General features: G+C 44.2%; 1 protein-coding gene across 7 annotated transcripts; it reads right to left on the bottom strand.

The window, feature by feature from the left end:
* Positions 1-17,006: 17,006 nt before the first annotated feature.
* LOC139374685 (zinc finger protein 638-like) lies at positions 17,007-58,491 on the bottom strand. 7 transcript variants are annotated; one of them, XM_071115744.1, is made up of 22 exons: positions 57,649-57,956; positions 40,131-41,715; positions 38,197-38,258; positions 35,828-35,857; positions 35,372-35,619; positions 34,451-34,701; positions 34,012-34,227; positions 32,031-32,126; positions 31,816-31,862; positions 31,637-31,704; positions 31,389-31,420; positions 29,092-29,187; positions 28,717-28,836; positions 28,184-28,318; positions 27,922-27,966; positions 27,489-27,632; positions 26,116-27,294; positions 25,063-25,443; positions 24,690-24,879; positions 18,122-18,250; positions 17,721-17,842; positions 17,007-17,298 (listed from the first exon to the last, which is right to left on the bottom strand). In XM_071115744.1, the coding sequence occupies exons 1-22, from the start codon at positions 57,738-57,740 to the stop codon at positions 17,263-17,265; spliced, it is 5,304 nt and encodes a 1,767-aa protein (XP_070971845.1). In that variant the 5' UTR covers positions 57,741-57,956; the 3' UTR covers positions 17,007-17,262. The 7 variants fall into 7 exon arrangements, 5 of the variants coding, with proteins under 5 accessions (XP_070971845.1, XP_070971848.1, XP_070971847.1 ...); XM_071115747.1 differs by lacking the exon at positions 57,649-57,956 and adding an exon at positions 46,194-46,345; XR_011627721.1 differs by lacking the exon at positions 17,007-17,298 and adding an exon at positions 17,433-17,491 and having other exon boundaries at positions 17,543-17,842.
* Between the last annotated feature and the right edge of the window lie 13,598 nt (positions 58,492-72,089).

The raw sequence follows: 72,089 nt of genomic DNA on the forward strand, positions 1-72,089 counted from the left end.
GTGTACTAACCAGTATCAGGACTTTAAGGAGGAGATGATACGGGTTTTTGATCGATCTGTTTTTGGGGAGGAGGCTTCCAGGGCCCTGTCTTCCCTATGTCAAGGCAATCGATCCATAACAGACTACTCTATTGAGTTTCGCACTCTTGCTGTCTCCAGTGGCTGGAACGAGCCGGCCTTGCTCGCTCGTCTTCTGGAGGGTCTCCGCGCAGAGGTAAAGGATGAGATTCTCTCCCGGGAGGTTCCTTCCAGCGTGGATTCCTTGATTGAACTCGCTATTCGCATTGAGCGACGGGTTGATCTTCGTCACCGAGCTCGTGGAAAGGAGCTCGCGCTCTCCGTCGCCCCCCTCTCCGCATCACTACCATCTTCCTCTGCCGGCTCGGGTGCTGAGCCCATGCAGCTGGGAGGTATCCGCATCTCGACTAAGGAGAGGGAACGGAGAATCACCAACCGCCTCTGTCTCTATTGCGGTTCCGCTGGTCATTTTGTCACTTCATGTCCAGTAAAAGGCCAGAGCTTGTCAGTAAGCGGAGGGCTACTGGTGAGCGCTACTACTCCTGTCTCTCCTTCAAGATCCTGCACTACCTTGTCGGTCCATCTACGCTGGACCGGTTCGTCAGCTTCCTGCAGTGCCTTAATAGACTCTGGGGCGGAGGGCTGTTTTATGGACGAGACCTGGGCTCGGGAACATGACATTCCTCTCAGACAGTTAAAGGAGCCCACGGCCTTGTTCGCCCTGGATGGTAGTCCTCTCCCCAGGATTCAGCGTGAGACGCTACCTTTAACCCTCACTGTTTCTGGTAATAATAGTGAAACCATTTCTTTTTTAATTTTTCGTTCACCTTTTACACCTGTTGTTTTGGGCCATCCCTGGCTAGTTTGTCATAATCCTTCCATTAATTGGTCTAGTAATTCTATCCTCTCCTGGAACGTCTCTTGTCATGTGAAATGTTTAATGTCTGCTATCCCTCCTGTTTCCTCTGTCTCTTCTTCACAGGAGGAGCCTGGTGATTTGACAGGGGTGCCGGAGGAATATCACGATCTGCGCACGGTGTTCAGTCGGTCCAGGGCCACCTCTCTTCCTCCACACCGGTCGTATGATTGTAGTATTGATCTCCTTCCGGGAACCACCCCCCCCCCGGGGTAGACTATACTCTCTGTCGGCTCCCGAACGTAAGGCTCTCGAAGATTATTTGTCTGTAGCTCTTGACGCCGGTACCATAGTCCCCTCCTCCTCTCCCGCCGGAGCGGGGGTTTTTTTTGTCAAGAAGAAGGACGGGTCTCTGCGCCCCTGCATAGATTATCGAGGGCTGAATGACATAACAGTGAAGAATCGTTATCCGCTTCCTCTTATGTCTTCAGCCTTCGAGATCCTGCAGGGAGCCAGGTTTTTCACTAAGTTGGACCTTCGTAAAGCTTACCATCTCGTGCGCATCAGGGAGGGGGACGAGTGGAAGACGGCGTTTAACACTCCGTTAGGGCACTTTGAATACCGGGTTCTTCCTTTCGGCCTCGCTAACGCTCCAGCTGTCTTTCAGGCATTAGTCAATGATGTCCTGAGAGACATGCTGAACATCTTTGTTTTCGTTTACCTTGACGATATCCTGATTTTTTCACCGTCACTCCAGATTCATGTTCAGCACGTTCGACGTGTCCTCCAGCGCCTTTTAGAGAATTGTCTTTTTGTGAAGGCTGAGAAGTGCACTTTTCATGCCTCCTCCGTCATATTTCTCGGTTCTGTTATTTCCGCTGAAGGCATTAAGATGGATCCCGCTAAGGTCCAAGCTGTCATTGATTGGCCCGTCCCTAAGTCACGCGTCGAGCTGCAGCGCTTTCTCGGCTTCGCGAACTTCTATCGTCGTTTCATCCGTAATTTCGGTCAGGTGGCAGCTCCTCTCACAGCCCTTACTTCTGTCAAGACGTGCTTTAAGTGGTCCGTTTCCGCCCAGGGAGCTTTTGATCTCCTCAAGAATCGTTTTACATCCGCTCCTATCCTTGTTACACCTGACGTCTCTAGACAGTTCGTTGTCGAGGTTGACGCGTCAGAGGTGGGCGTGGGAGCCATTCTTTCTCAGCGCTCCCTCTCTGACGTCAAGGTCCACCCATGCGCGTATTTTTCTCATCGCCTGTCGCCGTCGGAACGTAACTATGATGTGGGTAACCGCGAACTGCTCGCCATCCGGTTAGCCCTAGGCGAATGGCGACAGTGGTTGGAGGGGGCGACCGTTCCTTTTGTCGTTTGGACTGACCATAGGAACCTTGAGTACATCCGTTCTGCCAAACGACTTAATGCGCGTCAGGCGCGTTGGGCGCTGTTTTTCGCTCGTTTCGAGTTCGTGATTTCTTATCGTCCGGGCTCTAAGAACACCAAGCCTGATGCTTTGTCTCGTCTCTTCAGTTCTTCAGTAGCCTCCACTGACCCCGAGGGGATTCTCCCTGAGGGGCGTGTTGTCGGGTTGACTGTCTGGGGAATTGAGAGGCAGGTAAAACAAGCGCTCACTCACACTCCGTCGCCGCGCGCTTGTCCTAGGAACCTTCTTTTCGTTCCCGTTCCTACTCGTCTGGCCGTTCTTCAGTGGGCTCACTCTGCCAAGTTAGCCGGCCACCCTGGCGTTCGGGGTACGCTTGCTTCCATTCGCCAGCGTTTTTGGTGGCCCACCCGGGAGCATGACACGCGTCGTTTCGTGGCTGCTTGTTCGGTCTGCGCGCAGACTAAGTCCGGTAACTCTCCTCCTGCCGGCCGTCTCAGGCCGCTTCCTATTCCCTCTCGACCGTGGTCTCACATCGCCTTAGATTTTGTCACCGGACTGCCTTCGTCAGCGGGGAAGACTGTTATTCTTACGGTTGTCGATAGGTTCTCTAAGGCGGCTCATTTCATTCCCCTTGCTAAGCTTCCTTCTGCTAAAGAGACGGCACAAATCATCATCGAGAATGTTTTCAGAATTCATGGCCTTCCGTCAGACGTCGTTTCGGACAGAGGTCCGCAATTCACGTCTCAATTTTGGAGGGAGTTTTGCCGTTTGATTGGGGCTTCCGTCAGTCTCTCTTCCGGCTTTCACCCCCAGTCTAACGGTCAAGCAGAACGGGCCAATCAGACTATTGGTCGCATCTTACGCAGTCTTTCTTTTCGCAACCCTGCGTCTTGGTCAGAACAGCTCCCCTGGGCAGAATACGCCCACAACTCGCTTCCTTCGTCTGCGACCGGGCTATCTCCTTTTCAGAGTAGCCTCGGGTACCAGCCTCCGCTGTTCTCATCTCAGTTCGCCGAGTCCAGCGTCCCCTCCGCTCAGGCTTTTGTCCAACGTTGCGAGCGCACCTGGAAGAGGGTCAGGTCTGCACTTTGCCGTTATAGGACGCAGACTGTGAGGGCTGCTAATAAGCGTAGAACTAAGAGTCCTAGATATTGTCGCGGTCAGAGAGTTTGGCTCTCCACTCAGAACCTTCCCCTTAAGACGGCTTCTCGCAAGTTGACCCCGCGGTTCATTGGTCCGTTCCGTATTTCTCGGGTCATTAATCCTGTCGCAGTTCGACTTCTTCTTCCGCGATACCTTCGTCGCGTCCACCCGGTCTTCCATGTCTCCTGCATCAAGCCCGTCCTTCGCGCCCCCGCTCGTCTTCCCCCCCCCCCCCCATCCTTGTCGAGGGCGCACCCATCTACAGGGTCCGTAGAATTTTGGACATGCGTCCTCGGGGCCGTGGTCACCAGTACCTCGTAGATTGGGAGGGGTACGGTCCTGAGGAGAGGAGTTGGGTTCCCTCTCGGGACGTGCTGGACCGTGCGCTGATCGAGGATTTCCTCCGTTGCCGCCAGGTTTCCTCCTCGAGTGCGCCAGGAGGCGCTCGGTGAGTGGGGGGGTACTGTCATGTACTGTCATGTTGTGTCTTGTCTCTGTCCTTTCCCTTCACCCTGTCTCCCTCTGCTGGTCGTTGTTAGGTTACCTTTTCTCCCCCGCTTTCCCCCAGCTGTTCCTTGTCTCCTCTTGACTACCTCGTCACCCCTTCTCCCACCTGTTCCCCTTTTCCCTCTGATTAGTCCCCTATATCTCTCTCTGTTTTTGTTCCTGTCCTTGTCGGATTCTTGTTTGTTGTGTTTCATGCCTGAACCAGACTATCGTCATGTTTGCTGTAACCTTGTCCTGTCCTGTCGGAATCTGCCGGTCTATCTGAGCCTACCTATGTTTGGTTATTAAAGAAGCTCTGTTTAAGTTAATTCGCTTTTGGGTCCTCATTCACTCACCGTAACAGCTCTTCTCTCTACTGGAAGTATGTGTCTGTTAACATAACGTAGTGCTGGTTCATTTACAACAGATACAACATAACACGGTCAAAACATATGGAATGGAGGAGGTACTTCCAAACCTTATCCAATGAGAATGCTCATCTTAGTTTTTTCCCTATTCAAAACGTTTTCCATTTGGTGTGTCCTGATACAAGTCAGGTATATTGGGCCCAGCTTGTACACCTGTGAGTCTAGAAACAGGTGCATCAGGTCATTACACCTATGCAAACATTGTGTTTGTCAGGACCTAATGGCCATACACAGTCTATGATTGATTGACGAGGTGTTGTAAGTGACTGCATCTAAACAGTAGCTAGGGACAGGAGACATTCTAGCCATGTGACGTGGCAGTTAAAACACGTCAAAAACAGATCTAGTTTATGAACTGTATATTCGACCAGGCAGACCCAAAATGTAGGATTAGGCATAGGGATCAAAATGTGTTAAATGTAGGGCTAAGTTTAGGGGTTAAGGTTAGGCGTAGTGGGATGGGTGTAGCATAAGGATTAGCTTTAGGGCTAAAGTTAGGTTTGGGTTTTTGGTTAGTGTAAGGGTTACGGTTAGGTTTAGGGGGATTGGTGTAACGTAAGGGGTAAGTTTGGGTTTAGGTTTGGGTTTAGGTTTGTGTTTAAGTTTAGCTTAAAGGTTCATGTTTAGTGGAACCCCCATTCAGAATCACACAAAATCTGCCAGTCATATACAGTATATTAACTACCTCTTCCAGTAGGAAGGACATTACAGGTTGCTTCAAGCGTTATCTGACCTCCAGTCATTGTACTAACGCAAGTTAGTGTTGGCTGACAAAACTACCTATAACTTCCTTCATACTGGGTGCAGATACATAAAAATGGTATCCATGAGTTCATCTGACTCTGGGAAATTAGAAAAATGGCGTATGTGCCAAAATCTTGCACTATCCCTTTAAATATACAATAACATATACAAAGGAGTGCCCCATAGAAATAGAATAGCTAGATTCAAGTGAATGTTGTGAGATGGGTGGACCGGCGGCCATCCTGAGTGTATCCAATTATATTTCTATTGTTATGCCACCTCTCCCTCTCTGGCCCCTGGGGCAGAAGGGCAGTTTCACACTCCTGTGGAGGTAGAAGAAGGGCTGCACCAACCCGCAGAACACCAGGAGGAACATGTTGAGGGCATCGAGCAGGCAGGACACTTCAGCTGTGATGCAGTCTTACAGCAGATAAATGACCGCTGTCGGACGGTTGATAATCAATATCACCGCCAGGGTGACCGAGACGCCCCATGATGAACGCTCTCTTCTTAATGGCATTCATCCCTTTTTTCTCCCTCTCCCTTCTTTCTCTTCTCTCCATCTCTCCCTGCCCCGGTAGGGTGCCCTTCAGGACACGGAGGATGGAGAGGCTGCAGAATAGATCGACCAATTGGAAGAGCAGGATGTAGGTGATGAAGCAGTGGATGGGGAACTGAGGTGCATAGAGGGAAACAGCCCTCCCTGTAAACATCAGCGTGACCCCCCTGGCCCCCGGCCGCACACCCCACCCTGTACCTTAAAAGGGTTTGTACTTCATATAGACCACAGGGTGGACCACCGCCAGGTAGCGCTCCACACAGATGCTGCACTGGAACACGGGACGGCTGAAGAGGAGAAGAGAGGCAGGGTAGGTGATTATCTGGAAGTGTATTGCCTTTTACCAGGTCATTTATGGTTTCTATGCCTTTAGTTTTCAATGTGGACCAATTTATCTGTGACTTATGAAAAGCTATCCAAGGATTGTTCCATAAGGTTGTGTTTTTAGGGACTGATATTGGTTCTTGTAGAATATGTTCCATATTCCAGGGGGATCATCAACTAGATTCAGCCACAGGATGATATTTTCTTGAGCAGATGGTTGGGGGGCCAGACCAGGTAGGGTCAGCAGGTAGCCTAGCAGTTATGAGTATTGGGCCAGTAACCAAAATGAGCTGATTTCCTTTTGTTTTTACAGTGTATTATGTCCAACAATTAAAAAATAAATAACACATCTGAAAACTTAGGGGGCCAAGTAAAACCACCCACAGGGCCAAATTTGTCCGGCAGGCCGCCAGTTGGTGAAAACGATTCCATATTCCCTATTTAGAGCCCTTCTTTTCACCAGAGTCATATACACTGAGCTCACAAAACTTTATGAACACCTGCTCTTTCCATGACATTGGCTGACCAAGTGAATCCAGTTGAAAGCTATGATCCCTTATTGATGACATTTCAATCAGTGTAGATGAAGGGGAGGAGACAGGTTAAACAAGATTTAGAAGCATTGAGACTATTTAGACACGAATTGTGTATGTCTGCCATTCAGAGGGTGAATGGGCAAGGATTTTTTTTAAATTGCCTTTGAACAGGGTATGGTAGTAAGAGCCAGGTGCATTGGTTTCTGTCAAGAGCTGCAATGCTACTGGGCTTTTCACGCACAACAGTTTCCCGTGTGTTTCAAGAATGGTACATCACCCCTGCCTGTCCCCCTGTCTGCTACCCTCCCAGTCCCCCTGCCTGCTACCCTCCCTGTCCCACTGCCTGTCCCCCTAACTGTGCCTCTGCCTGTCCCACTGCCTGTCCCCCTTCCTGTCCCACTGCCTGTCCCCCTAACTGTGCCTCTGCCCGTGCCTCTGCCTGTCCCACTGCCTGTCCCCCTTCCTGTCCCCCTTCTGTCCCCCTGCCTGCTACCCTCTCTGTCCCACTGCCTGTCCCCCTTCCTGTCCCCCTTATGTCCCCCTGCCTGCTACCCTCTCAGTCCCCCTGCCTGTCCCCCTTCTGTCCCCCTGCCTGCTACCCTCTCTGTCCCACTGTCTGTCCCCCCGCCTGTCCCCCTAACTGTACCTTTGCCTGTCCCCCCTCTGTCCCCCTGCCTGTCCCCCTAACTGTACCTCTGCCTGTCCCCCTAACTGTGCCTCTGTCTGTCCCCCCGCCTGTCCCCCTAACTGTACCTCTGCCTGTCCCCCTAACTGTACCTCTGCCTGTCCCCCTAACTGTACCTCTGCCTGTCCCCCTAACTGTACCTCTGCCTGTCCCCCTTCTGTCCTCCTAACTGTACCTCTGCCTGTCCCCCTAACTGTACCTCTGCCTGTCCCCCTAACTGTACCTCTGCCTGTCCCCCTAACTGTACCTCTGCCTGTCCCCCTAACTGTGCCTCTGCCTGTCCCACTGCCTGCACATCTGTGTGCTGTATCAGATTGCCTTCGACCTGACATTCAAACAGTAACGTGTATTAATGGATGGCAAGAGAAGCCAGGCTTCCCCAAAAGACTAACCAATAAAAACAAAAACCTAATATAATTGATATTTTGTTTTCTTCTGTAATATAATTTACCTTCAATTCACAAGAGGCTGAATGTGTCTCACCGGAAAAGCATCCGAGCAAGCGAAACAGCGCACCTCTGACTCTGTATGTCTAGACCATTTCGGCTTTGTTGCAGCCCGTAGCATTGAATGCAAGGGAAGCCAGTGAGCATTTGGCCTCCCTTGATAAAAACAAATGGTTAAATAATAGCCCATCAATAGCCCATCACCAGCATTAAGCTAAACTAAATAAGCTCAACTGTGAATGGTTCTGGCGCATTAAAAAAAGTGTCACGGGAAGCCAGTTTGGATTTGGCTTCTAACCAATCACAACACATCTCAAGCAAAAAGTCAAGTGACAGAAACATCTTGAATTAGTGCGTTGAGTTGTTGTCCCCCATTGGCTAGCTAGCTAGCTAACATTGGCCCATTCATAAATTAGCAATGGATATAGCGATTGGTACTTGTGGGTTTATTTAAATCTCCGTACTGGCTAATGATCATAATGGCAATTCTGATCCAACCATAAATTCAAACTTGGTTCCCCTGGCCTGAGAGGATGGAAGTTCAATATGTGCTGTAGCTAGATGTAGTGGGCTAATGTTAAAAAGCTAGGTCATCATTTCCCATGAAAGAAAGTTAGGCTACAGGGCAAGCATTTTAGCCAGGTAGCCCAGGACAACAAAAACTAAAAGGGTACTGTGTTTCTCTACAAGTAGAGTCAGTCAACATGTTTATTCTACTCGCATGAACACATGCACACACACACACACACACACACACACACACACACACACACACACACACACACACACACACACACACACACACACACACACACACACACACACACACACACACACACACACACACACACACACACACACACACACCGAAATCAGAACCATGGACAGCCACATCATATTTAGCTTACGTTGATTGGACTAAATTGTTTTTAGTCTTGTTTAGTTATCACTGTATTAGACTAAGCAGAGGTGCTTTGATGATGTGGACATGCTGAAGTTGAAATGGTGCTGGAATAGTGTAAGCAGCTCCCGTTTTCTTTTTTGACTTGTGGTAATTCTCCGTGGTTCTAAATCAATAGATGATTTAGTAGTCCGAAAAAAATGTTGGAAACATAAACTTGCTTGACCTTGTTTTAGGTCTTGTTAACCGTTTGTTACATGGATTATGCTTTGTGGACTTCACCAGACAGAGGTTGCTCTCTGGTTTTGTGATGAATCAAAGGTGTGGTTGAATTTATTCTGCAACTGCGTCTTCTTATTGTCTCGGCCTTAGGCCTACATATCAGTCACAAAGCATATGAACTAACAGGTTACAGAGCAAACAACACAATTATCTCAACACACAGGTTGTAAAATGGCTTTTTGTTTTTTAACTTGTCATCCCCAGTGATTTTATCCACGCACCCCTACTGCATGTACATAGCCTGTTTCCTCTCTGACTGGACCCAGAGACAGCTAAGAGACATTTGTTTTTACATTTCCTGACTGTATCACTGGCTGAATTTCTCTGCTCTACACAAAGAAAACGACAGCTACATGAGTAGTTCTGCACACATATTTATTAACTGTGAAGGATTCAAAACATTCAAAAAGATGTAGTGAACATGAAAACAAGTTTTAACCAAACAAAGTAAGTCTTATCATTCCATGTCACTAATAAATAGCTTTCATACATAAAGGTGCAATGTGAAGCAAGAAGATTGATAGGTAATCTTCCCATATACGAGGGAATACATCAAACCAAGACTTGTAAAATTCCAGATTTCCTGCTTATTCTTTCCTCATGCCAGGAATCTTCTGAACAGGATTTCGGGAAAACTTGGGAATTTAGGGGACATTTCCGTACTTTTGCAACCCTTATCAAAACACGTACACATTTTTGCCAGAGAATCAACAACTATCAACCTTTTACAAGCTTATCAACCTCTTTACAAGCTATCAATTAACAGGTTTAAACAAACAGGTTACAACTGGCCATCTGTATAAGGTGAAACTTTGAGTATCAACTCTCTTAAAGACCTCTGATACAGGGCAGTTTCCCAGCCCTGTGGAGGTAGAGGAGGGGCTGCACAATCCCACAGACCACACCGATGAAGACACAAACATATATGGCTGATATGAACTTCCTCAAATCTAAGATTCCAATGAAAGGTAAAATCATTACCCATGGGAGGCAGTTCACCATCATAGCCACCATAATAATCAAAATGATATTAAACGCCCTTATCTTCATGTTATTTGTCCCCTCCCTCTCCCCTTCCCCCGGCCCTGGACGTTTCAGAGCCCTGAGAACTGAGAGGCAGCAGAATAACATGAATGAAATGAAGAACAGAATTTCACTCAAAGACACAAAATATATAACATTTAGGCTCTTCTCCAGCATAAAAGTAAGACAGAACACGGTCACAACCAACCAGATTAACCCAGAACATGCCACCTTGTATCTGAGGAGTTTGTACTTCAGGAAGACAACAGGGTGGACCACCGCCAGGTAGCGTTCAAAACATATACAGCACTGGAACAGGGTCCGACCAAAGATGGGAAAACCACCACAGAATGACACTAGAGCTTGGAGAGGGGGAATAGGGAGGTGTATGTAGACAAAGAAGAAGACAGCACACAGGCAGCAGAGGATCTCAGAGATGGCCAGGTTGAGAGCGAAGAACTCTGAGGTCATCGTTTCTCCCGCTCCGGTCACTATCAGCCACAGGACGTAGACATTGGTGGGGAGACTGAGGATGAGATTGACTGCATAGCAGGCAGTGCCGATAGAGGAATCGATTTCCGCATAGCCAGAGAGGACAGAAGAATGGTTAGAAGAGTTCATATTTTTATTTTGACCAATCTCAGTTTGTAAGTACCAGCTTTGATGTTCCAAGTATCACTGTGGAAGAGAGAGAGAGAGAGAGAGAGAGAGAGAGAGAGAGAGAGAGAGAGAGAGAGAGAGAGAGAGAGAGAGAGAGACAGACAGAGAGAGACAGAGAGAGAGAGGGAGAGAGAGAGAGAGAGAGAGGGACAGAGAGAGAGACAGAGAGAGAGACAGAGAGACAGAGAGAGAGAGACAGACAGAGAGAGACAGAGAGAGAGAGGGAGAGAGAGAGAGAGAGAGACAGAGAGAGAGACACAGAGAGAGACAGAGAGACAGAGAGAGAGAGAGAGAAACAGACAGACAGAGACAGACAGAGAGAGACAGAGACAGAGAAAGAGAGACAGAGAGAGAGACAGAGAGAGAAAGAGAGACAGAGGGATACATGTATAAATCTCATGCAATATACAAGTACATTTAAATAGCGTTTAATGTGTTTTTTAAATACCAACTGAAAATACTAATTACTGTAAGATATTCATAACAAACATGCATAAACTATCCCATGCAGAATGTCTAAGAATTCCAGATATTGAACAGAAAACAAAGGGGAAAACCTCAGAAGTGAACTGAATACTTCTTCTACAGCAACAATACTGATATTAAAGAGGAAAAATAACAATTTCAAACCTTGACTGATGGAGTTCTTCTTTGTATTGGAAAGTCTGTGTCCATCAAGAAGTGAATGTTGGGTGATACACAACAGACACAACATAACAGTGGCAAAACGGATGGAAAGGGAGGACGTGCCTACCCTTATCCAATGAGAATGCTCATCTTTGTTTTTAACCCCATTCAAAACAATTTCCATTTGGTTTGACCTGAATACAAGTCAAGTCTATTAGTCCCAGTTTGTACACCTGTTGAGTCACAAACAGGTGCAGCAGGTCATTACACCTATGCAAATGATTGTGTTTGACGGGTCCTAATGATACACAGTTTAAGATTGATTGAGGATGTTTTGTAAATCCAGGTTCAACTTGCATGCCTTGATGCTCAAATCAGTTTTGTTTTTACTGACTGTCAAAATAGCAAGTTAGAAGTAACCAAGTTGGATTTGTGTGTGTTCAGACAGTAGTTATTTGCTGACATGGCTACACTTGTTGTCATAATAATGACTGGTGTGTGCGCAGTGGTGTAGGTTGATTGGTGCATGTGCTTCCTATATCTCAGAAGTTATGCAGTGAACTAAGGTGACAACAATGCCTTCCATGGACTCTTCCCAGTTGCTTTGAAGGTTCAAAATCATAGTGTAAGAACACTTTTAAATTATCAAAGGATAGGATGATCCAACTTGAAAACCTTTTTGGGGGGCTTGCCACAACAGTCACCTTTCTTGCATATTCACTCATTTGTTTGTAAACAATTAACAAGCCAGTTAGATACCACGGTTCCAGGGGGAAAAAATCAGAAGTTCCAAGGCCAGGAATCAGAATTGTATCCGATTTTAAACCACCTACAAAAGTTGTTTGAAATGTGTCTTGAAACATCTGATTACATTTTCATTTTGGCTGTTCAGACTGCAGTAAAAATAACAGATTTGAATCACTTCAAACTGCCAATGAAAACAAGGCCTAAGTGACAGCACCTATGCACCTAGCATAGCAACCGTACCAGTTGGAAGACCAGAGTCAGTCTGGTTGGTGGAAGCCATCCAATCGTCCACATGGCTGGCTGCGTTTTGCTACCACCGGAAACATCGGGGGGATAACTTATTCAAGTAAGTAAATGATAAACTATGTAGCAATAATTAGCAAGACTGTAACCGGTGGTGTACTGCACCGCTGTAACTCTGCGTTATGTGTGGTTGATTGAGACTATAGACGTGGACTTTGGAGATCAGGTTGTTTTAATTAATCGGAATTCACTCTGCATCTGCATCCAAAAGAAAACATTTGTAGATCAAATATGTTCTGTGAATCGTCGCCTCTTTCTACAACAGATGCACAATACAAGGGACTGGGATCATTCGAGGAGCTAGCCTGCCAATACCTTAGCTAGCTATTAACCACATGTTGAATTCAGAATGTTAATATCTAAAAAGTACAGTTACAAGTGCATCTTAACAATACCATCCACTTACGAGTAACCTCTAACTATACAACATTATTCGTGAACAAAACACTGTGTGTATGACTGCTTAAAATAATCGAACTTTTCCGAAGAGGACAGAAAAGGCGTGCCTCCCTCTCATAGGGCATCAAAATGATTTGAGCACGCAGGGCAAAACGTAAGTACCTACTCCCAGGATGCAGGCATGCATAATAACAAATCAACATGCCATATTAAAATATAAACCTGGTGAAATTCACACAGTACTTTAACAACTGTTAACACTTGCTTGCTACATTAACTTTTGTGCAGGCTAACTCAAATGAGCTGCTAACGTAATGACATTGTACATCTAAAGCAGAGAATAGCTTAACTCACACACTGTAGTTATATTTTCTCAATTTTAAAACAATACTAGTAGACAATGTATCTGAGGCTAATCATTATACTAGATTTTGTACATGCCTTGTGCTGAAATGAAAATGTTTAGTGCAAATCCATCCCTTGTAAATCAAGATGGTGAAATGTCTGGAAGCAGGAGATGGGATCCTTAGCTGATAACATACACACAAACACCAAGTTCAACTACAGATGATTTTCTCCCGGAAGGTCCGAGTTTGACTTGGGAGGTGCCACTGTAATAATGAAGATGGTTTGCGTAAGACTACCACAAGTACTACATTGTCTATACTAAATTTGTTTCAATTGCAAAATAAAATAAAAATAGTTAGGCTATAAGCAATGCATTGCATTCAGTGCAGAGATAAGACAAAGATATTTTCAATAATTTCACCCAAAAACAATATAGACTATTATTAAATGACAGTATGTTTACTGTATAAACAATAGTCTTTTACATGTTGCTGAACAAAAATATACATGCAACATGTAAAGTGTTGGTGCCATGTTTCATGAGCTGAAAGGAAACATCCCAGAAATGTTCCAGATGCACAGTGCTTTTCTCTCAAATTTGTGCACAAATGTGTTTATATCCATGGTAGTGAGCATTTCCCATTTGCCAAGATAATCCATCCACCTGACAATTTTGGCATATCAACAAGTTGATTAAACAGCATGATCATTACACAGGTGCACCTTGTGCTGGGGAGAATAAAAGGCCACTCTAAAATGCACAGTTTTGTCACACAACACAATGCTAAAAACATATATGTCTCAGGTTTTGAGAGAGTGTGCAACTGGCATGCTGACTGCAGGAATGTCCACCAGAGCTGTTTCCAGATAATTTAATGTTTATTTCTCTACCATAAGCCGCCTCCAACGTCATATTAGAGAATTTGGCGGTATGTCCAACCGGACTCACAACTGCAGACCACGTGTATTGCGCAGTTTGCTGGTGTCAACATTGTGAACAGAGGCCTCCTGGGTTGCGCAGTGGTCTAAGGCACTGCATCGCAGTGCTAGCTGTGCCACCAGAGATTCTGGGTTAGAGCACAGGCTCTGTTGCAGCCGGCCATGACCATGGGGCAACGCAAAATTGGCCCAACGTCGTCTGGGTTAGGGAGGGTTTGGGCCGCAGGGATATCCTTGTCTCATCGCGAACTAGCGACTCCTGTGGTGGGCCAGGTCGCCGGGTGTACGGTGTTTCCTCCGACACATTTGTGCATCTGGCTCCCGGGTTGGATGTGCATTGTGTCAGGAAGCATTGCGGCTAGGTTGGGTTGTGTTTCGGAGGATGCATGGCTCTCGACCTTGGCCTCTCCCGAGTCCGTTCTGGAGTTGCAGCGATGAGACAAGACTGTAACTACTACCAATTGGGGAGAAAAAAGGGGTAAAAAAACTAACATTGTGAACAGAGTGCCCAATGGTGGCCGTGGGGTTATGGTATGGGCAGGCATAAGCTACTGATAATGAACACAATTATATTTTATCGATGGCCATTTCAATGCACAGAGATACTGTGATAAGATCCTGAGGCCCATTGTCGTGCCATTAATCTGCCGCAATCACCTCATGTTGATACATGATAATGCACAGACCAATGTCACAAGGATCTGTACACAAATCCTGGAAGCTGAAAATGTCCCAGTTCTTCCATGGCCTGCAAACTCACCAGACATGTAAAACATTGAGCATGTGTTTGCACCAATACCCAGCTCCTACTCATAGCCATTGAAGTGGAGTGGGACAACATTCCACAGGCCATAATCAACAGCCTGATCAACTCTATGTGAAGGAGATGTGTCACGCTGCATGAGGCAAATGGATGTCACACCAGATACTGACTTGTTTTCTGATCCCCTACCTTTTATTTTAATGTATCTACGACTAACAGATACATACAGTATCTCTGCATTCCCAGATTAGGGCCTAATGAATTCATTTCAATTGACCAATTTCCTGATGAGCTGTAACTCAGTGAAATATTGTTGTTCAGTATATATTTAATATATTCATAAGGTTTAAATGGGGCACTTTTTCCATGACAAGCTGAAGGTGCTCTCTATTGAAATGGCACAACAGAATCATTCAGATTGATCAAAGCACAGTATGTGACAACCATCTTCTATAACTGAGGGATGTCTCCTTTCAAATAGGGAACAGGACAAAACATCAAACGGATGTTGCTGCAGCATTGCTTCTCTTCACAGTGGGAATACGGTCGACATGGGTGTCTTGATAGAGGTCACCTAATAAAATTTAACCTATTTAACTAGTCAAGTCAGTTAAGACCTCCTGCGGGGACGGGGGCTGGGATTAAAATAACAAATATAGGACAAAACACATCACAACAAGAGAGACAACACTACATAAACCTAAGACAATATAGCAAGGCAGCAGCACATGACAACACAGCATGGTAGCAACACATGGTACAAACATTATTGGGCACAGACAACAGCACAATGGGCAAGGAGGTAGAGACAACAATACATCACGCAAAGCAGCCACATCGGTCAGTAAGAGTGTCCATGATTGAGTCTTTGAATGAAGAGATTGAGATAAAACTGTCCAGTTTGAGTGTTTGTTGCAGCTCGTTCCAGTCGCTAGCTGCAGCGAACTGAAAAGACGAGCGACCCAGGGATGTGTGCGCTTTGGGGAAAATGATGTGGATATATTGAAGCAACATCTCAAGACATCAGTCAGGAAGTTGCAGCTTGGTCACAAATGGGTCTTCCAAATGTACAATGACGCCAAGCATACTTCCAAAGTTGTGGCAAAATGTTTTAAGGACAACAAAGTTAAATTACTTTGTGTGGAAAATGAAAAAGCGTGTGCGATCAAGGAGGCCTATAACCTGACTCAGTTACACCAGCTCTGTCAGGAGTGGGTCAAAATTCACACAACTTAATGTGGGAAGCTTGTGGAAGAATACCCGAAACATTTGACCCAAATTAAACAATTTAAAGGCAATGCTACCAAATACTACTTCTGACCCACTGGGAATGTGTTGAAAGAAATAAAAGCAGAAATAATTGTTCTACTATTATTCTAACATCTCACATTCTTAAAATAAAGTGGTGATCATAACTGAAGACAGGGAAATTTTACTAGGAATAAATGTCAGGAATTGTGAAAAACTGAGTTTAAATGTATTTGGCTAAGGTGTATGTAAACTTCCGACTTCAACTGTATATAGGTCCTGGATGGCAGGAAGCTTGGTCCCAGTGATGTACTGGTCTGTCTGATCACTATCAGGCAATGCAACCTGTCTGGATGCTCTCGATGGTGCAGCTGTATCACTTTCTGTGGATCTGGGGACCCATGCCAAATCTTTTCAGTTCCCTGAGGGGTTAAAGGTGTTGTCCTGTCCTCTTCACAACTGTCATGGTGTGTTTGGACCATGTTAGTTTGTTGGTGACGTGGATACCAAGGAATTTGAAACTCTCGACCTGCTCCACTTCAGACCCGTCGATGTTAATGGGTGCCTGTTCGTCCCTCCTTTTATGGTCCACTATCAGCTCCTTTGCCTTGCTCACATTGAGAGAGGTTGTTGTCCTGGCACCACACTGCCAGTTCTCCGATCTCCTCCCAATCGGCTGTCTCATCATTGTCAGTGATCAGAAACGATAAAAAACATGTTTTGTTTGTTTTAATTTATTTATGTTGACAGAATTCTCTTTTACAGAAATCAACTGTTGCAGTGAAGTAGTGAGTCATTGGAATGTATGGATTTGAAATAGCTACAGTATATAAAAGAGCACGATACCTTAACTAAAGCCAAGTCTAATATATTTCCATGTTAACATGAGGTTAGCTGTTTTAGCACAGTGGCTAGCTGTGCTATGGCTAGGGGAAGCTAATGGTCCATGCATGAGTTGAACATGGAAATCAGTACATTTCCCTTCGTGTGCATGGACACCACACTGCTGAATTAACAGTATTCAAATCAGGATAATGCGTAAGTAGATAGACAGAATTGCCCTGGTGGGGATGAATAAAGTTGTATTGAATAAGGGTAAAAGGTGACTCTGGTAAACATGTCTTCAAAGGATAGTTTCAATTTCAAAACAAAGACAGCGATTGAATAAAACACTTTATTTTCATTGTACACTGGTTTCTACTTTAATTTCTCTCTATTGAGTCACTTCTCTTCTATATCATGGGAAAATAACTAACACAAATAAACAGTTATTGTTGTGTGAGTGAGTGAGTGAGTTTGGACCCATGGGGAAGGAAAGCAAAAACAAGGAAGTGGGAAAAGAGTTAAGAGAGGAATGAATCAGTCAGTGGTTGGGACACAGACAGTCAATATTTAACCCTTCAGCTCATCACGGACTCAGTCTTTCTTCACTCTCCACTTCTCCAGGGATTTCTGTAGAAGAATAAAAAGAAAATCATGAGTGAGTATCTTACTAGATAATGTTGATTCTATGTGGAACATATGGGTTCCACGAGAGACCGTCACTGCTGCCAATCTTAAACTGATGGTTTCCATGACCGGACACATTCCTTCATCTCCTCCCCACTCCTGAGTATCAATGTATTAATTATCAAACACGTAACACCTGGACACATTCCTTCATCTATCAATGTATTAATTATCAAACACGTAACACCGGGACAATAAAAGCAATAAAACAGTTTCAATTCAGGAAGCAAACTGAAATTCCAAATTTGTTTTGCCATAGGAATTTACTCAATGGAATTGACCCCATCCCTGATTGTCAAAATGTTATTTCTGATTGGTTGTTGATTTGTCAGTGTTGTTGCTGATTGGTTGTTTTGGGTTCTCACCACCAGGTTCTGATGGTGTTTGAGGGTCTTGCAGTGGTTCTTCTCAGCCTCGTCAGTTCCGCTGTAGAACTTAGAACACACCTTGCAGAAGAAGCCTGACTTGGGGACCAGAAACTCCATGCCTGATAGTGATCAAACAGACCAGAAACAAAACCTATTTTAATAACATATACAAACAACATGTGATTATACTATGGGACCTATGTAAACACACACTATTCTGACAATAGATAAGCTTGACAAATGTATCATTAGAGCCATCCTAATCAAATCAAATTTTATTTGTCACATTACACATGGTTAGCAGATGTTAATGCGAGTGTAGCGAAATGCTTGTGCTTCTAGTTCCGACAATTTCAACAATTAGTGAATTGTCAAACGCAGCATCATTTGGGTCTTACCGACAGGGCTGTCAGGGTTGAAGGGAGGGATGCTGTAGTCTTTATAAAAGAGGGGTTCCATCTTCATCTTCCTCCTCGCTGTCTCCTCCTCTCTCTCCTCCTGAGATGTCCTCCTTCGCTTCGACTCCACTGAGATGAAAGAGAAGATGGAGGAAGGAGCAGGGTCATCACTGAGACCTTAACTGTTCTGTTTGTGAGTTTTCCTAGACCTGACAGGTCACCAGAATGTCCTTACAAGGAAGGAAAAAAATTATAATTCAAGTCTTTAAAGCATGAATCAAAAATAAAAATCAGACACCTTAAAAACAATCCAACTGACGTGGTTTCAGTCTGTCAACCTACCATATTTTTCTACAACTTCTCAAAGAACCCAGCTTTTCGTGCCATCCTGCCATGTTTGCGATGACGAGGAGTGGCATAACACAAAACAGACTGGTAACCAGGTTAACATGAGCTTGCTACCACCATTGATTTGGCTGAGTTCACCTCTAACACATGTTATCATCAAGTCGTATAGTGGTTACCATAGCTACTATTGCTCTACATACTAGGGCTGTAACGGTTCACCAAACCCACGGTTAGGTACGTATTACGGTGTTGGGGCCACGGTTCAGTTTTGGTAGAGTGGGAAAATGAAATGACAAACGTTACTGTAACATATTTTCTATGCCAGGTGAAATTGCGCCTCATTAGCTCATTGTTATCAATGTATCCAAATAAATGTCACTAGAAATCAGTGTATTCAAATGCAGCTACTCACTGCAGCTGTTTTTCTGGTTGCACTTTTTGATGTGTCTAAGTTTTTCCGTGCTTGCTAGCTAGCCACCTATGGCGAAGAACGTTGCCAGCCAGTATGGCAATGGAACATTTTAGAGAGAACAACTGGGTTGTGTCCATAGAACAAATAGACTGAAGGACTGGATCGCATCTCTGGCAACTGAACTGATAGAATGAACGACCAGCCGGCTTGGGTAGAAACCCCAGATTTGTGTTGGGAATATATGTTGTGGAAGAATGAAAATTAGTATGAATAAATTCATCAAAATAACGTTAATAAAAATGTGTAAATCATTATTTGAACATGTTGGTAACCTGTTTTATAAAGGTTATAATGCCCTCAAGCCGGTGTTTGACACAGACCTAACTGTCCATCCTGTCTCCCTGTAGCGCTGTCTTAGGTGTCTCACAGTACATTGCAATGCATTGCCCTGGCAACGTCTGCAGTCCTCATGTCTCCTTGCAGCATGACTAAGGCACGTTCACGCAGATGAGCAGGGACCCTGGGCATCTTTCTTTTGGCATTTTTCAAAGTCAGTAGAAAGGCCTCTTCAGTGTCCTAAAATTGTCATAACTGTGACCTTAATTGCCATCCGTCTGTAAACTGATAGTATCTTTATGACCATTCCACAGGTGCAGGTCCATGAATTGTTTATAGTTCAATGAACAAGCATGGGAAACAGTGTATAAACCCTTTACAATGAAAATCTGTGAAGTTATTTGGATTTTTATTTTTTAACTCAAACATGTTCCTGAAAAAGGGGTCTTTTCTTCCCCCCCCCAAGTTTATATCCATAAAAGTGATGCCAGCTGATTCATGAATTCGACTGGCTGAGAAACACTGCCTGCTCCTATCGTCCCTGTTTCCTGACGTTCATTACTATGGGAAAGCTGGAGATCAGATTTGAATGTTTGAAACAATGTTGCAAATGTCAGAGACAGCAACATTTAAACAAATCTCTGCTGTTGAAAACTAAATGTTAGTCTAAAAGAAATGTGAGATAATGTCTAGATGCTTTTTATAGTGCAGATCAAGTTTACAAACTGCTTGACTGATGAGACTGGATTGCGCAGTCAGGTGTAACCAAAAGAAAATGGCATTTTAATGTCAGATTTAGCCAGGGTTAACTTCTGGAACAGAAACTGTCTGGAACACGGTTTTAACCAATCAGTATTGGTTGTATAATGAGTCATAATGCACAATCAGGAATAACACTTCGGATTTTCGTGATTGAAAACACAGGATTACTCAACACTCAGTCACTTGTAAAAGTAATACTGGTAAAAATCAATGTGTAAACATGGCTCATGTTATGTTTTGAACAAAGAGAAAAATATGCACTTATTTGACTCTCATAAAGAGGGGCGTATCTGTAGCACCGTACTTCTCATTTCCCACACCTGGATAATGTGATGTGCTGTCACTGCTAAGTAGCACTCTGTCTATCTATAGTAAGCACAACACATGGGTGCATTGGCCAATACATGGACTACTTCAGCTTTAGCTTGCTTATATGGAAGCGGATACTAACTGTTTGGTGAAAATGGGTGCGAGAGGGCGAAACCCCTTATTCTTCTCAACCACCGAGAAGCAGCGCATATCCACGGCTATAAACATACCTATCGCGCTGGTAATTTCTTTGGCCCATTTAGAATCAGCTGAAGCTACTTGAATGCAGAGGGGAGACAAAGTTGTGTTTTTGAAGCTGATGGTAGGAATACTGGGGTGTTTTCTAAGTAAACATGTCAACATGTTTGAGGTGTTGGCAGCTGCATAGGCTATTCTGGTTCAGCAGTGGCGACAACACCGTTATCTACTGGGAAACCAACATTTTCCCAAACTGGAGATTTAAATATCGATGGCAAATCCTCTTGGGTTTATCCATCCCACCACTCGCCATCGTACAGAACTAGTTCCCTGCTGCGCCTCACAAAAGGACAGTGAAATGTGACAAATCATTTTGATTACAACATGCACCTAGACTCTAGTTGTTTTAACCGAACAGCCTGAATGTTTTTTTTTTCCAGATTAGATTTACTGATGCTGCGTAGGCATTTAAATGGATATATAAAGTACCAATCAACAGTTTGGACACCTTCTCATTCAAGGGTTTTCCTTGCATTTTACTATTTTCTACATTGTAGAATAATAGTGAAGACATCAAAACAATGAAATAACACATATGGAATCATGTAGTAACCAACAATGTGTTAAACAAATCAAAATATTTTATATTCTTCAAAGCTGCCTTGATGACAGCTTTGCACACACTTGGCACTCTCTCAACCATCTTCACCTGGAATGCTTTATCAACAGCCTTGAAGGAGTTCTCACACATGCTGAGCACTTGTTGGCTGCTTTTCCTTCACTCTGTGGTCCAACTCACCCCAAACCATCTCAATTGGGGTCGGGTGATGGTGGAGGCCAGGTCATCTGATTCAAGCAGGACCACCCGGTTACTCAATCACTCTCCTTGGTCAAATAGCCCTTAAACAGCCTGTAGGTGGGTTTTGGATCATTGTCCTGTTGAAAACAAATGACTGTCCCACTAAGCGCAAACCAGATGGGATCGCATATCCCTGCAGAATGTTGTGGTAGCCATGCTGGTTAAGTGCTCATGAGTGGCGCAGTGGTCTAAGGCACTGCATCTCAGTGCAAGAGGCGTTACAACAGTCCCTGGTTTGAATCCAGGCTGTATCACATCTGGCCGTAATTGGGAGTCCCATAGGGCGGTGCACAATTGGCCCAGCGTCGTCAGGGGTAGGCCGTCATCGTAAATACTAATTTGTTCTTAACTGACTTGCCTAGTTAAATAAAGGTTAAATAAAAAGTGTACCTTGAATTCTAAATAAATCACTGTCACCAGCAAAGCACCCACACATCATCACATCTACTCCTGCATGTGTGGTTCCCACCGTGAAGCATGGAGTTCACCTACTCAGCATCTCACAAAGACACAGAGGTTGGAACAACACCAACAACAAAAAAAAATCACAAATTTGGACTCAAATCAAAGGACAGATTTCCACCGGTGTAATGTCTATTTCTCGTGTTCCTTGGCCCAAGCAAGTCTCTTCTTATTGGTGTCCATTAGTAGTGGTTTCTTTGCTTTGAACTTATCCTCTGCAGCAAAGGCAACTTTGGGTCTTCCTTTCCTGTGGCGGTTTCATATGAGAGACAGTTTCATCATAGCGCTTGATGGTTTTTGCGACTGCACTTGAAGAAACATTCAAAGTTCTTGACATTGGCTGACCTTTATGGTCTTAAAAGTAATGATAGACTGTCGTTTCTCTTTGCTTATTTGAGCTGTTCTTGCCATATTATGGATTTGGTCTTTTCCCAAATAGGGCTCTCTTCTGTATACCACATGTCATGACTGGCCTGTTCGGGGCTCCACCAGTGGGGGAGAGATGGAGAGGTATGGAGGTGGGGGATTTTTGACACCTCACGCCCATTGTAAATCTTAAAGCAGCAGACAAATGTATTTGTCCTCTCAGTATGGAGGAATGGAATGGGCCTATGGAGAACCTACCTAACATGCAATAAATGGACTTTTGGACAATATGTTTCATCAGACAAAAAAATGGTAGTCATGACAACAGACGGAATATGAAAGTGAATGTTGTTTTTGTTATTATAAGTTAAATGACGACGTTATAATCGAAAACATTGTAACTTGACGAGTTTTCACAACAAGTACTTGATGTTGGCATATTGTGTGTTGTGTGGAAAAAATGTCCAGATCAAAGGGAATGTTTTTTATTTTTTAAAGATGAAATGTGAAGTTAGTTGTATAAATTGGATCTGAGTAAAATCCAGACCTTGCCTCGTAACTAGTTACGCCCAGAGAACTTGACCTAAAGGCGGAAAGGCCCATTTCTGACCCGAGGGTATAAAACATGCGAGTTAAGAATTAACATTTTAACTAAGTGACCACGAGCTGCAGCCAAGGTGCGATTAGTTGTAACACCAAAACGCAACATGAGGTTGAAGACGACAAAGGAACCTTTTAACAACCTATGCTACGGATGAGGAGCTGTGACTGAGTGAAATTCAAGCAGGACCACACGGTTATTCTCTCCAAGGAATCGTGTGACTACACTGCTTTCATTCTCATGCTGGAACCCCCTATATGGCTGATTAGCCATCCTCAGAAGACCCCTCTTTCAGAACAAGGGCGAGGAAACAGACCATTAAGAGAAAGGACACCGACATTGTGTGGACAATCAGAGGGTTACACCCGATTACAACAGAAGTGTCGCCATCAGAGGAGAAGTCGGAAATCGAGCCACGAGGAGACACCCCTTCAGAGACCTTCGACAAGTAATTACATCATTGTATTCTGACCCATAACAGCGGCAGTTCGGGACAAGGTTAGGGTTAAACTAAGCATAGTTTACAAATGTACCCAAGTGTGCTTTTCTCTCGTGCACTCTTTCTCTTTTGAAATCCTCATTTTCTGCAACACGTGTCATATTGTGTTGGCACGCTAGGGACCTGTTTCATTGAACTAAGTTCTAATCAATAGCTTAGACCGTATCTTATATTAATATTTATTTACTAACAACCTAAAATTATCAACTCAATTGGTGTGGTACGGACTTTTTTTTAGTGGGAATCGGGTTTGTGCAGATTATGCAACATTCAGAATGAGACTGTAGAGGAAATTAATTAGCGACTGTTGTGAAATCGATATTCTGATATTATTTGACTTATTTGGGGAAATAGAAACTCAGCCAAAACTTTCCCATGGTGCCCCCAGGTTAACAAGTTAATAATACCTGACTCATTAAATCACGTAATTATAAACAGCAGTCGTCACATTAATCAATACGTTACGACACAACCCTACCTTGTCACAACACAACTGACTGGCTCAAAAGCAATAACGAAACACATTCTACAAATTAACTTAAGGCACACTTGTTAATTGAAATGCATTCCAGGTATGACGCTGGTTGAGAGAATGCCAAGAATGTGCAAAGCTGTCAAGGTTGGATACTTTGAAGAATCTCAAATAAACGTAGATTTGTTTAACACTTTTTTGGTTACTACATAATTCTATATGTGTTATCTAATTGTTTTGATGACTTAACTAATATTCTACAATGTAAAAACTAATACAAATAAAGAAAAACCCTGGAATGAGTAGGTGTGTAAACTTGACTGGTACACAGATGTTTTATTTATCTATTCATTTGGGTTCACAGTGCAGACCGATCTGAGGTCCCCATACCGAACGGTTCAGTACTAATGCTTGTACCATTACACCTCAACAACATACAGTTGGTTATCTGACCTCGCCACCACCAATCCTCTACAATGACCACAACCACTAATCTATGTAAACCAGGTTACCATTCATTGACCACTTAACAAAAAGGCAGGTGGCCAACTCAACCACTACTATGCATACAGTAGGCTGGCTACCATATCTCAAAACAACATTCTCCCTGTAGTCTTTTTCCTCCTGTGGCAAACAAGACAATAGATACCTCAGAAAAAAAGATCAGGTAACTAAACTAACTAACTAACTAAACTTGACCAAACCACTAATTTATTTTCCATTTCAGAACATTTCGCTAGTGAACACAAATCCAGTCTCCTCAGACAAATATGTTGTAGATTGACTTAACATAAAGTTTGTTTCTCATCTCCACTGGCCAGTTTCCTACCATATCTTCACAAAAAAAACCATGTTTATTTATATAGGTAAGCACAGCAGACCAGATTTTATTTACAATGACGGGCTTTCACGAGACAAGCAGTGATATACAGTATGTTTCTTACCGTTCTCAGCAGACCTCTTCTCCCCGTCCTCCTCCACCTGTCCCACCTCGTCCACCGTCAGAAACGTCCCCATGTTGAGGCCCTCCACTCGTCCATCCCGTTCCTCTTCTCCAGCGGCGTCAGGTGCGTCTGTGGTTGTGGACTCCTCAGTGACCTCGTCGCAGCTTGTCTTCGGCACAGTGACCACAGGCTGAAGGAGAGGAATGTTAGATAAGATTGGGGTCGTGTTCACACTTTAAAAACTCTTCATTTTTTCCCTTGCTCGGTTGAAGTAGTCTTATCACCGACCTGCTCGTTGTTGAATCCTATAGAGTTGAAGCCTTTCTTATAGGAAAGGGATTACTCAAATAGGAATGTGACTGGACACACTGACCTCTTTGACGTCATCCTGACAGTCTGGAAATGTCTCCTCTGTCACATCCCCAGGTCCCTCTGCAGTCTTCACCGGCCCCTCTGTGGTTGCTGGGGACAACCCCTCCTCCTTCTGTTCTCGTTTGTCCAGCGCTTCCTCCCGTACCTTGGCTGTCCCAGGCTCACCCTCCAACTCCATCGATGTAGTGTCAGCTGGTGCCTGCTGCTCCGCCTCAGAGGCTGTGGTCACAGGGTCGTTGACGGTCACCTCTGTAACCTCAGTCACCTCTCTGGTTGTCTCGGGGAGAGGACGGGGCACCGCAGCTGCTTCCCCCACCTCGTCCACAGTCACAAAGTCTTCCATGTCGAAGGGGACGTGCTTCTCACCTAACTCCTCCTCTTCCTGAAAGAACACAGGACAGGGAACTTTAAAACCACCGTTGTCTTCAAAATGGCAAGTCATTCCCCAAAATGATTGGAAAGTTGATATTGGCATTCTGTATTCATGATGGGTATATGACACTCTGGTTCACTGGAGATTCTCTCTCCATCCATACATGCATGCACAGAGTACACCAAACATTAGGATCACTTTCCTAATATTGAGTTGCCCCCCCACTCTACAAGGTGTTGAAAGCGTTGCACAGGGATATGGCCTATGTTGACTCCAATGCTTCCCACAGTTGTGTCAAGTTGGCTGGATGTCCTTTGAGTGGCGGACCATTCTTGATACACAACGGGAAACTGTTGAGCATGGAAAGAACTGCAACGCTGCTGGGTTTGACACAAACTGGTGTGCCTGGCACCTACTACCACACCCTGTTCAAAAGGCACAAATATTTGGTCTTGCCCAATGGCACAAACACACAATCCATGGCTCAATTGTCTCAAGGCTTGAAAATCATTATTTAAACCGTCTCCCCCCCTTCATCTACACTGATTGAAGTGGATTTAACAAGTGGCTTCAATAAGGGATCATAGACTGTCCAGGTGAAAGCCTATCATGGAAAGCATTGTTAATGTTTTGTCCTCTCTGTATATAGAGTGAATACCAACACACTGGCCTCTCTCATACCTGCTGTTTCTCCTCTCCGTTTCCTCTCCTGGACTCAGACCTGGCGCCGCTCTTCCCACTGTGCCGGCTCCCCTCATACCTCATAGAGGACCGGGACCCCGGTGATCCTGATGACCGTTCCCTGTAGGACCGCCTCTTCTCTCTCTCCCACCTTCCTTTCTCCTTCTCCTCCTCTTGGGTCTTCAGCCTCCTCTCCCTCCTCGCTCTCTCCCTCTCCTCCCTTTCCTCCTCACGGGTCTTCCTCTTGGTGGCCTGCTCTCTTCCAGGCTCCCTGTCTCCACTGTGGTCTCTTCGGTTTCCAGTGGATGGCTTTTGGCCTGCAGGGGGCGCCTGAGCCTGCTCCTTCCTGGCCTGCTCAGCGCCGGCCCTACTGGTGGACCGGACCCTGCACTCCTCCAGCAGCACCTTCAGGATCTCTGGGGTCACTCTGGGTAGAGCGGGGGCAGCCTGAACATCTGGAGTCTCCTTATCTTTTGGTTGTTTACCTGGAGGATTCTCAGCTGCAGCCTGGTCAGTGGTAATCCTGGTTGAGGATCTGTTCCTGCTCTCCTGTCGTAAGGCCTCTATGATGGCTGCCATCACTTTTGGTGCTGGGGTGGCTGTTGTGGAACTGGAAACAGACATTTTCTCTGTCTCTGGTTTAGCAGCTTGAGGAGCGGAGGTAGCATCTGAGGAGACTGGTTCTTCGGACTGCGTTGTTGAAATGTCTACAACTTTCTCTGCGACGACCTCTCCACCCTGACCTCCAGGTTCCCTCTGGTTCACTCCTGCTGGCTGTAAGGAAGATGCATCAGGCTCCTTCTCTTGATCCTTTCCTCCTAATGCTGGAGACTTTTTGGCTTGAACCACTTTTTCAACGTTTATCCCTTCATTCCCTGGCTGAACCTCCTGTCCTTCAACCTTAGTATCAACCCCGGTTCCTGACTCCACCTTTAATCCTGACTGAGACAGTGAGTCCTCCTGGCCACCAGGGGGCATAGTGGTCTCTGCAGTCTGGGAGTCATTGCCATCAGTTGAAGCTGTTGAGCCAGCAGAGGAGATGTCGACTTTAGGTAGATCAGTCTTGGGATCAGGTTTCCAGGAGAAGGCAAGCTTGTTGTTCTGAACTATGCAGGGAAACTTCTGGAAGCGGTTGAAGACACTCTTGGCCATGTCTGCTGTTCCCATCTCAAAGATGATCTGCATGGGGTAAAGAAAACAGGATTGGATGGATGGCGTGGAATTACTGTGGGCAGGGTAGATGCAAGACACTTGAACACACAAACAGTTAAACGTTCCTCACTAAGATGTCCCTCCCTTTGACAGACACTTATGCACACAAAGACCCGTCCCGTCCCCCAACACACACCCCTCCCCACCCACAGGTCCCTCACCTTGTCCTTGAGTGCCAGAGTCTGTTGGACTGTGCCGAAGCGCTGGACCAGTTTCTGGATCTCTGTTGGGTCGGAGGGCGTGGCCGGGATGTTACTGACAACCAGGAGACGGTTCCAGTCATCATCACCTCCCACCTCCGCCTTCTGCAGGACGTATTGGAAACATTGAAATGTATTCATCAATTACAAAAACCTTTACTTGTATCAATTATTAGAAGCTCAACTTCATAAATAGTTGTTAGAAATGGTAAAGGGACTCTGCAATAATATATGCTCTTGGGTGTGATTCATTTCATTAGGTTAAATCATGTTTTAACATACAGGTCTTAAATCTGTTGGGATTGTCTGTGTTTTTCTACCTTTTCCTTGAGATGGCAACAATGCTATTATTAAGAGCCTTTTAGGTTAGCTGAAGCAACAGTAAAATACTCACACTAACAGGATTCCTGGGTCCCATCAAAGAATGGAAAAGTGCCACCTGTGGTAATAAAATGGAATGAAAAGTTCTTCATGTCATCCCTGATCAGAGAAGAATAAGTTGAATGTGCATAAACACTCTTTTCATAGTGGACATTTATCATACTTTGCAGCAACCAGCTGGAATTAAGTGAAGAAAACTGCCCAGAACAGAGGATGTTGGAGATGCACGGTTGAGGCCCTAATAGGGATCAGTCAGTCAAGACACAGCATCTTACCGGTCTGTTGAAGTCCAACAGGAGGTTTGGAAGCAGGCTCATGTTCAGAACAGAGTCGTTGATGCAGACAGGCATGTCGGTGTAAACTTTCACCATCTCCTGGGCTGTCTCCACATCCTGCATGGTGACCAGAGCCTGGCGAGGACCACAAACAGACAGTCAGTCATATTGGGCACACAAGTTATATTGTTTAAAAATCGATGTGAAAATCATATGATATTGCCATTATACTGACTATTTTACCCAAAGCATCTGACAGAACATTTGACACTGCCAATATATTCAGCAGGTCCTACGTTGGAATCAAATTCCCAACCCTGGTCCTCCAGTACACCCAACAGCACACATTTCTGTTGTAGCCCTGGACAAACACACCTGGTTCAACTCATTGACGGCCTGATGATTAGTTGACAAGTTGAATCAGGTGTGCTTGTACAGGGTGTACTGTTGGAGTACTGGAGAACCAGGGTTGGGAAACACTGCCCTAAGCGACAATGTGAAAGTGAGTGATTTATTGCAGATAGCGTGCCTACCTCACTGGGCTTGGTGATGAGGAGGATCTTGACAGGTGTTCCGAAGGGCTGGGCCAGCTTTGCGATATCAATCTCGGAGCAGCCGCTTTCAGGAAGTCCAGTAATCTTGACCATGCCCCTCTAAAAAGGTCAAACCACAGGAGACAAAGACCGTCATAAACAAGACGTGGAGTATTTAGTGAGGTAACAAAAGAAAACGGTCAGAACGTTGTATACAGAGATATCATGAATAGAGCTGACAGTCACACAATTTCCTATTCTACCTGTCCTGACGGAGCCAAATCAAGTCTAATCTACATGATAGAAATCTATCTAAACATTCCATAATGTAGCATCCTCTGCCTGGGCCTATGAGATATCAGCTCAGTTCTGCACCTTGTTTTCCCTCTGTAGTCTTTTGAGTCTCTCGAGCTGTCCCGCTCTACAGCCCCTCTTCCTCTTCCTCTGTGGCTTCACCTGCTCCCTGTGTATCTGTTGGGAAACCCATTTAATCTTACAGCTCAGACACTGCTGACTGGCTGGCTGGCTGACTGGCTGGCTGACTGGCTGGCTGTTTTTTATTGTTTTAAAAGTGTTAAAGATGAACTGAAACACTATATGCTGGAACACTAAAATTCCCAACACCCAGGACCTATATACTAGGTGGTGTCAGAGGAAGCCCCCCACCACCCCCCAAAAAAATCTCCCAAGTAATACTGTTCTCTCTGCTACCCCACAGCAAGTGGTACTGAAGTAATACTGTTCTCTCTGCTACCCCACAGCAAGTGGTACTGAAGTAATACTGTTCTCTCTGCTACCCCACAGCAAGTGGTACTGAAGTAATACTGTTCTCTCTGCTACCCCACAGCAAGTGGTACTGAAGTAATACTGTTCTCTCTGCTACCCCACAGCAAGTGGTACTGAAGTAATACTGTTCTCTCTGCTACCCCACAGCAAGTGGTACTGAAGTAATACTGTTCTCTCTGCTACCCCACAGCAAGTGGTACTGAAGTAATACTGTTCTCTCTGCTACCCCACAGCAAGTGGTACTGAAGTAATACTGTTCTCTCTGCTACCCCACAGCAAGTGGTACTGAAGTAATACTGTTCTCTCTGCTACCCCACAGCAAGTGGTACTGAAGTAATACTGTTCTCTCTGCTACCCCACAGCAAGTGGTACTGAAGTAATACTGTTCTCTCTGCTACCGCACAGCAAGTGGTACTGAAGTAATACTGTTCTCTCTGCTACCCCACAGCAAGTGGTACTGAAGTAATACTGTTCTCTCTGCTACCGCACAGCAAGTGGTACTGAAGTAATACTGTTCTCTCTGCTACCCCACAGCAAGTGGTACTGAAGTAATACTGTTCTCTCTGCTACCGCACAGTAAGTGGTACTGAAGTAATACTGTTCTCTCTGCTACCGCACAGCAAGTGGTACTGAAGTAATACTGTTCTCTCTGCTACCGCACAGCAAGTGGTACTGAAGTAATACTGTTCTCTCTGCTACCGCACAGCAAGTGGTACTGAAGTAATACTGTTCTCTCTGCTACCCCACAGCAAGTGGTACTGAAGTAATACTGTTCTCTCTGCTACCGCACAGTAAGTGGTACTGAAGTAATACTGTTCTCTCTGCTACCGCACAGCAAGTGGTACTGAAGTAATACTGTTCTCTCTGCTACCGCACAGCAAGTGGTACTGAAGTAATACTGTTCTCTCTGCTACCGCACAGCAAGTGGTACTGAAGTAATACTGTTCTCTCTGCTACCCCACAGCAAGTGGTACTGAAGTAATACTGTTCTCTCTGCTACCCCACAGCAAGTGGTACTGAAGTAATACTGTTCTCTCTGCTACCCCACAGCAAGTGGTACTGAAGTAATACTGTTCTCTCTGCTACCGCACAGCAAGTGGTACTGAAGTAATACTGTTCTCTCTGCTACCCCACAGCAAGTGGTACTGAAGTAATACTGTTCTCTCTGCTACCGCACAGCAAGTGGTACTGAAGTAATACTGTTCTCTCTGCTACCCCACAGCAAGTGGTACTGAAGTAATACTGTTCTCTCTGCTACCCCACAGCAAGTGGTACTGAAGTAATACTGTTCTCTCTGCTACCCCACAGCAAGTGGTACTGAAGTAATACTGTTCTCTCTGCTACCCCACAGCAAGTGGTACTGAAGTAATACTGTTCTCTCTGCTACCCCACAGCAAGTGGTACTGAAGTAATACTGTTCTCTCTGCTACCCCACAGCAAGTGGTACTGAAGTAATACTGTTCTCTCTGCTACCCCACAGCAAGTGGTACTGAAGCACCAAGTCAAGGAATAAAAGGCTCCTAACAGCTTCTACCTCCAAGCCACAAGACTGTTGAACAATTAATCAAATGGCCACCCAGACTATTTACATTGAACCCCCCCCCCCCCCCCCCCCTCTCATTTTTACACTGCTGCCACTCAATGTTTATGAACTGTTACGTAATTTTCTTCTGGTATTTTTTAACTTTAGTTTTTTTAGTAAATCTTTTCTTAACTCCATTGCTGGATAAGAGCTTTCACAGTAAAGTCTACACCTGCTGCATTCGGCACGGGACAGCCGTCACTTACTTGTATTTCTGTAGATGTGATATATAAGATTGAAATACTTAATAACATTGTAATAGACATTCTGGCAAATAAGAGACAGATGAACAAAAATGAAGCACCTCATTTGAATTCTTCTGACCAACGCTGGCTTCTGTGGGGGGAAAAAAGTATAATGTTACATTTCACAACTCTTATTGATCAGGTCTATCAAACATCATTAGTTGTATATTAATCAAGACATCTAAGGCTGGCACCCTATTTGCTATTTAGTGCAATACTTTTGAGCAGAACACAATGCACGATATAGGGAATAGGGTGCCATTTGGGATGCATTCCAAAAGAACATTAAGTGTATGTTTTTTATTACCTGGGACTTTGACGGTCAAGTTGGCCTCGTTGGGGGCTGCAGGTGTCTTGGGAGCACCGATCACTTCTCTATGGAGAGTAGTGAAATGTGTGAACAACTGCCTCCGTAATAACACACAAGTGGCAAAGTTCAGGGGTCAAAGATAACCCTAGTATACACAGGTAATGCATAATACTTACCCCTTTATAATGACAGGTATGGAGGAAGTAAGCTCCTCCTCGCCATTCTGTAAAACAAAGAAAAAAACAGATTCAATTTGATCAATCATCACCTTTCTTTATATTTAATTTCTCCTCTTTCTGTCATGAGCCAATTCTATGATATTCAATCCAGTGGATGAACACCCAGCTGGGAGCTGAGGTGGCTTTGGTACGGTAAGCAGGAAGGGACAAACCTGGTCGGAGACAGAGATGGGGTGTTCCCGTATGGTGAGAGTGAGGCACTCAGCCAGTGCTTTCGCATCCTGCTCTTTCTGCATGCAAACAGTGGCCTGGAGGAACAGAGACACCAAGAGGGGCAGATGTTAGCCAGATGGATACAAAACTAGTGATGGGGGGTGGGGGTGGGGGGGTGGGTACAGTTACATATCTGAATATCATTGTTGCACCAGTGGGTGTACCTGCACCATTACTCTGGCTTCATAGCTTGTTTCTTCTTTCTGAATAGGAAGCCATTTTTTTTGCACTTTTAATTCCATGACAAATCAAAACTTGTTTTATCATGGCTCTCTCTTGTACCTTTGAGCATTATGTTTGGAACATTGAATCGCAACAAAATAACAGTATTGAATGCAATACATATCGTGAGGTCCCTGGCACAAGAGCATTAGTGAGGTCAGAAACTGATGTTGGGCGATTAGGCCTGGCTCAACAGGGGTGTTCCAATTCATACCAAAGGTGTTGGATAGGGTTAAGGTCAGGTCTCTGTGCAGGCCAGTCAAGTTCATCCACACAGATCTTGACAAACCATTTCTGTAAGGACCTTGCTTTGTGCATGGGGGCATTGTAATGCTGAAACAGTAAAGGTCCTTCCCCAAACTGTTGCCACAAAGTTGGAAACACAGAATAGTCTAGAATGTCATTGTATGCTATAGCGTTACGATGTCCCTTCACTAGAACGGGCCTAGCCCGAACCATGAAAAACAGCCCCAGAACATACCTCTGCAACCAAATTTTACAGTTCGCACTATGCATTGGGGCAGGTAGCGTTCTCCTGGCATCCGCCAAACCAAGACTTATCCGTCAGACTGCCAGATGGTAAAAAGTGATTAATCACTGCAGAGAACGCATTTCCACTGCTCCAGAGTCCAATGGTGGCAAGCTATACACCACCTCAGCCGAAGCTTGGCATTGCGCATGGTGTTCTTAGGCTTGTGTGTGCGGCTGTCGGCCATGGAAACCCATTTCATGAAGCTCCAGAAGAAGAGTACTTGTACTGACGTTGCATCTAGAGGCAGTTTGAAAATCAGCAGTGCGTTGCAACCGAGGACAGACTATTTTCACGCGCTACGTGCTTCAGCACTTGGCGGTGCCGTTCTGTGAGCTTGTGTGGCCTACCATGTCGCGGCTGAGCCGTTGTTGCTCCTAGACGTTTCCACTTCACAATAACAGCACTTACAGTTGACCGGGGCAGCTCTAGCAGGGTAGAAATTTCACCAATTAGATTGTTGGAAAGGTGGCATCCTATAACGGTGCCATGTTGGTCGTCAATAAGCTCTTCAGTAAGGCCATTCTACTGACAAAGTTTGTCTATGGAGACTGCATGGCTGTGTGTTCGATTTTATACACCTGTCAGCAACGGGTGGCAGCAATAGCCGAATCTACTCATCTGACGGCATGTTCACACACTATATATACAAAAGTATCAGTGTTTCCGCTGCAGTCATTTATATGTAGTGCTGTGCCACGGCAAAATCATTCCCCCCACAACAAAACAATATGGACGATTTCAGGAAGACTTTACTAATATGGCACACTTTGAAGATGTTACAACAGTCCACATTTACTTTTTGGAAGCTAACCAGTTATTATAATAAATGCAGAGGGGCAAACCCATGCTTCAGCCTATTTATTGAGCCCTATAAAATCCGTTTCAGTTTTCCCCCCAAATTCCATTCTCTCTGTTTAGTTTTCCCAGGTTTCCGTTTTCTCTCTGAAAAATCACACTTATAAACAGGAAAACAAACAAATTGGATGTTAAGTCCACAACAATGCTTAAACTGAGGGATTTTGATGGGGATTTTTTTAATTATGCAGGGCCGGGGAAATCGACTCCAGGGGGTAAACAAGATGTCTTCATACTTATCAAAAAGACACCACTTAGCATTAAAGGTATGATGCCTAACTTGACACTCCCACACAGTTATTTATACTCACTTTACTGTATTGCGGCTGCCCCTGGTTCTCATCCCCCTCCTCGTTCCTGATGATGAGGACATTGGTGACCTTGCCAAAGGACTGCACCAGTGACACCACTTCCTGGTACTTGGCATCTACAGGGAGGCCTGACAGATAGAGCAAGTAGGAACCTGGAGGATTCTTCTTCTGCTGCGTTGGATTCGGCTTCTTCTGTGGCGCGTTGGAGGACTGGAGCTAAAATCAAGGAAGGAAGGTTTACAAGCACTGCTTGGGTTGGATGGGAGTGTGAAGAAGCAGCTCATAAGTTAGTTCTAATTCAATTTGCGAAATTTCCCTAATGATATTACTTAAAAGTATTAAAGTAATTATTACTGACAATGAGGTTAATCTTAAGAGCCCTAATGACACTGTGCATAGCAAACAAAAGATTGAACCAAAAGCTCTGCGAAGGGCACACCTCTGAGTCCTGTCCTAAGGCGGTCTCCTTCCCGGCCGCTGGCTTGGCGCCTGGCTTAGAGGAAGATGGGCGATGTGGCTTCTCAGACATGGACGCCGGAAACTTGCTGGTGGACGACAAATAGGACTCACGTTTCCCGGACTCGTGTTTCCCAGAAACCCCTGCTCTGTTGCCGTGGCCAGTCGCACACTTGGCGGGGTCATTTCTGGAACGCTTCAGGCCTTCTCGAGAGGAGCTCCCAGTAGATATCCCTGGATGTAGGGGTGACAGATGTCTGGGCTATAATGACGTAAATATATTACAGTAGATAACCCTGGATGTAGGGGCGACAGATGTCTGGGCTATAATGACGTAAATATATTACAGTAGATATCCCTGGATGTAGGGGTGACATGTCTGGGTTACAATGACAGATATATTACGACAAAAAGGAAGGTATTTGGACATAAATCATGGACATCGATCAAAACAAACATTTATTGTGGAACTGGGATTCCTGGGAGTGCATTCTGATGAAGATCAAAGGTAAGTGAATATTTATCATGCTATTTCTGACTTCTGTTGACCCCACAGCATGGCGGGTACCTGTATGGCTTGTTTTTGTGTCTGAGCGCCGTACTCAGATTATTGCATGGTGTGCTTTTTCCGTAAAGTTTTTTTTATTTTTTATCTGACACATAAGAATAAGAAGGGCTTGTAAGTAAGCATTTTACGGTAAGGTCTGCGCATGTGACAAATAAAGTTTGATTTGATATATTACAGTAGATAGGGGTAACAAATGACGTCTGGGTTATGACGATGTAGCACAGGGCAGATATATTACAGTGCCAACAGACTATTACTCCAGGAATACGCTTCATCTGGGTCTGGGAAACCGTGTCAACCACTAGCCCAGATTAGCATCTAGACAAAGTGGCTTACCTGAGGATTCGCTTGTTCTCTTCTCCGGCCTGTGAGCGCTGGAGGCAGAACCCCGATGGGACTGGGAGGGGCTGTGCCGACCAGAGGTGTGGTGGGCGTGTCCATGGGAGGTGGGCGGAGAGATCCTTCTGCTTCGGTCCGGAGGGGGGGTGGGGGACCAGGACAAGGAACGGGAGACTGAGCGGGAGGGAGAGCGTTCTAGGGACTGCCAGGTGGCACAGGCATCCTGACCTTGAGACGGGTCCCTCCTGGTTTGGGCCAAAGAGGGGAGAGAGAGGAGTCAGAAGAACAATATGACATTGTATGTGATTCAAAGACCCAGTGACATACAACACCACCAGAGGAAAATGATAGGTGGTTTGTCAGTTGCACAGTTGTAATTTTTTTTTTTAAAAGGTACGATTGGATAATCAGGGTGAAAAATAGGTAATCCTACATTTTAGGAACATCTCTCACCTTGGGACATTTGGATTCCAGTCTGGATACCTTTGGGGGGAAAGAAGAGACATGAGTACATCATCCATGGGTTATTGTTGCGTATTGATGGGTTAGTTAACTCTAAAAGTCTAAGACGTTGCGGGGGAGGGGTACAAAGCTAACATATGGAATTGTTTTAAGATGGTCATACCATGGATCATTTAGCTATTTGATTTCGAATTTCTAGTACACATTTAAGAATCCCAAAAAGCTTAAAAAAAAATATATAGATATATATATTTTAGGAAATATTGAATTTGGCCTCCTATAGCCCATAGAAATGCATTGAATAACACATTCATAAATGGCAACAAAAAAGGCAGTAAAAAATGTATCATAAAGACTAAGGTTTTTAAGAGTCTGTCCTATATCTAGGATATAAGAAAGCTCATCGTGTTTGTGAGTCACCCCTTTCCATAGTGGGGTCATAGTATGTAGCTCAAATGGTTTGGACGCTACAGACAGTAGTTGGACCTAGAGGTCGACCGATTAAATCGGAATGGCCGATTAATTAAGGCCGATTTCAAGTTTTCATAACAATCGGAATTTGGTATTTTTGGACACCGATTTGGGCTAATATAATCTTGCAACCTTACAGTTAACTAGTCCAACGCTCTAACCACCTGCCTCACGAGGAGCCCCCTGTTACGCGAATGCAGTAAGCCAAGGTAAGTTGCTAGCTAGCATTAAACTTATTTCATAAAAAACAATCAATCATAATCACTAGTTAACTACACATGGTTGATGATATTACTAGTTTATCTAGGGTGTCCTGCGTTGCAGATAATCGATGCAGTGCGTATTCGCGGAAAAGGACTGTCCTTGCTCCAATGTGTACCTAACCACAAACATCAATGCCTTTCTTAAAATCAATACACAGAAGTATGTATTTTTAAACCTGCATATTTAGCTAAAAGAAATCCAGGTTAGCAGGCAATATTAACCAGGTGAAATTGTGTCACTTCTCTTGCGTTCATTGCACGCAGAGTCAGTGTAAATGCAACAGTTCGGGCCGCCTAATTTGCCATAATTTTACGTTATTATGACATAACATTGAAGGTTGTGCAATGTAACAGGAATATTTTGACTTATGGATGCCAACCGTTAGATACAATACAGAACGGTTCCGTATTTCACTGAAAGAATAAACTACTTGTTTTCGAGATGATAGTTTTGACCATATTAATGACCTAAGGCTCGTATTTCTGTGTGTTATTAGATTATAATTAAGTCTATAATTTGATAGAGCAGTCTGACTGAGCGATGGTAGGCCCCAGCAGGCTCGTAAGCATTCATTCAAACAGCACTTTCGTGCGTTTTGCCAGCAGCTCGTCGCTGTGCTTCAAGCATTGAGACGTTTATGAATTCAAGCCTATAAACTCCCGAGATTAGGCTGGTGTAACCGATGTGAAATGGCTAGCTAGTTAGTGGGGTGCGCGCTAATAGCGTTTCAAACGTCACTCGCTTTGAGACTTGGTGTGGTTGTTCCCCTTGCTCGGCAAGGGCCGCAGCTTTTGTGGAGCGATGGGTAACGCTGCTTCGAGGGTGGCTGTTGTCGATGTGTTCCTGGTTTGAGCCCAGGTAGGGGCAAGGAGAGAGACAGAAGCTATACTGCTACACTGGCAATACTAAAGTGCCTATAAGAACATCCAATAGTCAAAGGTATATGAAATACAAATCGTATAGAGAAATTGTCCTATAATAACTACAACCTAAAACTTCTTACCTGGGAATATTGAAGACTCCTGTTAAAAGGAACCACCAGCTTTCATATGTTCTCATGTTCTGAGCAAGGAACTTAAACGTTAGCTTTTTTACCTGGCACATATTGAACATGCTTCATTTTATTTGAGGCTAAATTGATTTTATTGATGTTATATTAAGTTAAAATAAATGTTCATTCAGTATTGTTGTAAGTGTCATTATTACAAATAAAATTGGCCTATTAATCGGCATCAGCTTTTTTTGGTCCTCCAATAATCGGTATCGGCGTTGAAAAATCATAATCGGTCGACCTCTAGTTGGCACATCAGCGTTACCGACGTCAGACGAGTCACGACACTTCTCAAACCGCTCGGACCCTACAGACATCTTCGGGAGAAGACTGATTTTTCGGGATGTCTCATGGTCTGATAAACACCTCTGCAGCTCGGCCAACTATCACGGACGCGGAAGGCTGACATAGGCGGATGTGATGGATTGAGACAGCCCATACAACAAGAAAAAAATGATATCTGATATCATATATCATGGATTTTATGTGCTTTATGGGTGCTGATGGGTGCTTTAATAGACATAAGGATTTTAACTGCCAGCATAAAGTTATCAAAAAAAATGTAAACACCCACTTGTTGCGCAGATCTCTGCAGCTAGCTGTGTGGTTGACTGTGTTTACGTGATCGATCCAGTCCTGTGAGGAAAAAAACAAAAGAAAATAAAAAGAAATAACGGTTAGATATCTAACAGTCCAGCAGAGAGATGTGATTGGTAGGATCACATTTACACCACCATAGTGCCTATGCTTGTGTATGCATTAAGGAGAGTGGTGGAAATGTATTATGTATATTTAGGGGTATTGTTGATATGCATAGGTCTTCCATATCTTGAATGCATTCCTCAACAAGCTATCAAAATAAATGTATTGAAACTACTTGTTCAAGTTTGAGGCATCAAATCAAATGGAAAAGTACTAAAGAAAGTATCAACATTTGAAGTTAGAGACAATTTGGCAACAACCTGTAAACAAAATGTAAATTGCAATAATGGTGTTTCTTGTATTAAAACAGCATTGATAATGTTTTTTGTACACTGCAGAAGAGTGAATACTGGGTAAAGTTAGTCCTCTTCACCACAAATACGATTCAGCTTTTGCAGTTATATCCATGTCTTCTGTAATCTTCATCTTCTTCATCTTCGTCATTAGCAGAGTAAGGGTCAGGCTACTTTTTCAGGAGCAAATGTTTTTGTGTTTTTTTTATCCTTTAGTGTTTAGTTGTTTTTAATTGTTGAGCAACTCAACAGTAACACCAACCATATATGGATTTACAAAAGAACGGTTTGAAAGGAGAAGACACCGTGTACGGTTAGATGCACACAATAATGCGATTATTGTGGATAGTCAGATCAATAAAGTAGTTTAATAAAAACGTTTCCATGCTTTGCAAGAAGAACGATTTCCTTAATAGTGCTGTTTACATGGGCACATCTGGAATCAGGCTACCTGATGCACTGACAAATGCAGAAAATTGCCAATCAAAATATACATTCTCCCACAGTGACCATGTTATTTTTGGGAAGCATATTTGATTCTGATTTCGGACATATAAAGTTTGTATGTGAAAACTATTTTTAAAGATGCATACATTGTTGTTCTGAATTCACTTCACTCTCGCTAAAGACAGAGGCTCGCTCAGCTGGTGCTAGCACAACAACAGATCACTGCTGGAATGCCAATTAAGGTATTTATATGTCCAAATAAAATGAAAGATTGTACAGAAAACCTGGTGCTTCAATCGGCGTAAGCTCACCAAACGTACAAACTGTTTATGTGAATCTGAACTGTTAAACCATTGCTTAAAATATGTTTACTTTTGTAAGTAGAATCAAATATGTGATGTATTTCACTGTGTTTTATGCCTGGTGTGTATGTAAAAGTGGTTATGGTGTTTAAAGGAAAAATCCAACCCACAACTCTTTTTCTCCTTTCTTCATTAGTCCATTGTTGATAGTCCCAAAAGGTTTTGCATCATCATGACAATGTGGCAAGTGACACTTTGCTTCTTGAAAGTCCAATATCTTGAAAACTTGACTGCTGACATTCAAAACGCTGTGGTACTGTATCAACAGTGGACTAATGGAAACAAATTCCAAAATATAGTTTGAGTGGATTTTTCCTTTAACTGCATTGGGCCTTTATAAAAGCTTAAAGGGATACTTTGTGATTTTGGCAATGAAGCCCTTTATCTACTTCCCCAGAACCAGAGGGACTCATTGATACCATTTCTCTGTATCCAGAATGATGGAAGTTAGAAGTAGATTGGCGAGCCAAAGCCAACTAGCATCAGCACAACAACTGGAAGTCTATGGTATCTACTAGCATGCTAGCAGTTGCCAAAGACTTCCAGTTATTGCGCTGACGCTAATTAGCAACGTCCTAACTGGACGCAGAGACAACAAATGGTATCCACGAGTTCATCAGACTCCAAAATCCTGAAGTATCCGTTTAACAAAAACAAAATCTCTGCTTGGCGAACAACGTGTGCGGTACAGGTACGGTACTCACCTTAGCCCGTTCACATTGCATGTCGCACAGGGAGCAGGTGTGGGGGTACACCTTCGGAGGGTCCGCCGAGAAATCACCTATCATGGTGGGTGTTGGGAGCCTCATGGTTGCGCTAGAGCTGCGTTTGGCACCGGAGGGTCTGGTTGATTTTGACGACTCACTCCTGGCTTCAAACTGTGGCCTTGATCTGGACCCTTCGCGCTCTGACCGAGATCTCGATGGCGGCTCTCTGACGGGCGTTCTTTTGTGCTTGTGAGTGTCGGGGATTGGAGCACGCCTCCTGTAGTCTTTGTCTTTCTTTGAGTCGGAAGAGTCGTCGTGCCGCCTTGGGGATTCAGCTTTACGTTTCAAAGACGAACCGGTGGACTCTGGTTTAGTCGCTCTCTCCTTGGACGGTAGCTCGCGTTTGTAAGAGTCCCTACCCTCTTCCGCCGCCCTACTCGCATGGCCGTAGTCGATAACTTTGCCCGCCGTTTGCGTCACACTCAGAAAAGTTGGGATGTTGGTCGTACATGAATGTGCAGGATGCCGCTGTGGGGGAGAAAGACGCAGCGGTGGCGGCAGGTTAGGAATAGCAGGGAGAGTTTGAGAGAACGCAGGAGGGCCTGTGTTTCTGTTTGTTTTGTGTATCTGTATGTCACGTAGGATGAAGGGCAGAGTGTCTGGAGTTAGTTGGTCATCAGGGTAGTGGCTGAGAACCTCCAGGTCATCGTTTGACAAACCGAAGCCGGCCAGGATACTGCCTGCGCTCTCGGGTACGTACAGACCCTGCATGTTTCCACCCTGTGGACGAGCCGGTGGAGGAACAGGAGCATTCCAGCTTTGCATGCCCCCTCCTGAATGCCCGCTATTGGGGTTAGCATGAGAGTGGGAGGATTGCTGGAGGTGCTGCTGCTGATTGAGACCAAAGAGTTTACTGGGAGTCTGGTAGTTGGACCAGTCCACATCTTGCATCTGATTCTGCTGGTCATCGCAGGAGAGCGAAACAAGGTTGTTGCTGTTAGAATAGGCAGTCTCTGAACTCCCACCCCGACCGTCCCCGAGCAGACGGGGATCTACACAGTGCTGCCGGGAGATCTGGGTATTCTGGTTGAGTAGTCGGTGGTCCTCGTCCCTCCCACCCTGAACACGGACAGAGATCGCTGACTCCAGCTCCTCGGGTAGCCGTGTTTGCGGCGGGAAGTGACCCGCCTGGTAGCTGTTCATCTGGGCCATGTTGTTGCTGCCCGTAGAGTGACCCGGTTGTTGTTGATGGTATGGCATGTTCCTGGGCCTGTTGAAGGGTGCCCCCTGTTGCTGAGGCTGGTACATGACGGGAGCAAGCGGCTGAGCGATGTTGTTGGCAGCTGCTTGCTGGAGAAGGTTGAGCAGGGCCCGTTGCTGGTTGCCGTGGTTACTGGCAGCGGCGATGATGCTCAGTTGGTGCAGGGCTAGCTGGGCTTCGATCTGGGCCAGGCGGATAGCCGCGGACGGTCCGAAGAGGAACGGGGTTCCCCGGCCTATGGTACCGAAGGCACTGGCTGCCCTATCTGCCCAAGCTGATAGAGGGTAGAGCTGGGATGGACTTTCTGTGAGCAACGCGAAGCTGAGAGGTGGAAAGCAGAAACAGGATTATAGATGCTGGGCCTCCTCAATTTTGATTTGCTTGAATTATTTCTTCTTATTGGTATTCTTACAGGAGGGGGTCCCTGTGGAGTGAGAAATGTCTATGATTTCACCGTTTTTGTTTCCTTTTAAATTGAGGAGGGGGAAAATTCCGTCATCTTCTCTTAAACATCTTGCAGTCATGCTCTTTTACAGGGTGGAAAAGCAAAGAAATGTTAACTATTCAACACCATTATACTTACCATCAATTTGATACAAAGGCCAATAAAAGAATAACATGTGTAAGTACAAAAATAAGTACAACAATGAAACGTACCCAATGGCACTTGTTTTGGACCTACCCACCACTAACAATTTTCTGGGAGAAAAACTAAACTGAGCTAATGGGCATGTTAAGATGTCCTAGAAGAATGGACCCATTGCTACTTGCATCAGGTGTCACAGAAAACAGACCATTACTTACTTACACAACTCAATCTGAGTTGGATAAAAGACCAGCAACCTACTATAAAAATCAGTGGTATTGTGAGATATTTGAAAGGCTGCCACTGGAGAAAACAAATTCCATACTTCAGAACAAAGGTGGGGGAAATATGGGACCCCTTCATGATATCTTTCCCCTAATCTTGCAGATACCCTGAGAAATGTCATGGGTAATAAGAAAGAATGTTTATTTTTGTTAATGTAAAAAAAAAAGTAATTATGTAATGTACAGGTAACTGTCAAAATAAAGTAAATGCCAACATAAAGTGTCTTAATAGGGCGTTGGACCACCACGAGCCGTCAGAACAGCTTCAATGCGCCTTGGCAGATTCTACAAGTGTCTGGAACTCTACTGGAGGGATGCAACACCATTCTAACACAATAAATTCCATAATTTGGTGATTTGTTGATGGTGGTGTAGAACTGGGTTAAGATCTGGTGACAGATGGCCATAGCATATGGTTTACATCGTTTTCATTCAACAAACCATTTAGTGACCACTCGTGCCATGTGGATGGGGACATAGTCATCTTGGAAGAGACCACTCCCATCAGGATAGAAATTCTTCACCATAGGTTGACGGTGATCACTCACTCAGAATGGCTGTGTATTTCTTGGCATTTACCTTGCCCCCCGTAAGGGACTGAGTGGACCTAAACCAAATGTTCACTTCGGTGAACTGTTGGAATCATGGAAATGTATTATTCTAATTCCATAGTTAGAATATAATAGCGGACACTTTGAATACAGTGCTGGTTGACATGAAAATGAACAAAAATGCCATAGAGACAGGGTAGCAACCAAAGTGTTGGTAAGTGTTTCTTAGGGGTCCCTATAATCTTTGGCTACACGTAATGTTCTCTTAGCTATTGCATGTAGCGAACATACTCAGGCTTCACGTATCCCTCTGATTTAGAAGATAAATGTTGCACAAACATTCTGATTTAGGTCTACACCATCACTGGTATTATCAGGCTGTATAGCTAGTTCAATTTTCTCTGACTCAGTACATTTATTAGCTAACGGGGCTAGGTATGTGTGGAAAGCAGCACAGAAAGAGAGTGGAAAGAGATGACTCAAGTAGTGGAGTAAACTATAAAAATGGACATTACACATGGCATATCAGATTTAACAAACCAAACATTCAAATACCGTTATAGAAGGTAAAGTAAAAACCCAAACCGGTCCGAACACCAAATACCGGTATATTTGAGCAATAAGGGAAGAGGAGGTGTGGTATATGGCCAATATACCACAGCTAACGACTGTCCTTAATCACGACATAATGCGGAATGACTGGATACAGGCCTTAGCCATGGTATATTGGCCATATACCACAAACCCCAGACATGCCTTATTGCTATTATAAACTGTTTACCAAAATAATATATATGTTTTGCCATACTCGTTGTATACAGTGTGATATACCACAGCTGTCATCCAATCAACATTCAGGGCTCGAACCACTCAGTTTATAATGTAAAATACGGTATACCAACCAGCCCTGTCACTTTTGTTTTCTGTTGCTTATGTTATGTTTTATGTAATCTTGATTCTTGCTTGTATTCAAATATATGTATAATTTGCTATGATGTTGACCTGAAACAACAATATTAAGGGAAAACTGATTATACATAAATTCAATAGAAGCCCAAACAGCAGTATTTTATAACATCGTTTTCAGATGACAGACCAATTCAATTATAATGGCGTCCGCATGCTTCTCAGCCGAAACAGTTCAGAAGGGTTTGTGCATGTATTACGATGACATTGTGACGTTTCGTTAGTTTTGAACTTCAGTAAAGTTTTCTTCGGTTGTTCGGGCACAGACATTTTTCTCTCGAGGCAAGCCGAAGTCAGTAGTAGCCAGTCTACGCCCCTTTCATCTGTGCCTGGTCAACAGCAGGGATTTTTCAATAAAGTCTTTGTTGTCATTCAATGAGAGACTGCTCATTTTCACACACATTTTTTCATTAAGAAATACTGCACCACATCTTAGTTAGATGTAAAAATTGGGCGACTAAGATCTCCTCTGCAAAAACATCACAATTAATGACCGAATTCTTGAATTATCTTAGATTAATTCTTACTATTTAGAGGAAGTGTATACTGGCTCCGGAGTTTCAAAGTGCTATTGCTGCCCTTTTCAAATTTTTAAAGAGAAGGTATTTTAAGGGAGTATGTGAGAACACTCGTTCGGTTTGCATAGGCGCCAGTCGAACTGAAGCATGCTGACGCCTTAACCCTATAAAGCTGTGTAGTAATTTAATGTTTTATTTTTATTATTTCTCTTGATATGGAAGATACTGGGCTAGTATGGCCAGACATATGATCATCCAGTAGAGGCTGGTGGGAGGAGCTATAGGAGGACACTCATTGTAATGGCTGGAATTAAATGGAACAGTCAAACGTGGTTTCCATTCGTTTGTGCTTGATATTGTTGCATTTATTCCATTCCCGCCATTACTATGAGCCCGTCCTCCTATAGCTCAACCCACCATCCTCCATTGCTGTCATCAATAGGCCTTAAAGGTCGTTAGCCTCTATCAATGGAATATGTTCCTAGTTACTGCACTCATTGTAATTTGAACAGAATCCTATATACACTTGTCCTTTCTTATGTATATATTCTGCTCTTTGAGACTGATGTATGATGCCAACCCAGATTAGCTTCTAACTAACCCATCGCTAATATCCACACAAGCTTGCTTGACCTGTGTATTAAATCTGTGCAGGATGATGATGGACTTCTCAATTACAAGATATACTATCATCAGAGTCTGCCATATTACAGTGCTTGTTTACGGAAAACGCCAGAGTCAACTCTGTGCTAATTAGCTATCTGCATCTCCGAACACCTGAGTATTAACAGAAGACGGACGCCACAAACCTGTTGTCACATAAAGATACTATCAGCTGCAACTGCGTTAACCCGGTCCAACTCCGCCCCTTTCTCAATGTTCAAAAGAGAAACGGGGTGTGCCTTTGGTGGTTAGTTATGCGTCATTCTGGTCATGCGCGCCGAAACCAACGTAGCTTGTTCGTTAGCCAGTAACTACATGTGTTGACGTCATTTCAAAAGATTTGTTTTTGGAGAAATGGCACTTTGGTCAAATATCGTATTAATCCAATTTTATTTTTAAGCATTTAATGACCTGGTATGATGGTGCATTGATCAGTTATACCGTTTGAATTACGTTATTTTTGCCCAAAGACGATCTTTAAAACAGTAACTTTATATTTTCCATTTGTGAAATTGTTTTGATGTGATATGAAAGTAGAAAGCTTTATATTTCTAGAACCATACCGCAATTTAAAATCGATTCACATTTAGATTGATTATTTGTCTGACAGCCAATTCGCCTCTAAATAGAACATGTAACGGTAAGGCCCTTGCACTATTAGCTTCTAGTCCATTATTGGGCTACTAGCAACATAGCTGTAGGTGGCCGGTTATTCATTTACATGAGTTAGATCGCTAATATAAACACGACTTTCTCTAACTGTACTGTAAAGTTAGCATATACATTATATACATACTGCACAAGATGTCAAATGCCGCTTAATTACAAACGCATTGATTCGCTCTGATGCTAACCAGTTGAAATGAGGACAGTTAGTTACAATGCTAAGTTAGTTAGCTAGCTAACCTAATCAGCAAGCTCCTGTAATGCCCATTTTATCGGATAGTACCAACCAGCTGTGCACTCGTTCAAATACATTCCTGTCGTTTTATAACATATGTTTGCGGATAAACACGTTCCACATTGACTAGCTGCAGTGTCCGAATAAATGCAGCTTTCCAGGCCTAACGTTAGGTTAGCTAGCTAGCTGCATTGTAAAGCCATTTTGTTTTTTTGCTGCGATCCCAGTAGCAGAAGGAAGAAGCATGAATGGTATTTTATCCCCGAACGAACGGTGATTAATATCCGTGAAGATGCTATTTTTGAAAATAATCTGTTTAGACATAGCTACCTGTCATACAATACCGGGTGTGGTTCTTTGTTTGTCTTCGTGGGACCTGCTGAAATCGGCTCTTCTCTTCCCTGTGAAGAAGGATATAACCGCTTGCGCAAAAAGCCCTACAATGAAAACAGGCTGACTAATCGAGAGCAGAACCAATGATTAAATCGAATCTTATTGCGACTTTTCTGTTTAGAAAAGTCGAACGGCACACATACAGTATCTTCTTTTCTGTCAAAATGTGTAAATTATAGTTTATTCATCGCTATAACTTATGTAAACTACAAACAACGTTTCTACCACTCTACCAGCATAAGTTATTTAGTGCTCCTATTTGCAATTGTTTTGTGAAATTTTGACAGATTGCATATTTGGTCAATATTGAGATATCAGACATTTGTTATGGGCAACTTTTGCTATTAGATACCTACTGTTATGTTAGTGTCATGTACTGTACACTTTAATTTTTTCAAAACAGTACATACATTCGGGATGAGGCTAAATTAGGATTTGAGACTGCATCAACCTCAACACTCTTTCTCTTAACAATGCAAACATGTCTAAATAGATTTTTAAAGTCACTACTGATGAGACTAAATAAAGTTGTATGGAATTGACTGTGTCCTGTGAATGGCTGTTCCCAACATTCCGGTGTGTCTGTGGCCAAAGCTCCCATGACCCTCTCATTAGCTCGTCACTTGACAAATTATCAGGCTTGTAACGGCAGCTGCCTTCATTCCTCCTGGGTCATATTAAACTGCTGTCATACACACACTGATAGACAGAGGCTGTGTACGTGTGAGAAAGAGAAATAGTGTGTTTGTGAGATATAGGCCTAGGTCCGGCAGAATGGGCGTTTTGTGTGTGTGTGTGCATGTGTTTATGAGAGACAGAAGCTGTACGTTTGAGAGACAGAGGGAATGATGGAGAGAAGGGGGGACGAGAGAGAGAAGGAATGAGAGACAGCGTGCCGGTGTGTTTAAACATGCCACAGACATCTGATCCAAGCGATGTATTCGATACCAGAAACATTTAAAAACAGACACAGTAACACATGATCCATCCATGCCGGCCTGGTAATCGATATGGGGATGAACTATCTGACAACATTATGTACTGTATGCGCTATCTCTCTCAGTGGGTTTGGTGGTGGTGGGGGTCCGAATGACTTGCCTCTCAATCATATTTCCTGTCATAACTGGTTGCTGTTTGCGTCACCAAAGTGCACCTGTGGGCAATGTCCCCCGTACCCTACGGCGGCCGATGCTAGATTTGGAGACATGTCGTGGGGATGAAAAACACACAACCCCTGCCATTGGAATCCACCTCACCTCTGAACTCTGAGTCAGATTATATATATTTTTTCTTCATCATGCAAATTCCCATCACCCAACCTGCCTGACTCCCTTGCTGTGTCCCATCTCTCTCTCTCTCTCTCTTACTCCACTCCTCCCTTTCTTTCTCTCTTATCTCCCCCCTATCCCTCGCCACCGCCCCAGGGCCCCTACCCCTCGCCACCACACCTGTTCGCAGATTTCTTTGGAGTCACTCATGTTTCATGATCAATGAGGTGAAGATACATTTGGCTGTCGTAAATTTACCCCTTAGCCCCGCGCCTCACCCCTCAGCCTCATGACAATCATTTTTTATTGGACAGAGATGCACATTATTCAAACACCTGTCTGAATGGATAAACAAGTGCTTACAATGTTGACAGGATAGGGTAAGGAATGGACGGGACGGCTAGCAAACGTAGGCAGGGAGATACACGGATCATGGGCAGGCAGCATTAGCTCATGGAGATGTACGTATGCCATCTTGTATGTGTACAAAACAAATACCAACCATATCACAAGATGGCAGGATGTATGCTGTTGCTAGGCGTGTTGCATGAGCATGTGAAGACAAGCCAGTGACTACTGTCCGTCCATGACAGTGGAGGGTGTGTTCAGTTACTTTCCCATTCTAAGGGAAAAGAAGAAGATGATGATGGTGATGCATGTGACATGTTACTGTCACAGGTAATAATATGGTTATTGTTGGGGGGGGGACAGAACATGCCTGTAAATCCTCCAGGCATTCCATAAACCGTGTGACTACGATTTCAAATAAAATAGGGACCTACCTTTTTTTTATGTCCAGGGTATTTCTGTGGCGTAGTGCATTTATATAATAATCAAATCAAATTGTTAATCAAACCTCATGACTAACCACACTGAGAAAATAACATATCTCTATTTCGCCAGTCTCAACTGAATAAGATGATCATGTGCTCTTGCTACCAGAATATCCCTAACAAGTACACTCTCACTGCCCATCTTGTTCCGTAGACCCAGCACTCTCTTATATCAGCCGCACGCGTCCTCAGATTACAGAGCCCCAACTACTACTGCTGATGCATGGTGTGTGGTTGTCGTTGTTGTCGTAAGCCTACCCTAGGTGCTGGGACAAAGGTGTCGGGTTGAGGGGGGAGTCGGGTTGTGAAGGCACGTGCGTGGTGTTTAAAATCAACCTCGGAACGATGAGAGGAGACACTGAAGTGATTTGGTGCCGACAGGATGAAAAGCATACAGATGCCCCAGGTGGGACAAACAGTGGTATGGGGTGTTTCTTACTTCCTACCATGGGGTTTGCATCATCAGCAGTCAAAGCCAGCGGAAGACAGCCTGGGTGTTAACAGTGCTGCATAATGGATTGGCTTCCAGTCTGGCTTGTGATATCATTAATGTGTAATACAGTACTACAGTGTGGGACTAATTAAGAACAGGTGTTGGACTGGAGAGGATTTAGTCCGACTGAATTCAGAAGTCAGACTTCCATGCTAGAGAAAGTCTCTCCTCCGGACCCCCAGCCGCTCCATGTATTTGATGTATTCCAAAGCTAACACACATGATTCAACTTGTCAACTATATAATTATCAAGCCCTTTGATAGGTGAATCAGGTGAACGAGTTCAGGGGTACAACTAAATTGTGAAACTACTGGGGTCCCAGAGGAGAGGTTTGAAAACCTCTGTGCTAGAGAGGTATCTCAGCAATCCACCTTGAGGTTGAACTGGCCCCTACCCTTGAGTTTGAACTGGCCCCTAACCTTGAGGTTGAACTGGCCCCTAAACACAGACCTAGGATCGGATGTCCTCAGCCTAAATCCTCATTAGGATAGAACATATCTGACCCTGGAACCAGCGGTTAAGGTCAACTCCTATCAACTCCTACAACAGAACATACTGTAGTTAAACCAAGGAACAACACAATCAATAGGGAAATGTAGCTTTGTTTGCACATTATGAATATTCCTCAGTAGATGAACTGAATCTGCCCACACTGTTGCCTAGAGGACCGCTAACGTATCTATTACACCCAAGGGGATTGGATTGGACGAATCACCCCTGAACTGTTCGGATGAAACACCCCTGAACTGCCCTGTTGGTCCCCCACCCCGACCCCTCTCAGCAGTGTGGCAGTAATGCATGACAGGTGTAGTCTTCATGACTTTGAGCGGAACGCAGTAGTCGGGGGTGTAAATTAACAGCGTCGCCAGCCGTTCCGTTCCCCGACCTCAAACATCCCAGAGTGGCTGAGCCATCAACAGCTCCATGCAAATCACTGGGCAATAGAAATGCAGAATGGAGATTCAATGAGAGAATGTCTCACTGTAGCAATTAAAATGGATCATGGGGGTTAAGTAATGAATTTGGCTGCAGAAATCCAGTAGTAAGGAGGAGACCGAAAAAACAAACCACCAACTAAACCATATTTTCTCTCTCCTCTCTCCCTCTCTCGTTCACTAGCAGTTCATTTAGCTCACACTCTCCCTCTCTCTCTGACACCATCTCTCTCAAGTGTCCATCACGAGTGCTTAGGACATAAATCTTTTTTAGGACTCCTCTTATTTTTAGACCCAAGAGTGGTGGACATAGGCTAGTGGCGATCACTCTAAGGCAACGTCGCAAATGGCAGCCTTTTGCACACAGTGCATTACTTTTGACCAGGGCCCACAGGGATGACCACAGGGTTCTGGACAAAAGTAGTACACTATTTAAGGAATAGGGTGCTATTCGTGATGCAGCCTAAGACTCCTCTCGCTCCCAAGGGTGAAGGAGGTCACTGCTGAGACTGCTACAGTCAGAACCTACCTACAGAAACACAAAGTTTCCCAGTTGTGTAAAAACATTCTGTTACGCCCAAACAATGTGTCCCTTAAGCTAAATGTGCCTGAGCTAAGGCTTTATAAATGGATGGTATGCAATGCTAATAACTAGGTTACGTAGTGCCTGTTGGGCAGCGGCCAGTTCCAAGTGATTTACAAATACAATGATTTATGATATCGCCTTCCCCCTTTAACCAATCTACTAGAGCATTGGTAATGAACGGTGGCCATCATGTCCGTCTAGCACATCGCTAATTTGTGCTAGTCAGGTACACGGCGTGACATTTCTGTGCAGAGGGGCGCACCACCAAATAAAAATAAACCCAGAAGAACCTGATGACTTTATGTTCCTACAGGCAATGGGATATAGGTAACTTGTGTTTAATAAGCACCTCAAAATAGGCTAAGCCGTTACTAAGGGACAACATTATAGACCAGTGGTTCCCAACTCCGGTCCTCGAGTAACCCCAACAGCACCCATTTTAGTTGTCGCTGTGGACAAACATACCTGATTCAACTCCTTGAGGGCCTGATGATTAGTTGACAAGTTGAATCAGGTGTGCTTGTCCGGGACAACAAGAAAAACATCTACTATTGGGGGTATTCGAGGACTAGAGTCAAGAACCACTGTTATAGACCATCACATATTTTGACACTTTATTCTCTGCTGTATCTACAATGTGATTTAGTTACACCGTCCTACGTGCCGTCCCATCGGATGTAGGCATCGTAAAGGCCATGCAGACTGTGTTTCATTGACAAGCATCTTATGATGTATTCAGATTCAGTTACATCTAATTTCAGTCACATAGATATTTGTGTTTCCTCTGAGCGTGACACATTCAAAGCGATGTCCTAGAGCAGGGATGGCCAACTCCAGTCTTCAGGGGCCTGATTGGTGTCACACTTTTGCCCCAGCCCCAGCTAACACGCCTGACTTCAATAATCAACTAATCATGATCTTCAGTTTAGAATGCATTTAGTTTAATCAGCTGTGTTTGCTAGGGATGGGGAAAAAGTGTAACACCACTCTGTCCCGCGAGGACTGGAATTGCCCATCCCTGTCCTACAGAGCATGGGTCCAGTGTGTCTTGCTGTGTGAATAATGAGAGGAATAGGGGAGGAGGGACGTCCTCTCGGCCTCTGTTACTTGGCAGACCCCAGAACCCTTACTCAGACTTAGAGTGCCCCACTCAGATCCCCCTTGGCATAAACTGACCCTTCAAACTGCTTCCAACAGATGAGATCAGTAATCGTGAGGTGTGATATGAATCTCCTCAAGTGACTGAAGGCTGAAATAGTCTCAGTTAGGTAAAACTACGCACAAAGGCAATGGATGCAGCACAACAGCACACGTGTAATAACAATGAAGAGATGTTTGGTGTTGTGGCTCAGTCGGTAGAGCATGGCACTTGCAACGCCATGGGTCGTGGATTCAATTCCAGCTGTGGCCACCCATAATTAAGGTTTATCTGGATATTTCACTCTTAATCTGGTGACTTTTGTCCTGGCAGAAAAGTCACCAGTCTTGACCTTTTAACAAGGGCAATGCCTTGTGATGTTTTGTGGGGCACGAGTGTTTGTCGGGCATTTATTAATTGATTCCCTGACTCACAAAGCAGTCAAACCACGAGCCTGAAAGACAGTGTTGCCACTGTTATAAACACTTTGATTTACACCTTTAGTTCACAAGCCCAACGTTGTGAAAAGCTGCAGGCCGGGTTCTAGCACCATGGACAGTTAAAGTACATTTATATGGCCCCCATGACCCACAGTGGCCACCTGTGACTGTCACATTGCATGTGTATAAATGTATTTTATTGTTTTCTCTTGCGTAGTTCTGACATGGCCAACCTTTTTAGAGTGTTTATTTTAGATCCTCGGCAACTCGTGGCACGATGTGTCAGTGGAATGCCACACAGTTTGATGAGGTATAGGTTATGCACATACTTACTGTGGTGTTTTCACAATCTTTCTGAGAGATCATTCTGAGAGATCATTCTGAGAGATCATTCTGACTGCGGTGAAATAGACAATTGGCCAAATTAGGAGAAGATCACACCCAGACGCCATGATCTGATCATTTGTCTTATTTAATACCCTGTTTGAACCTCTAATCAAGCAGGTTTTAAAGACTGTTACAAGTCCTAGAACTAGGTTAATGTGAGGGTTAAAGGGTCACCCACAGAGAGGAGGGAAACAGACCTAGAACTAGGTTAATGTGAGGGTTAAAGGGTCACCCACAGAGAGGAGGGAAACAGACCTAGAACTAGGTTAATGTGAGGGTTAAAGGGTCACACACAGAGAGGAGGGAAACAGTCCTAGAACTAGGTTAATGAGATAATTAAAGGGTCACCCACAGAGAGGAGGGAAACAGACCTATAACTAGGTTAATGTGAGGGTTAAAGGGTCACCCACAGAGAGGAGGGAAACAGTCCTAGAACTAGGTTAATGTGAGGGTTAAAGGGTCACACACAGAGAGGAGGGAAACAGATCTAGAACTAGGTTAATGTGAGGGTTAAAGGGTCACACACAGAGAGGAGGGAAACAGACCTAGAACTAGGTTAATGTGAGGGTTAAAGGGTCACACACAGAGAGTAGGGAAACAGACCTAGAACTAGGTTAATGTGAGGGTTAAAGGGTCACCCACAGAGAGGAGGGAAACAGATCTAGAACTAGGTTAATGTGAGGGTTAAAGGGTCACACACAGAGAGGAGGGAAACAGTCCTAGAACTAGGTTAATGAGATAATTAAAGGGTCACCCACAGAGAGTAGGGAAACAGACCTAGAACTAGGTTAATGTGAGGGTTAAAGGGTCACCCACAGAGAGGAGGGAAACAGTCCTAGAACTAGGTTAATGTGAAGGTTAAAGGGTCACACACAGAGAGGAGGGAAACAGCCCTAGAACTAGGTTAATGAGAGGGTTAAAGGGTCACCCACAGAGAGGAGGGAAACAGACCTATAACTAGGTTAATGTGAAGGTTAAAGGGTCACCCACAGACAGTAGGGAAGTGAGACAGTGTAATTAGGGAAAACAGTGTTAGCAGGGAAAACAGTGGAAACCCAGGGGGTGTTAGCAGGGAAAACAGTGGAAACCCAGGGGGTGTTAGCAGGGAAAACAGTGGATTGTAGCGCTCAGCAAGCTCCAACTTGTGTCATGCACCAAGTTGTGTCAAGAGCAAACACGTGTCAAGTGCCAACCCGTGTCAAGCCAGAACAGTCACTATCACAGCCATGGACAATCCCTATCAACTCTACTTTGTTCTTACAGGCCTCTACAAACTTGAATATGTTATTGTACTTATGTAGCAAACAAATCCAAGGCCAAAGCAATAAGACCAGACAGGGGTTTTTAAAAAAGGAATGCGACAGGTGAGACTGCTCTCTGACAAGTGTCTGTGAGTGACTCAGGCAGCTAACGCGGCTGCCAATCACAAAACTCGCGGCTGCCAGTCGTAAAACCTTTAACCCCCCATATCCCCCTCAGAGAGTCTACCAGAACAAGACAAAGCATCATACGTTTCCAACTAAGCATACTCAACTCCCACCTCCCACAGGACCAAGAACATTAAACAGCTGATTTACTTAAGCTTAAACCTTCGTTAGTGTTCAACCCCATGATGATGGGATGATACATTGGATGTCATGAGTCTTTGTCTTATTGAGTTACAGTATTGTGCTCGCGGTCCTTAGAGACTATTACACCAGAATCAATCCCTAATACCTCGCTAATGCTGCTAATGTTTACATGGTATTTAGTGACTACTATACATATATGTTATTTCATAGTTTTGATGTCTTCATTATTATTCTACAATGTAGAAAATAGTAAAAAATAAAGTAAAACACTTTTGACTTGAACACAATAGTAAATGGTCCGTCCTCAATTAGACTTGACACTATAGAGTGACCACAGGTTGTCCTAGTTGTGCGGGACAGTCCCATATTTTGTCCCACGTCCCCTAACCAAGCAATCATGTCCAGCATTTGATCAACAAATTCAAACGTCACTCATTTAGATTTTTTTTTATAGATTTCTCCAGAATTTCAGTCAGTCACTTGCAGTCACTTTGTGCTTATGTAAAGATTCAGAAAATATTCACACCCCTTCCCCTTTTGCAAATTTTGTTACATTACAGCCTGATTCTAAAATGTGTTAAATTATTCTCTTTCCTCATCAATCTACACACAATACCCCATAATGAAAAAGCGAAAACAGGTATTAGACATTATATATCTATATATATATATATATATACATAAAACTGAAAAACATTATTTACATAAGTATTCAGACCCTTTGCTATTAGACTCGAAATTAGCTCAAGTGCATCCTGAATCCATTGATCATACTTGAGATGTTTCTACAACTTGATTGGAATCCATCTGTGGTAAATGCATTCGATTGGACATGATTTGGAAAGGCTCACACCTGTCTCTATAATGTCCCATGTAAGAGCAGAAACTAAGCCATGAGGTCAAAAGAATTGTCCGTAGACATCCGAGACAGGATTGTGTCGAAGCACCGATCTGGGGAAGGGTACCAAAACATTTCTGCAGCATTGAATGTCCCCAAGAACACAGTGGCCTCCTGTATTCTTAAATGGAAGAAGTTTGGAATCGCCAAGACTTCCTAGAGCTGGCCACCCTTCCAAACTGAGCAATAGGGGGATAAAGGCCTTGGTCAGGGAAGTGACCAATAACCTGATGGTCACTCTGACAGAGCTCCAGAGTTCCTCTGTGGAGATGGGAAAACCTTCCAGAAGGACAACCATCTCTGCAGCACTCTACCAATCAGGTGTTTATGATAGAGTGGCCAGATAGAAGCCACTCCTCAGTAAAAGGCACATGACAGCCCGCTTGGAGTTTGCCAAAAGGCAGGTAAAGGACTCTCAGACCATGAGAAACAAGATTATCTGGTCTGATGAAACCAAGATGTAACTATTTGGCCTGAATGCCAAGCGTCACATCTGGAGGAAACCTGGCACCCTTCTATGGTGAAGCGTAGTGTGGGCAGCATCATGCTGTGGGGATGTTTTTTAATGGCAGGAAATGGGACACTACTCAGGATCAAGGGAAAGATGAACGGAGCAAAGTACAGAGAGATCTGTACTTTGTCAGAACCTGACTGGGGCAAAGGTTCACCTTCCAACAGGACAACGGCCCTAAGCACACAGCCAAGACAGCGCAAGAGTGGCTTTGAGAGAAGTCTCTGAATATCCTTGAGTGGCCCAGCCCGGACATGAACCCAATCGAACAGCTTTGGAGAGACTTGAAAATAGCTGTGCAGCGACACTCCCCATCCTTGGGTATGACGCTACAAGCTTGCCACACCTATATTTCGGGAGTTTCTCCGATTCTTCTCGGCAGACCCTCTTAAGCTCTGTCAGGTTGAATGGGGAGCAATTTAATACATTTTAGAATAACATAGTAACATAATAAAATATAGAAAATTCAAGGGGTCTGAATACTTTCCGAATGCACTGTATATGATAAGGATGTGGTACTGGTGACGTAAAACACTTCTCCAGTCATGGTTGAGATCTGATATTCTGCGCAAGACCAGACGTTGGGCCAATGTCATAGACCTATCATCAACCAATTCTCAAACTATTTTGGGCTAAATTCCAGCTAAACTTGGAGAGGACAGTTATGCTACTTACAGAAAGTGTGCTACCGATGAATAGATACTAAAGTAAGCAAATAGCTGTATTAGACTGCAAGAGGATATAAGGTAATTTCACATTTGTGTTGCTTTCATATTTACTGCTACTTCACTCAATCCCGTTTTACATTCCCTGAGACCAACCAGAATTGTTTCCTTGGCCGCATATTGCAAGATTTTCATAAAACACATGTGGTTTCTTGTTTCTGCATCACTACATTTTGCACGAGGCAAAAGAGTAGCTTTGCTTCAATTAGCTAATTCGGTGCAGGGCTGTAGTGCTGCCTGAGTACACCAGGGCTGTAGTGCTGCCTGAGTACACCGGAGTGTCGCTCAGCCACTTCTCACAATGGTGCTCATTTAGTCAAGTTAGATCAAAGCTGAATCAATGTCTTGGAAGATCACATAATGATCAGTTAGCATTCTACATAACACAACCATAGTACAACGTTACTGTCACACCAAACACACCACCATATGTCTTATGAGACTTTAGGACGGTTAGCTGAATAGTCAAAAAAGAAAATATCATACGTGGCCAAAACTGTGAATGTCCTGCAAAATCCTCCTGTTGTCCCACATCTGGATATTTTATTAAATGTGGTCACGGTACTTAAACTGTTTTTCTGTTTACTTATTTACCCCCCCTGTCCTTCATCACCGACTGACTGGGTTGGCTGTCAGTGGTCTCATTTACTGTTATGTGATGCGCCTCTGACTGTGCACTAAGCATTTACTGACTTAAGCCGTTGGATGGGGCAACATTAGGAACTTACTGTCTGTCGGACTGACAATAAAAGGGCGATGACAAGTTGGAGCCTATGGGGACTGCTCCTCGGCTCGCAGCTGTCTGCAGTAAATAAAAACATCTAGTTCACGACATACCACCCTACAACTGTTCAAAACAGCCCAATGTTTGTATTACAATTACGACAGCCATGGCCATGCTAAATGTTATATATATATATATATACAGTATTTGTCATTTCTAAACAGAAACAAGAAAAGACTTACATAAAAGAAAAGCAGTACATTAAAAAATGACTTAAAAAGTTGGTAATAAACCACCCCGTCAACACTTTACACCACTTTATGGCAAAAGGTTTGGGCTACATTTGACCTGATCACTTTCATAGAAGATTCAGCAGGAATTCCACAAAGTATTACTCTAGTAGTTGAGTTAAAGCGTTGCACTACCACAGTCATTGAGTATAGAATTACTAGCTGAGTCACAGTACGCCGACCCGGCGCTGTCAGCCAAGTCACTGTACTCAATTATTTTGTAGCTGAATTAGCGACTGTGCAAACTTAATTCTTTCAAGGATCAGAAATTAATCAAGTACCAGTTGTGATTGGTAGTAAAGGTAACAATAAAGGTAGAGTAGTACTGGTAGTGTTTCATTCTAGACCACAAACAAACACGATAGAAGACCATCTAAAAAGCTGTGCTGGTATTCAGCGCAAATGCCATCCCACAACAAACACGTGTACACACACCTAAAGCAAACGGATGCCTGCATTATTTACAGAGCGCACCAAAACAGCATCCCCCCCAGATCCCTTTACAATGCACTTCACCCATTTGACCCTGAGTCCCCTTACCCTTCACCCCCTGTACTATACCCTCTGACCCCTGAACCCTGACCTGACTCACTTGTTGCCTGGTTTTGTCAAGGCTGTGCAAGCTAGAGCTCTCTGCTGCTGGCCCATGTTCTGGACCAGGTTCTTCTTATTGTTCTTCTGCATCTCCTGGCCGGACTGGCTGGGACTCACAGACCAATGGGTCCAGATCCCAGTGAAAAGCTGCAGTTAATACTTGTCTATAATGACTACAGGCCGATCCAGGACAGGTCCAGTTAACACTGGTCTACATTGACTACAGGCCGATCCAGGACAGGTCCAGTTAACACGGGTCTATAATGACTACAGGCCGATCCAGGACAGCTGTAGACCCAGGCAGATCAAAGTAACAGTAATCCGTATAGCTGTCTTCAGAATCTTGAGTCTTCAGAATCTTGAGTCTTCAGAATCCTGAGTCTTCAGAATCTTGAGTCTTCAGAATCTTGAGTCTTCAGAATCTTGAGTCTTCAGAGTCTTCAGACAGAATTAGAATATTCGGGAACACATGTTCATCTTGTTGTAGTTGAATTGTCCAGCCTCTGAGGACATTTAGAACAAAAGAGGTAAAATGAGAACAAACAACGTTAGTTCATGGTTGGAGAACAGAGATTTCCGTCTGCAACATTTCCGTTGAGAAAAATCCATGTGCAACCAAAGCAGTTCATGATGAAGTGACCATGGTTCGCTGTTCGTCCCGCTTCCTTGCTTGAGCTCTCTCGCTCTCTTTGTTAATGTCCCTCTCTCACTGGCACTCATTCACTCCCTCTCCCTCTTTCTCCCCCTCTCTCTCATTCCTCACTATGTCACTCTGTTTGCTCATCTTCTGTCAGTCCTTCTTTCTGCCCCATGTTTCCTCACCCACAACTGTCTCCACTCTGTTTCTCTCTCCAGTCCCTCCCTCCCTCCCTCCCTCCACCCTCCCTCCCTCCCTCCCTCCCTCCTGTTCACACTCTCAGCCCCCAGCTGTTTTACGTAGCTCTGTTGACACAACCATACATACGATACAGAGCTCGATGGAACCTAATAAAGACCCAATGCTGACCCCGTGTGTAAGCTTAGTACAGGGAACCTGCCCAGACCAATCCAGACCCTCTACTGCATCCTCATTCTATAATCACAGACACATAGCCATCACTTTATGTCCTCATGTGACAAAACGCTGCTGGACTGGTGGCTACAAAGGGGCAGCCAATGTGGATATGTTGAGGGGATTCCAGGTCAAGCAGAGGGCTAGGGGACCTTAACCATGTGAAAGTGAAGTATCGTCTTCCAGCCAGACAGCTGAGTAAGAGGTACAAGTGCATCAGTCAGGGCCAGGCTGACAGAGCATGGAGGAAGAGGGGGCCTCATACCAGTCAGGGGAGGAATGCCCTGATGCACTTCCTTGGTCTGGGGGTGGGATGGTGGGATGCGGGGCATTGGGAGGAAGGGGCATGTGGAGGAAGAAAGGTGGGGCTACGGGGGGCTTCTTCAGGGTAGTCAGCTGTCACAGTGTTGGGTTGAGAGACAGGGAGGGGGTGAAAGGGAGATGGATGTCCTAGCTAAGGTCTTCCCCTCACTCACTGTGTAGAAGCTATTACCAACACACATTAACACTTTCTATATAGGCTACATAGTACTAACACTTTCTATATAGGCTACATAGTACTAACACTTTCTATATAGGCTACATAGTACTAACACTTTCTATATAGGCTACATAGTACTAACACTTTCTATATAGGCTACATAGTACTAACACTTTCTATATAGGCTACATAGTATTAACACTTTCTATATAGGCTACATAGTACTAACACTTTCTATATAGGCTACATAGTATGAACACTTTCTATATAGGCTACATAGCATTAACACTTTCTATATAGGCTACATAGTATGAACACTTTCTATATAGGCTACATAGCATTAACACTTTCTATATAGGCTACATAGTACTAACACTTTCTATATAGGCTACATAGTACTAACACTTTCTATATAGGCTACATAGTACTAACACTTTCTATATAGGCTACATAGTACTAACACTTTCTATATAGGCTACATAGTATTAACACTTTCTATATAGGCTACATAGTATTAACACTTTCTATATATGCTACATAGTACTAACACTTTCTATATAGGCTACATAGTACTAACACTTTCTATATAGGCTACATAGTACTAACACTTTCTATATAGGCTACATAGTATGAACACTTTCTATATAGGCTACATAGCATTAACACTTTCTATATAGGCTACATAGTATGAACACTTTCTATATAGGCTACATAGTACTAACACTTTCTATATATGCTACATAGTATTAACACTGTACTATTATCTTTAAACAGGTTTTTCTTAATGGTAAATACATGACATAAAAATATTTCACTTGTTTCAGAAATGATGTGTGTTTAAATGTAGAATGTATGTATTTTTATTGAATATATCACATATGGTTGACCTATAAGTACAAACCTACACTGTATTCGCTATGCAATCACAGAGCGATCCAGAATCCAAACAGACTAGTACTGTGTATGTCTGAAGTCCATATGTTTTGATTATGTAAGGTGAAAGAGTCTGCCCTTGCAGGTGGCTGGGTTAACCTGTGGCTGGGACAGACAGGTGCTGAGTGATATGACTGATGATGCTTCCATTTCTGCTCAGGCCGCGAAATGCAAATCACTGAGTAAGTTGAAATTGCATCTCTGTGTGTGTGTGTTTGTGTGTGTTGGTGCATGTGTGTGTGTTGGTGCGTGCATCTTATGCCTTTTGGTTCATCTGTGTTTTGTTCATTATATGTTTTGATAGGATTTCCAGTCAAATAAAATGACCTGCTGTCAACTAATCATTCAATGGTGCTCAATACATGAACGCCCACAGGTGTGTATTTAAATAACACGTGTCTTGTTAAGAAGAACACAGGACAAGTGGCTTAGGCAAAAATCACTCATGCATTTTTTCTTCCATCAGGTTGGACTCAGCCTTCTGCAGGAGAGAGAAGCACAAATATCACAAGGAAAGCTCTGATTTACTTAAACAACTAAGGTAGGTTATAATACATTATAACATGTTACCTTCGGCTAACCGTTTTACATCTCATTTTGTCTTTCAGACTTTCTGAGACAATGCACAATACTTTGACTGACATAACAACAGTAGACCTACGTATATCTAAGTATGTTTTATGTATGTTGACATCAGTATATTGCATCAGTATGTTGCCAACAACATATTAAAACATAAAGTCATGAAACTTGTCATCTCCCCTCTCTCTCATATCTCAGTGGGCTAAGATATTGTTCCACAAGGATGAATGCCTCTTCAGGAAACAACACACACTTCAGCTGGAATGTTTGCCTTAACAAGGGCTATGTTGGGCCTGTGCTTACTGGTGCTGTCCAGTCCATGTGCTTCCTCCTGGGGACGCCAGCCCTGGTCTGGTGCCTCTGGCTCTCTCTGAGTGGAAGTCTCTCTGGAGGTCTCAAACCCACCCAGATCTTCCCTGTTAACCTGTTTGCAGTGGAGCTGGTATTCTGTGTGGAGGGTTTCTTTGAGGTGGTCAACAACCTCACCCAGAACATCATGTTGCAGAAGGCTGCATATTTCCTCTATGGCCTCTCCTGGACCTGCAGGCCTCTGATCCAGAGCTGCATCTGTGTGGAGCGCTACCTGGCGGTGGCCCAACCTGTAGCTTTCCTCAAGTACAGACTCCGGAGGTACAGGGTGGCGTGTTCAACCACGGTCTGGCTGCTGTCGCTCGCTTTTGCATGTTCTCTCATCTCTTTATTTGGTTATGAAGAAACCTCAGGTTATGTGCTCAGTGGTGTATATTGCCTTGGGGTGGCCGTCATTTCTCTCTGCTGCTTCTTCATCCTGCGTGTGCTGAAGCAGCCTGGTCCAGGAGAGGTAGAGGGAGGCAGAGGGGGAGAGAAGAAACAGGGGACAACAGATCCACTTAAGATGAGAGCTTTTGAGATCATCTTAACCAACCTGGTGATCATCTTGGCGAGCTCCATCCCTGTGGTTGTTGGTTTGGCCACCTTTTCATCCAGTCTTGACTACAACTGCAATGTCATCAACATTTTGGTGATTGTTAACATCTTCAGTGTCCTGGTCTCACCCCTGATGCACCTCTACAGAGAGGGGAAGCTGCCATGCCGAAGAGGGACAGAGACACATTAGACTTACAGGTGTGGGCACTTTTGCTAGGAGATGATAAAGCGTTTAGTTAAATACGCATTGAATTAAAATTCTTCTGTCAATACCGCGGCGCAGCCTAACTTCTTAGTGCCTGCAACTGTAGTTTAAACATACAAAGACATGGCAAAGATGTAGAAGGTTTTGTGTACTATTTAATATGATAAATAGTTTTGATTGTTTTAATGTTGTGACCTGTAGCAATAGAGTGTTGTTTGATATATAGCATAAGCTTAACAATTGTTGTTAAATGGGCAATCAAACAACAAAGTGTCAGAGTCCCTACCATTGTTTTTGTGAAAAGCAACTTTTAATTCATAGACAGAGCTATGGATGCCAGGACTGACCAGCCATGATATCAAAATGATCGTTTTCATCAGGTTTTTAGATGTTGGTTTACATTGATGTTGTTTATTATTTTACAAACAAAGGAGTTACACAAGCTCTTATTTTAGGTTCTGATAGGGTATGACAGTTGAACTAAGCTCATGAGGCATTTCTAAGTAATATATTTCAAGATCCAATGGGAATGTATCATTCATTTGAAAGTCCAAGAATGGATGTCCCAAAGGCAGATTGCCCCTTTAAATAAAGCGTCATCACTTGTGAATGTTTGTTTGTTTTATTAGTTATACAATTAGTATCAGGACGGGGTGGCTAGATTGGAGATTAGGCCTATTCATTTAGTATTATTACTGGTCCAGAGGATGGAGGGATGGGAGAAAGGGTAAAAAAGAGGAGGGAGGGCACAGATCATCCTGCTGACCTTGATGCTGAACTACGCTCCTACGATCATCAGGGCTATTCTTCAGGATCATATTTATTTGAGATCATTCAGGTGTATTCTGACCCCCATTACTTTCTCCTTCAGGGTGTTGGGTAGCTTTACTCAGCCCCTCCTCTACCTCCACAGGGCTGGGAAACTGCCCTTTATCGGGGGTTAAAGAGAAGCATAGCCACTGTGGGGGCATGGTTGTCTTTCATTTCTCAGGTTATCACTCTGTTCCATTCCTTTTAATCATGCTATTTTGAGGTCTTGACATTTGTAGTAAGTGGTTTCTGGTTAAACTAAACAGTGTGAGAAGTGGGGAAGATGATTAAGGGGTTGATTGGTGTGAAATGTTCATTGTATTTGTCGTTGTATAGCCGTTAATGTAGGTGAAATTAGGGAGTTACATTGTGAGAATTTACTATCAACTCATGTTCACCATTCCAACTTATTCCTGCCTGTTTTGCTTGGTTTGACAAAATGTAACCCCAATAACATATACTACTATTTTCACTTTGCTTGGTCATATTTGAGCTGGTATTACATCCTGTATAGCAGTAGCTCCTCTACTTCTATGTGATGTTCTATATCAACTGAATAAAAAGGCAAATGCAACATGTCAATTGTTGGTACCATGTTTCCATACACACAAAATGTTTATTTCTCTCAAATGTTGTGCACACATTTGTTTACATCTCTGTTAGTAAGCATCCTTTATCAAGACAATCCATCCACCTGAGAGGTGTGGCAGGTCAAGAAGCTGATTAAACAGCGTGATGCTGGGGACAATACAAGACCACTCTATAATGTACAGTTTTATAACACAACACAATGCCAAAGACGTCTCAAGTTGAGGGAGAGTGCAATTGGCATGCTGACTGCAGGAATGTCCACCAGAACTGTTGCCACATAATTTAATGCTAATTTCTATACCGTAAGCCTTTAACGTCATTTTTGAGAATTTGGTAATAGGTCCAACCGACCTCACAACCGCAGACCAAGTGTATGGCGTTTTGCTGATGTCAATGTTGTGAACAAGTGTCCCATGGTGGCTGTAGGGTTATGCTATGGGAAGGCATAGGATTCGGACAATGAGTGATATGAGTGGTGATGCCTCCATTTCTGCTCAGGCCAAAATGCTAATCCCTGAGCAGGTTGAAATTCCATCTCTGTGTGTGTACGTGTGTGTGTGTGTGTGTGCAAGCATCTGCATTTTGTTGATCTGGTCGAAGACACTGCATCTCAGTGCAATAGGCTTCACTGCAATACATGGTTCTTGACCTGACAGTGCACACTCCTACAAAGTCATTAGACTCCATCCACACTGGAATAAAATGTGGACACACTTGACGTTAAAGGGATGGTTCAGGATTTTGGTAATGATGCCCTTTATATACTTATCGAGAGTCAAAGGAACCCGTGGATACCATTGTTATGTATCTGCATCCAGTATGAAGGAATTTGTAGGTAGGTAGCTTGAGAGCTGTCCACAAAGACTTACGATTTAGCGTTGGATTGCGAAACTACCTCTACCAATCTTCAAATAGGATGGAGGTACATACAAATGCTCAGGAAGTAGAAAAAGAGCCTCCTGAACTCTCTCTTTAGCATCAGCTATTTTAATGACGGGTGCACGTAAATTCAAAAGTCAATACATGCTAGTCTAAATGAGTGTCATCTTGTTTTGAGAACTCTTCAAATCATACTGTGGATGCCACATTCTAATCCCTGGACAGAGGTATAGACACACATTCTTCCCCAATTAGAAGAAACCACAGATGGTACAATGAACTACAGCTACATGTATTACCTTGTCATGAAAAAACACAATAACTTCAATCAATTTGTAATAATAACATTGTCTATCCATGCTTACTTCCTGTGATGTTAAAACTTGTTTTACACTAAGTGTTAAACCTCTCCAGATCCACTAATTCTCTCTCTCTCTCTCTCTCTCTCTCTCTCTCTCTCTCTCTCTCTCTCTGCCTCTCTTGCTCTCTGTCTCTCTCTCTGCCTCTCTTGCTCTCTGTCTCTCTCTCTGCCTTTCTTGCTCTCTCTCTCTCTCTCTCTCTCTCTCTCTCTCTCTCTCTCTCTCTCTCTCTCTCTCTCTCTCTCTCTCTCTCTCTCTCTCTCTCTCTCTCTCTCTCTCTCTCTCTCTCTCTCTCTCTCTCTCTCTCTCTCTCTCTCTCTCTCTCTCTCTCTCTCTCAAGTAACAGAGGATGTGTAGAAATGTAGGAACAAGACTCCTCTTTCCCCTATCCCGTCAGGTTTAACCACACTGGGGGTTTGACTATTTTGACTCTTGGTGCTGGGTGTGGCCCAGATGTCTACCTGGGAACAGAGGTGTTAAACTGCCTCCTGGTTATGGTCACCAACACCTTGTATCTGTGGCTGGTGGAGGACGGCCCTTCTGTCCTGGTGAACCAGGAGATCTTCACCATCAACCAGTCTGTTATGGAGCTTCTCTACTGCCTCTACTTGTCCCACTGACCTGATTGCAGCTAGCGTGTCTCTCTGCCACCGAGCTGGTCTGGTGTCTCGGTTATCGAAGCGCATAATCCTAGTAATATTGTGGAATTGTTCCAAGACATTGTTGCATGGAAAAGTTCTCTGCTAGTTTCTGTATCTTACATGGATTCTGTGGATTCCCAAATTGGATCTGGAAACACCAGCAAGGATAAGAACCCCAAAGCACGCATGTAAATGAGTTTGGTAGCTGATGGGCTGGTCCTGGGGCTGGCTGTTGACGGGCTGGTCCTGAGGCTGGCTGCTGAAGGGCTGGTCCTGGGCTGGCTGCTGACGGGCTGGTCCTGGGGCTGGCTGTTGACGGGCTGGTCCTGGAGCTGGATGAGGGTTAATCTCATCCTCTTCTTCCAACTCACTGTCAGACGTGCAGCGTGCAGCGTGATGTGAATCCATTCTTTAATGATTGACGAAAAAAAACACGAAGTACACTAAACAAAACAAACAAACTAATAAGACGAACATGACCGCTATAGAAACTCAGTGCAAACATGCAACATAACATAGACAATAACCCACGAAATACCCAAAGACGATGGCTGCCTAAATATGGTTCCCAATCAGAGACAACGATAAACACCTGCCTCTAATTCAGAACCAATCTAGGCAACCATAGACATATATAAACACCTAGATGGTAAACAACCCCATAAACCTACAAAACTCCTAGACAGTACAAAAAACCACATACATCACCCATGTCACACCCTGACCTAACCAAAACAATAAAGAAAACAAAGAATACTCAGGTCAGGGCGTGACACTTGGAATATACTACATTTTTTACAATGTATCAAAATAATGTATCGTAATAACATTGTGTAGTTTCACATCCTACAAAAGGTAAAGACTGCGAGGAAAGTTGGAGAAAGGCAGGGAGACAGACAGATTATTGGTGCTATGTTGAAACAGCAGGCCCAGGGAGGAGGAAGACAGAGTGAATGCACACAGCAAACCTTTTCGTTTCATTTTTGCTTGTTTTCACCTACACACTTTTCCACACTTTTATTACCCTCAGGTCCAGTGGACCCGAACACCTCATATGTACTATAAATGCGTAGGTGGGTGCACAGTTCAATACAATTCTGCAAAAATAAAATTGAAATATCACATTTATATAAGTATTCAGACCTTTTTTGAAGAACCTTTGACAGCGATTACAGCCTTGAATCTAATTGGGTATGACACTACAAGTTTGGCACACCTGTATTTGGGGAGTTTCTCCCATTCTTTTCTGCAGATACTCTCAAACTCTGTCATGTCATGTCATGTTGGATCGCCGCGAGTACAGCTGTTTTCCGGTCTCTCCAGAGATGTTCGATTGGGTTCAAGTCCGGGCTCTGACTGGGCCACTCAAGGACATTCAGAGACCTGTCCCGAATCCATTCCTGCATTGTGTTGTTTGTGTGCTTAGGGTCCTTGTCCTGTTGGAAGAGGAACCTTCAACCCAGTCTGAGGTCCTGAGTGCTCTGGAACAGGTTTTTATCAATGATCTCTCTCTACTTTGCTCTGTTTATCTTTCCCTTGATCCTGACTAGTCTCCCAGTCCCTGAAAACATCCCCACAGCAAGATGCTGATTGGTGGAGTGCTGCAGAGATGGTTGTCCTTGCTCAGTTTGGCCGGGTGGCCAGCTCTAGGAAGACTCTTGGTGGTTCCAATCTTCTTCCATTTAAGAATTATGGAGGCCACTGTGTTCTCAGGGACCTTCAATGCTGCAGAAATGTTTTGGTACCCTTCCCATGATCTGTGCCTTGACACAATCCTGTCTTGGAGCTCTACAGACAAATCATTTGACCTCATGGCTTGGCTTTTGCTCTGACATGCACTGCCAACTGTGGGACATTAAATAGAAAGGTGTGTGACTTTCCAAATCATGGCCAATCAATTGAATTTACCACAGGTGGGCTCCAATCTAGTTGTAGAAACAATTTCGAGTCTCATAACAAAATGTCTGTATATTTATGTATATGAGATATTTCTGTTTTTCTAAATTACCCAATTACCCATTCGCCGCTACTGCTTTCAACACTACCCACCTGTGGCCCAGTAAATTATGGCCTGCAGACGGTGCAGGATGGACCCTAGGGTTTTGGGATACTACTCAGCACCTGGTGGTAACGCATCCCCAACATCCCAGCGTGTGGATTATTCTTCTACATTAGTGTACCAGGGAGTTGTAGCACCGTGAACGTCGCTGCATATATCATATATGCAGCATACTCCACTGGAGTACGTATTGTGCAGAATATACAGAGCCTTAGGTGCATTATGGAATAGAAAACCAGATCCTGGGCTTCCTCCGGTCAGTGGAACCCTCTCCAACAGGTTGCGTGGAAAACATGGGACAGTCATATGGAGAAAAAGCAGCAATAAGTTGTCTTTTGGACACCGACACTGTTGCCAGGTGTTACTGAGACCATTCGGTGTGACTATATTGCCGCTCCAGCCACGGCACCTTTGTCGGGACGTTGCGACTGAGACCTCAGCCCCCACTGGACCTCCGCAGTTGTCTGCTATGGAGACTGAGCCCACACCAGATGTCATTCCTGATTCCCCTTCCACTGCTGTGGAATCTGGGGGACCCCCTCCCCGGCTCGGGTGGCCTATGCGATTCCAGCAGCAACTCCATGCGGTAGTGAGCCTATGTTGCTGACTAGACCACCAGTAGACAGAGCTACCTGGTGAGCCGTAGCCAGCGACAGAAGCCCTGTCTACCTTTGACTCTCAGCCTGTTCCTGCACTAGAAGACCCTATAGCAGCACCGGAACGCTGCTACCTCCGATGATTGGTCCAGCCTTGATTTGGGCCCACACCACTGTCACCAGCTACTGACAGTACAGCTTCAACTGACCCAGCCACAGACCTGGTTCCCATTCGGGGTGTCCAGGATGCCTCTCTCCAGCATGCACCACCTGACCCACCTCCAGTCCTTGTCCTGCTAACGCTGGACTCAACCCACGACGTGACTGTGAGGTGACACAGCGGCCTCACCAGTGCTGACCACACAGAATTCAACACCCAGTGTCATATCCCAGGTGCACTACCTATTTCTGCTCTGTGGTCCAAGTTGATCCACCATCTTCCCCGGACTCACCAACACCTCCTCCTGATCTGGCCCTGACCTTGGGTCTACGGTTAGGGCCTGATTCGGGGCCTTCTCTGGGACCTCCTCTGGTTCCTACACTGGGGGAATTGCCTGCCTCATTTGGGGACCACCGCAGCCATGACTGCTCTCCTCTGCTTGGGCACAGCCTGCCTCTGTGAGGGACCCACAGCCGGGCCTGCTCTCTGCTGCTGGGGCCTTTATCAGTATGGGAACAACAACCGCCATTGCCTGTTCTCCTCTGCTCGAGTAATGTTCTGCTTCATTATGAGAGCTTATGCCCAGGCCTTCTCTCCTAACAAGATTTGCACTGCACTTCCCTTTACAACATACTGTTCTAACACAATACATGTTTCAAAGGAAAAAAACATGTCTCACCTGGAAATCGCATCTACAGCAAACTGCTAAGATTTGCAAGAGCAGGCACTCGTCCAGCACTTGTCCAGTTGAAATGTTACTTGTGATTTAGTAACTTTGATTAGCAGGTGGTGCCGTTTCAGAAAAAAATATGAATTACATCCAACTACGTGAATATTTATAATTCACTTTAAATGAAATAATCGTGTGTGAGCAGACCAAGTAATTTGGTGTTACTCTAAAGTGGAAAAGTGGAATAAACGAGTCAGGAGTAGGTTTCCTTAATTGAACAAAGTTCTCTATTGTGGGATTTCTTTCAATTCAAACATAGCTCATTAGTACCGTCAGTTGTGCTTAATTGCCTCTGATCACCTTGAATCTCATGGCTGGCTGGGCTTTTAGTCGTGAGCCCAGCCTGCCCTCTGGTGGTCCTTCCACACATGTCGCTCTTTATCATAGGCCTAATTGTGCCAGGTAGTTTTATGGGAACAGCTAAGATGTAGTGTTCTATAATGTGTAGCTATATCAATGATTTTAATTGGCTTATGCAGATTTTGAGACAGATGTCTCAAAACATTTCGCAGGTATGGACCCAATCATTTCAAACCGTGAATACACTGGAATACGATCACATATGCTTCTTTATTTATGTGTGGCAATACTTGCTAACAGATTTCCTAAAATAAAATGATTTTGATTTGATTTACTGGAGATTGTATTACTTTATGTCAAACAATAACAAAAATATAAACTCAGCAAAAAAAGAAACCTCTCACTGTCAACTGTGTTTATTTTCAGCAAACTTAACATGTGTAAATATTTGTATGAACATAACAAGATTCAACAACTGAGACATAAACTGAACAAGTTCCACAGAACAGAAATGGAATAATGTGTCCCTGAACAAAGGGGGGGTTAAAAATAAGAGTCAGTATCTGGTGTGGCCACCAGCTGCATTAAGTAGTGCAGTGCATCTCCTCCTCATGGACTGCACCAGATTTGCCAGTTCTTGCTGAGAGATGTTAACCTACTCTTCCACCAAGGCACCTGCAAGTTCCCGGACATTTCTGGGGGGAATGGCTCTAGCCCTCACCCTCCGATCCAACAGGTCCCAGACGTGCTTAATGGGATTGCGATCCGGGCTCTTTGCTGGCCATGGCAGAACACTGACATTCCTGTCTTGCAGGAAATCACGCACAGAACGAGGAGTATGGCTGGTTGCATTGTCATGCTGGAGGGTCATGTCAGGATAAGCCTGCAGTAAGGATACCACATGAGGGAGGAGGATGTCTTACCTGTAATGCACAGCGTTGAGATTGCCTGCCACAACCACAAGCTCAGTCCGATGATGCTGTGACACACCGCCCCAGACCATGATGGACGCTCCACTGTCTCACAGTACAGACATTGCAATTTATTGCCCTGGCCACAAGTGTGGTCCTCATGCCTCTTTGCAGCATGCCTTGGGCACGTTCACACAGATGAGCAGGGACCCTGGGCATCTTTCTTTTGGTGTTTTTCAGAGTCAGTAGAAAGGCCTCTTTAGTGTCCTAAGTTTTTATAACTGTGACCTTAATTGCCTACCATCTGTAAGCTGTTAGTGTCTTAATGACTGTTCCACAGGTGCATGTTCATTAATTGTCTATGGTTCATTGAACATGCATTGGAAACAGTGTTTAAACCCTTTACAATGAAGAACTGTAAAGTTATTTTGATTTTACCGAACGATCTTTGAAAGACAGGGTCCTGGAAAAGGGCCGTTTCTTTTTTTTCTGAGTTTATAGTAATATTTATCTTATTTTATTGAGGAACCCTTACATATCCTGTATTCACTATGCAATTAAAGAGAGATCCGGAATCCAAACATACCATATGTTTTGATTATGTAAGGTGAAAGAGTCAGCCCTTGCAGGTGGCTGGGTTAACCTGTGGCTGGGACAGACAGGTGCTGAGTGATATGAGTGATTATGCTTTCATTTCTGCTCAGGCTGAAATGCAAATACCTGAGCAGGTTGAAATTGTATATTTGTCTTTCTGTGTGTGCGTGTGCGTCTGAGTGCGCGTGCGTGTGGTTGTGTGTGTCTTCTTGTGTGCATGTGCGTTCATACAGCATATGCATTTTGTACATCTGTGTTTTGATAGGATATACAGTCAAATAAACTACAGTGGTGCTCAGTTCGTCACTGCCCACAGGTTTGTGTATGTAAATAACACAACACGTCACTTGTTAGGAAGAACAGAAGACAGAGAGCTTTGGCTAAAATCAGTCACACATGCAGGCGTTATTCCATCAGGTTAGACAGCCTTCAGCAAGAGAGAGAAGCACCAATATTGTGAATCAAGGTCTGAATTACCAAAACTATTAAGGTAGGTTATTTTACATTTTAACTGAGTATATCAGGCTAATTGTCTTAAAGCTCCTTTTCATGTTTTCATTCACACTTTTTGAGACAACGCACAACGTTTTTACAGACTAAAGTAGACACATGTATATCAAAGTATTGTTAATTAATAATTGCATCAGTACATTGTGTAAGCATACTGCCAACAATATATTAAAACATAACGTCATGAATCGTGTAATCTTCTCTCATATCTCAGTGGGCTCGGAGATTGTTCCACAAGGATGAATGACTCATCAGGAAACCACACTTACCTTGACACCTGGGATGTTTGTTTGGACCAGTTCTATGTTGTGCCAAAGCTTTACCATGCTGCCCAGGCCCTGTGCATCCTTGTTTGGATGCCAGCTCTTGTCTGGTGCCTTTGGCTCTCTCTGAGTGGAAGCATCTCTGGAGGTCTCAAACCCACCCAGGTCTTCTCTATAAACCTCTTCACAGTGGAGCTGATGTTCTGTGTCGAAGGTCTCCTTGAGATGATCAGCTACCGATTCATCCCGAAGGCTATAATGTTACGGCAGACTGTGTATGTCCTGTATTACATCTCCTGGACCTGCAGGCCCCTGATCCAGAGCTGCATCTGTGTGGAGCGCTACCTGGCGGTGGTCCAACCTGTGGCTTTCCTAAAGTACAGACTCCGGAGGTACAGGGTGGCGTGTTCAACCGTGGTCTGGATGCTGTCGCTCGCTTTTGCATGTTCTCCTATCGATTCAATGGTTTATGATGAAATCTCAGGTTATGTGCTCATTGGTGTCTATTGCCTTGGGGTGACTGTCATTTCTCTCTGCTGCTTCTCAATCCTGCGTGTGCTGAAGCAGCCTGGTCCAGGAGAGGTAGAGGGAGGCAGAGCGGGAGAGAAGAAACTGGGGACAACAGACCCACATAAGATGAGAGCTTTTGGGATCATCTTAACCAACCTGGTGATTATCTTGGCGAGCTCCATCCCTGTGGTTGTTGGTTGGGCCACACGATCATCCAGCCTTGACTACTACTGCAATGTCTATCCCATGTTGCTGATTGTTAACATCTTCAGTGTCCTGGTCTCACCCTTGATTCACCTCTACAGGGAGGGAAGGCTGCCATGCCGAAAAGGGCCAGAGACGCGTTAGACTTACAGTTGAGGGCAATA

Source organism: Oncorhynchus clarkii, chromosome 19 (assembly GCF_045791955.1).
Source record: "Oncorhynchus clarkii lewisi isolate Uvic-CL-2024 chromosome 19, UVic_Ocla_1.0, whole genome shotgun sequence".
In the NCBI taxonomy this organism is placed as follows: domain Eukaryota; kingdom Metazoa; phylum Chordata; class Actinopteri; order Salmoniformes; family Salmonidae; genus Oncorhynchus; species Oncorhynchus clarkii.

Excerpts from the sequence above, each read along its gene's own strand:
- LOC139374685 (XM_071115744.1), bottom strand. The coding sequence starts at position 57,740 with ATGCAGAAGAACAATAAGAAGAACCTGGTCCAGAACATGGGCCAGCAG. Across the intron at positions 35,620-35,827 it reads TGGAATCCAAATGTCCCAAG|GAGGGACCCGTCTCAAGGTC; the intron begins GTGAGAGATGTT and ends GGCCCAAACCAG. Across the intron at positions 34,702-35,371 it reads GAGAACAAGCGAATCCTCAG|GGATATCTACTGGGAGCTCC; the intron begins GTAAGCCACTTT and ends CCCTACATCCAG.